This window comes from Magnolia sinica, chromosome 2 (assembly GCF_029962835.1).
Source record: "Magnolia sinica isolate HGM2019 chromosome 2, MsV1, whole genome shotgun sequence".
NCBI lineage: Eukaryota > Viridiplantae > Streptophyta > Magnoliopsida > Magnoliales > Magnoliaceae > Magnolia > Magnolia sinica.
Window position 1 is genome coordinate 104,749,960 of NC_080574.1, and position 72,089 is coordinate 104,822,048.

Consider the following 72,089-nt stretch of genomic DNA (forward strand, 5'->3'; position numbering starts at 1 on the left):
AAGAAAAACATAAAAAAATCGAAGGATTGAAGGAGGATTCTGAAGAAGCTCCAAAAGTCCTCACTCTATCCCTTCTACCCTAATTTGTATTTAGGAAAGCTAAAATCACCTATTTAAATAGGAAAAGTTCACACTGACTTGAAACTAACTTCAATTTTTGCACTTATGTTATGCTTTGGCTGCAACTGACTGTAGCCTTCGGTCGCACTGAATTTTCCTTCGGTCACACCAAATTTTCCTTTCGATTATAGCTAAATTTCTTCAAAGTCCATCTGAAGTCTCTATCTCCCTTAAGTTGCATTCAACTTGCCTTCGGTGGCACTAAACATGACTTCAGTTGGACCGAACGTCAAGTTAAATTATGTCTAAAAATCACAGTTTCTTACTGAACTATTTTGTGCACTTTCGGTCGAACCAAACCAACCTTAGGTTGGATTGAATAGTCTGTTATTTATGTTATTGCACTTTGTGATGCAGCTAATCTTTTATCTTTCCTTTACACTTGGTTTTCTTGGATCTTTGACACTTGAAATCTTCATTAAACACCTCAAAATATCAAAATCTTCTTTTGATCATTCTTTGAGCATTAAATCTTCTCTTTAATCATTCTTTTTTATCTTAGCTCTCCAAATCACCTCATATAGAAAAACATACATAATTAGATCGATTAAGCGCATCTATGCTTATAAAACTAATGTATAATAATGGAAAACTATACAATATTTCACATTCAATATTCTTTTTGATGATTCTTTACTCTAATGAGCATTTTAAGCTCCTTTATAAGAAGAACATGATCTCAAGCATTCTCTAAAGTTTAGATATTAATTTCGTAAGTAAATCGTAATATCTATCAACCTCTAGAGTATCCATTTAGGTGAATTCCTAGTAGGAACCTACTCACATAATTAGGTGTAAGAAATTAAACCAAACTCCCATTACCTTAGTAACTTCATTGGAGCATCAAGTGGAAGGTAACCGATTCAAAGAAGTGGAAGAAGACCGATTTCAAAAAACGTAGGAGAACAAGAGAAGCTGATTGAAGCATAGGAGAGCATCAATTACCCATTTCAAGAAGGTGCTACAAATGAGCTCAATCCGACAAGTTGTTAAGTGTGAGTCCATACACTCTTTTCTTTTGTAGGATTAAGTGTAAGATTTTATGACCCAAACTCGAATAGGTTGTGTAGGACCTAGGCTCTTGTGTAGGGCTGAATTCACCAAATATGGGTGCATATATGTTATTCTTCGTGAGAGCCTCTGGTAGGAGTAAATATAGATAATTAGATTAGGACGAGATTGTTGGTTAGCCAATAAAAAACTAATTAAGTCTTTGAGGGAGCCTTTGGCGGGAGTGTACGTTTAGGTCCTTGTGTATGACTATAAAGGTTAAGGGTGAACCTATTGAAAACTCATTAGATAGTGAATACCAGTACACTTGAGGAGAGTGCGTCTACTAGGAGTGGAGTAGGGAATTGAACTACTATATATGCTTGTATTTACGATAGTCAATTGAGCACAATTCCTTTCATGCTTGTGATTGCTTAGTTAAACTATGTGAATGCTTGAATTGGATTGTATGCTAGGCACTTAACTTACAAAGTACAAACTAGTTCACTATCTCTTATAGGCTAGTCGTTTGATTGGTATATCACTTATAATATATGTGATTGGATCCATTTTGGTTTGAAAGCCTTAGTCTTAATTTACCTTATTAGTTTAATTCGTAAATTAGTTTATTAGGTAAGTATTTTTATTTGGTCCTAATTAACCCCCTCTAGGACTTAGCCATAATTCTATAACTTTATTAAGCTTTCACACACATTGTGGTATACTATTTCACGCAATTTCAAATTTTGTGATTAACTTAGAGAAATGCTTTAGTTGTATTGCTCATTGTGTAGTAACAATAGAGACTTTTTCCTCTTTTAAGAAGGTGACATCATTGCGTTCATCATGAACCAATACTTATACTTGCTTGACCCCTAGCACCTAAGCAATAACATCCGCTAGTGTGAGCCTTTATGCCTGCACCTCTTCCTTGATAGGGCACAATGACGAAGTCACCATTTGCACTTGCTTCTTGAGCATTGTGGAAGAAGAAGTTGCACTCATTGAGCTCTGATCCATAGGGCATTACACCTGCCTCTCCTGGCGCTGCTTCTTGATGCTCTCCACTTCAAAAACTAAAAACCAAAGCGTTTTAGAACTTCCTAGTCAAGCTTGAGGTTAAAGGGGATGATCATAATGAGAGCAACAATAGGGATGCCCTTGCAGATACGTCAAAGATTGTCAAGTGCATGGGCACATAGCCTTTTAATGCTTCCTAGTCAAGTTTAAGGTTGAAGAGGACAATCATGATGAGAGCCACAATAGGGATGCCCTTGCAGATATGTCAAAGATTGTCAAGTGCATGGTCACATAGCCTCTTAACGCTTCTTAGTCGAGCTTAAGGTTGAAGAGGACAATCATGATGAGAGCCACAACAGGGATGCCCTTGTGGAGTCATTAAAGGCTATCGAATGCATGCCCACCATCACCTTCATCAAAAAAGACATGATGCTTAGGAAGAAGGAAGATATGGCTTCACAATTAATCTCATGTTGCTCATAACACTGAAGAAGTTGGGATATAGACTCAATAATATGCAGACTAAGAATCTCATGATCTAGGGCTTTAACTAGGATGAGTAGTAGGTTATGGGGGCAATCACTATTGTTCTCAAGAAATTTTGTACTTGGAATTAGCAACAATTACTTAGCAAGATGACTAGAGAACATGGCTTACGACATCAAGAACTTGATTGTATAAGTTCTCAATATCAGGATGATATCTTGGGCTAAGAAGTAGTAATGAAACTTCTGGGCTATGAAGATAATGCTAAAAAAATCTTCTCAATTGACAAGTAGTAGTATTTTGTACCCACTAAGGGCAACTAAGTTAGTATAGGCAATTTTCTTTCCTACCTCATTTCTTTGAGCTAGAAGAGCACTAAGAGAATTCTTGCAGGTTGCAATGCAAAGGACCAAACACTTACCCTTGATTGGAGCTAATATGATTGGAGCTTGTTTGAGTAACATCTTGATGGTGTCAAAGACATTCATAAAATTGCACGGTTATCTAACATGATACCACAGAGCGAACGCTTAGAATTATGATTAAGTCCTAGAGGGGGGTGAATAGGACCTTTTAAAAATATTTACCAATTTTAATTTAATTAGGCCACAAGGTAAAATGGGTCCAATATCATAGACTAAAATGATATAATTATATTTGTAAGGTTGTTTATGATGTGAGATAGAGATATTTAGTATGCACAATGAATTAAACACATAGCATACAATTTATTCATGCATCCTTATAAAAGAAATAAATCAAATTATAAACATAAATAGAATTACATGCACATATCAACAATCACAAACATAATGATATATTGTAGTTTGCCTATTTCTCTACTCCACTCCCAGTGATGAACTCAAATTCGACCTTTTCGTATTTCACTATCTCATATGGTTTTCTATAGGTTCACTATTAACCTTTACAATCCCACATAAGAACCCATGTACATACCCATCGGTGGCCTACACAAGGTCTTACTAGATTAGTCCTACACAAGAACTAATCCCGTACCCACCTGGCAGTGGCTCACAAAGAGTTTACATGTACACACCCATCGTTGGCTCACATAGAGACTTAGACATACACACCTGTTGGTTGCTCACACAGAGACTTAATCGAGTTTGGTTCTTAAACTCTTGGATAGTTCTACACAAGAACCAAACATGTACACACCCGCCGGTGGCTTACATAGAGACTTACATGTATGCACCCATTAGTGACTCACATAGAGACTTCATTGAGTTTGGGTCTCAAACTCTTGAATGGTTCTACACAAGAACCAAACACATACACACCCACTGGTGGCTACACAAGGGCTTTCTCAAATCTATAAAAGAAATGAGTTGACAATGGACTCTAAATAAAACTCTTCCTACTTTGGATGAGCCCCTTTGATAACTCACTTCTTGAGATACTTCTTCAAACTTGAATCAGCTTCTCCTTGGCTATCCAAATTTTTGAAGTGGATGTCCTTTAGCTCCTTGATCGGCTCCTTATAATGATCTTCCTATGAGGATGCTAAGGTAATGTGAGAGATGTGATAGATGTTGAATATCCTATAACTAAGGTATAATTGGTCCTAATTGGGGATTCACCTTGATGGGCATTCTAGAGAGTGACAAATAAAGGATTTACCTATAAGATTAATGCTTAACCTCTAGAGAATGTAAGAGAATATGTACATCTTCAACTTGAGCTTGGAATGCTCATATAGAGGGATGAATGATAACGAAGATGTCATGAACTCTTTGGATTAGAGTCTAAATGAAGAGAATCGGAGTTGTATGCATAAAGTCTTTAAAACCACTAAAAAACATCTATTTTGCAAAGGTATGAATCCCCGTTTTATAAAAAAAGATCTCTAACAGATCTTTAACAGCTAGCTATTGATTCGATCGACTCAAATTAACACTGTCGATTGGACTATTGATTCGATTGATGGTTCACTGATTTTGCTATTTTGCTAGTTTGAAAATTTTAGCTAGTTTTGATCGAATCGACAGGATCTATAAATTAGATTGACTTAAATCAACAAGGCTGTGATTTGATTCATAGAGTTCTGATTTCTGCTGATTTACATGTCTAACTATTAAAACCTCTGAATCTCTAAAAGCCTAGCTGAATTTGTTCATATTTAAGTCTTAGGCTGGGGATGATGAATCGAGTATTTTCCTACAAAGCTAAATCATTTAGGGCTAGGTTATTTTGGAACTAAAGGGGTCTAGGGCTTAGTTCACCAAGGCACCTCAATATACCTGTGTCTTCATGCCTTGATGCTGCAAGTCTTTAAGTCTTCAATTGTCTTCGTCCTCCAATGAGGCTTAACCGATTCAAGACACAAATACAGGTTATTGACAAACTAAGAAACTTACAATTCTAGCTTGCCTCATCTTGTTGGAATAGGATACCCTTCTTTATCAGGTGTGAGAAAGGCTGACAATGGCTGATCAAATTTGAGATGAACTAGTGCATATAAGTGACTTTCATGGAGACCCTTGAGCTCTTTGAGAGTCTTGGGTGATGACATCTATTGGATTTCCTTCAATCATCACCGAATCAACTCGATATCATGATGATAGATGATGAAGCCAAGGAATTTTCTAAAAATAAATATCTCAAATGCATCCTTGTGCAAGTTCATGCACAACTGCTTCTTGTAGAGATGCTAGTAGTGTTCCTCATGCCTTTCAGAGCGTACCACTAAGTCATCCATGTAGCTCTTCATGTGTTTATGCATTATGCCATGGAAGACAACTTGCATGGTATGCTGGTAGGTAGCATTGACGTTATTGAGGCCAAAAGCCATGACTTTGTAGTAGAAGATGCTGATTGGAGTGTAGAAGTCTATAACTTCGTAGTTCTGTAGGGTTAGATCTAATTATATATGAAGTAGCCATCTATAAAGAACATAGTAGAGTAGTTGATCATACTATCGATGTGATGCTCTGTGATTAATAGCAAGAAGTCGTCCTTAGAACATGAGGTCGCAGAAGTTCACACAAACTCGGATCTACCCATGCTTCTTTTTCACTGGGATGATGTTGGAGATCCTTTAGGGTTACTTAACCTTTTAAATGAATCTGGATGAGATGAACTTAATGACCTTTTCTTCAATTTTTGAAGCCAACTTGGGGCAAAAGTGCCATTGTGCTTATTTAATGGGATTTTTCTCCTTAAAGATGTTGAGCCTGTAAACGCCCAACTTGGGGACTAGGTCTGTTATTTTTTAATATGTCCAAGCAAAAATATCCTTGAATTCCTTTGTCAATGTACTTACTGATCTCATTTCATGGAATGTTGGCGCTGAGCTAGGTTAGATAAGGCTTGGGAAGACAGGATGCTTGGGAAGAAGGAAGATAATCGACCTCTCATGGGTACTAGCTACATCCAGAATGTTCATATTAACCATATAATGCTAGATAATGGTTCTACAATCAGTCTCATGCCACTTATGATACTGAATATGTAACACCGTGAACTTTTCAATACCCGAGTATTGAAAGGTCTCAAGTGTTACTATGAAATTTAACTTATTATGTACATGTGTACGATACGAATCTAGCTATCCTAACCTTACATCTATTCTCTAACACAAATCTGACCGTTGGGAATAATCTTCATTCATAGATCAAGCTATCTGACCATTGATTTTAAGATAGGATCATCATATACCTAAATATTCTCACTTGTCCATCATAACCAACCGACTAGTCAAATATGCACTGCTAGATAGAGACATCTAACCGTCCACTTTGATTTTGGATCACCCGATCGTAATAAACTAGTTACTTGATCTTTACATCTGCTCGTACACACATCAAATTGATATTACAATCCATTCATCTTATTCATTACTTATGAATATGCTTAACTTACCATCAGAACTGTAACTTAAGAAACTTACACATGTGAATAAGACACTTGAATCTAATGATGCACATATTCTACCCCCTAATCACCCCAGAAACTCATATTGTGTTCTTCCATTTATAAAACTAGTCATACATATACCTATATACACTGTTAGAGTACCAACCATCAAATTTTCTTATTTTAAACATGCCATCTGACCATCCATTGTGTGGTTTGATATATGTACATTCCCTAATTAATTTGGTGAATAACTCTTTATTCATAATGATTTAGATATAAGTCCTTTTGTAAGAATTATTTAAAAACATGCCTATAACCATGTAGAAACATTAGATTTTTTAAAACTCTCATATCAGCAATAATTACAAAAATGCCATTAGCCTAGACCCCTGAATTCTGGATCACATGGTTTCCACGATCCGTTTGATGTGAAATTTTATAGAATGCATATGTATCATAAATTAACCATACATGTCAAATTTCAGCCCTTAGATTATTGTAAAAATGACCCAATTAACAAATCATCCCCTTAACTATTAATTTTGGTGTCCATCGAGTGAAGAAACCTCGTGAGTGGTCGTAGTATGATATTTTCTTTCATATGAATGACTTGTATTGCCTATAATATATACCAAGTGTAAAATATAAAGACCCTACTTTGGTAGGCTTTTCCTTAGGCGCGAAGTTATCCTTTCAAGGCCTATCAACTTCTTGTAAATATGAATTTTTCGATTAACCACTTTCTTCCATCCATTGCAATTCAAATTGGATCACACTTTGGTCTCATATGACTATGAAGTTATAAAAAATTTAGACCCTGATCTATGATCCTTCACCATTGAACGCTGAAGCCAGTTCCTTCTTTTTGATGAAAATGTGTTATTTTAGATTTAGGCCTTTTCTACCATTGATCAACCATAATTTTTTTTCCAATTGTTTGCATATCATGACTATACATTTTTCCTAAGATTGGGCCTTAATCATTAAGTGAGGACCATTAATTGAGATTAAGTTCGTTTTGAAACCCGTTAAGAGAATTTTCAAGATTAGCCAATCTAAATTTCGGATCACTAAGAAAATCATATACCTTGGCTCTATTTGACGACCCTGACACAATGAATGAATTAGATTTAAAGAATGATCGTCAGAAATAGGAAAATTGGAGAAACCCAATTCAAATGTGATTTGAAACATGCCCCTCTCATACGCCCACTCCCTTTTAAAAAGGGGGCGGGCATTCCCCTCTCTATTCACACGCCCACCTCTCAAACATCCAATGAGAGAAAGAGAGAGAGAGAGAGAGAAAGTGAAAGAGAAAGAGAGAGAGCAAGAGAAAGAAAAAGAAAAAGAGAAAGGGAGAGAGAAAGAGAAAGAGAAAGAAAAAGAAACAAAGAGAAAGAGAAATAAAGAGAAAGAGAGAGAAAGAGAAGCCTAGATGTCCATCATCTGCTTCCTTCTCTAAACATCTGGTATCTCTCTTTTGCTTAAGTGATGTTGTGATTCATCTAGAAACTTTCCTATATGGATATTTACCCAGAGTTTAGATCTAAGGCTAAGGTGAGGGATTCCTTTAAGTTTATATTAAGTTGATATGAATTATTCCGTTCCCTCAGTGCTTTGAATCCTCCATGTAAATATTTAATTTACTCCCATCAATTATTTATCCTTTGAAAATTATGGTTAAGGTGTAATGTTAAATATGCATGATCTTTCTAAATTTATGTGAGGGAATTCTTTAAGTGTACTTTGATTTAAGTTGATATAATCTTGCCTTTTTACATGCTCTCATGTTACTGTGATTCTCTCCCTGCAATTGTTTAATGTACTACCAACAATTATTTATCCTTTGGGATTATGATGTTAATTATGAGTGATTTTCATTATTTTTATGTGGGGCGATGGATACAAGCCTCGCCCTTGCCTTTACCAATTTTGTTAAGTTAGCCCTTGTTACTCTTCTCTTTGTTTAGTTCGCCATTACCACTCTCCTCTTTATTGAGTTGGCCCTTACCACTCTCCTCTTTGTTGAGTTACCCATTGCTATTCTCCTTTTATTGAGTTGGCCATTGCCACTCTCCTCTCTGTTGAGTTAACCATTGCTACTCTCCTCCTTATTTTATTACTTGTGTGTTATTTAACTTTATGGCTTGGGCATGTGCCTTGAAATTCTAAAACTCCTATAAATTGAATTATCTCTTTATCTATGCAAGTGATGTGTTAAAGGTATCACAATTAGTGATTCAAATATGTATCGTAGACGTAATGTGTTACGGGTAGCAGCCCTCTTGGTTGGCATGTAATTTCATGGGTTGGTGTGATGCACAATCGATGTAAGTAAATCGATATGCGTGTTAAATCACTTTTAGGAATTGGATGTCACAAATAGTTACTCCATGAACACATCGCGTTACGTAAATCCCCCAACCGCGTTGTTGTGTCACCTTGAGATGTTCGCATAAATCCATGTTAACGTTGCACACGCCGACGAATATCCGTAGTTATGGGATGCGGGGTGAGTCAGGTTTTCTATGAATTACACTCCACATTGTGATGATCATTACGTATAATGATCCGCACACACTTTGCTAGGCATGCATTTCATATAGGCTGTTTGCGCATACTGATACCCCTCGTAGTAGTGGAGTACGATACGTATCAGAACCTTTATATTACTTTTATGAATCTCTTGAATTATTGTTAATCTTAAAGGATAATCATACCTATGAGTAGGGCGTTGACCTTCTCTAACCATACAGATGATGCAGGTGATGTATAGATTGAAGATCTAGATGACCATCTCCCTATGAAATATTATACTGAAAGAATAAGAAAATAGTTTTATGATTTAGTTTTATACTTCATTTGCGAACTCGATAATGTAATAAGCTCACATTGAGAGAACATTTGATAATTTGTTGAATTCTTTACTCTAATGAAATAATACATATAGCGGATTTTATTTTTATAAATGGTTACCTTCATGAATGTAACTGGATGTGATATAAATGAAAAAAATTTGGTGCGATTTTTAAAGTATCTTATTCATTCAATTAATAATATCCGATTTTCTCGGGCATGAGTATGAACTCTAGCCGTGAAAATTTGGGATGTTACAAAATAAGTTTGGCTATCATGCGCTCAACAATTTGTAGACCAGCAATCTCATGATAAAGGGATTTACTCAGGACAATTAAAATGTTATGGGGGCAATCAACATTGTTCTTTAGAATGGTGAGCTAGTGACCGAGGTCACCTACCAAGTCATCGACGCAATTACCATCTATAGCTTGCTAATCTTAAACTCAGAAAGCAACACAGACCACTTGATAAGACAACAGGAGAGAATGGGTCGTACCATCAAGAACTTGATAAGATTAACTCTTAATATGAGGATGATCTTGTGGGCCAAGAAGTAGTGATGGAACTCTGTGCTACGAAGATCAACACTAAGTAGATCTTCGGGATTGGTGAGTACTTTGCACCCACTAATGTATAGTTGAGATAGTACATGTCATTTTCCTTCTCCACCTCATTGTTCTGAGTTAAAGGCGCATAAAGAAAATTCCCGTAGTTTGTAATGTAGAGGACTAAGCGCTTACCCATATTGGAGCTACTAGGATTGGGTCTTGTTTAAGCAGTGTCTTAATGGTATCAATGATATTCTAGCACACCTTATCTCATTGGAACATGATGTCCTTCTTCATAAGGTGTGAGAAAGTCTAATAGTGGCCAACTAGATTTGAAATGAATTGGTGGACAGAAGCGATCTTTCCATGAAGGCTTTTGAGTTCTCTTATATTCTTGGGTGGTGAAAATCTTTGATTTTGTTTAATCTTCACCGGTTAATCTTGATACCACAATGACGGATGATGGAGCCAATGAATTTTCTTAAAGAAATCTTAAATGTGCACTTGGGCAGGTTTATGAATCTATTTCTTGTGACATCTATTTAGATTTTTTTTTTAATTTTTAGCATTGCAAGATAATACTTTAACGTATTTTAGTTGATTTTTTTTTTGGTTAACTAATTTTGTAGCCATGTCATCAAAGATACATTTTACAGTTGGAAACACCTTCTGTAGTATTGTGAGTTTCAAATAATTGAATCATTACAGTATTGGGTTTTTATAGAATGTAATTTCTGCATGACAACATTTTTTATTGCTTGGTTCTCAGAGTTTGATTTCATGCATGTGAGAGATTTGGGCCACATGTCAAGTAGTGGGGTTTGTGAACATGCACCATGTCGAGGAGGTTGTGTATATGAAAAACGTTAAAGTATTTTAAAAAGAAGAAGAAGATAAAGGGATCTTATTTTGTCTTTATCGTTCAAGTGCTTTATTTTAGTCCCATATTGGATAGAGAAGGGGAGCAAGCACTCCTCTCTTAAGCCTTTGGAATTGGTGTAAAACTATGCACTAGCTTGTACGAACACAAAGGGTTGGTTCAGTGGGAAAATTAGCCTAAAAATATGTTAATTAGGCATATATACATGAATACTCATGCGCATAGTGGGGTGTTGATTGATGTTCACAACCCTAAGTGTAGGGTCGTGATGTAGTAATAATCTCGGTGAGATTGAGGTCGAATCCACAGGGACTAATCTTGTACGTATTCTAAAAATAACTAGAACTAGAACTAGAAGAAGATTTAAATCTAAATCTGGAATAAAAGAGAGTAATTGTGAATGAGATTTCAAAAATTAAAAGAGAACTAGGGTGCTAAGGATCCACTTGTAGCTATCAGGATGCTACCTTTCTTGATTCAAGAGACACAATTGGAATTGAAGTCCTATCCTATCCAATTGGAAGATAAAATAATTAAACCAAATCTAAACTTTTCATTGACCTAATTCTCAATGGAGGAGAATTGTGATGATTAGAAGGGATTCCATCACCCTACCATGCCCATGAGACGATGGTGAACAACAAGATTTACCAATCTCACAATCTCAAAACAGGAAAAGAAGATATTCAAAACTATCACAACATCTATTGTAATTTGAGTCACAATAAATCACAGAAAACTGAAAATATTCCTTTAAGATTAAACTAGAAATCAATGAGGTTCAACAAGAACAAGAATCAAAGTAAAAAAACATCCCAATATGCTACAAGCTTCACCTCAAACAATAAACATGATTGGATCTAAAACCATAAAAGAAAGCGTTAAAAATAGAAAAGGAAAGAAGAAAAACTCTTGCGAGGCTACTCCACCCTTTGACTCTACTTCTTAAAACCTAATTCTTATTTAGAAGTCCTTGAAAAACCCATATTTATAGCCTTGTCCCTCTAATTTTGGAGAATCGCCTCAAATTTATGCAGTCTGCGTAACTCTGCATAACGCCTTTGATGTCATCGAATGTAACTTGAATCAGGAAGTCACGCCTTTTTGCACTGCGTAACTTTTCATGTCATCGAGAATGCATGCAGAGTGTTCTAGCGAGTTGCTCCAAAAATTTACAAAAAGTTCGATGTCATCGATCATGTCTTCGAGCAATCGAACAGTACTTCGATGTCATCGAGAACTACATCCAATTTGTCCAGTAACCAAACTTGATTTTTATGTAATTCTTCGATGTCATTGAACCGTGGTCGATTTCATCGAACACTGGTTTCGATGTCATTGAACGGTGGTAAATGACATAAATAGTGAAATTTCTGTACTCTACACTTTCGACTTCCTTCTTTTTTCACTTAGTTTTCTTGGATTTTGAGGTCTTGAAATCTTCAATCTTGGTCTCCTAAGATTCATTCCTTACCTTGGTGATCTTGAGCATCAAATCCATCCTTTTAATATTTTTTTCAATCCAAGCTCTTAAACTCACCTCGCAATACAAACATGTATAAAATATATCTATTAAGCATTATCATGTTCATATAACCAAGATATAAATAGGAGGAAATTTGTAATATTTGACACTTAACAATTGATGTCTTAAATATGTAAATCTACATGTCTGTTGATGACATGTCGATGCAATTGAGCAAACTTTGATGCCATCGAAGGCTGCTCAATGACATCGAAAAAAATCAAGGATTTCACAATTGGTTGTTGGAAACTTTTGGTGCCCTGCTCGTTGCCATCGAAATGGGTTCGATGCCCATCGACAAGCCGTCAGTGACATCGAAGTCCTATTGAAGTGTCATTAAGAAAATTTTAAAAATATATGTTTAGTCATTGGAATGTTTTGGTGTTTAGTTTTATGACATCGAAGAGGTTCGATGCCATCGAAAGGTATTCAATGCCATCGAATGTGTCATCGAGTGATTGCGCAGAGTTACATAGAATTGCGTAAGTGTAGGATTTATTTCCTATTTCGATTGTGATTCACCTTGAGGCTATATATATGAGTGTAATTGGGAATATGGTGTATGGAGATCTTTCTATTTTGTTCCTAGGGTTTCAAGGGTGTAGCTTGGGTGATTCGAGACTTGTTCGAATTGGCAATCTCTATCTCTTGTAATTTTATACTTTCATAGTGCATATCTGTTGCTTTGTACTGTTGTTTTTTTCTTTAAAAGGGTTTTTTCATGTTAAATTCAGAGTTTTTGTGATTGAACTTGATTGTGTGCTTAGAGTACTTTGCTTAATTCATCTCTTAGTGCTTCCGTAGTCCCCCAACAAGTGGTATCGAAGATTGACGTTGGGGCATAGATTGGATATGAAAGCATACTATCAATGGCTTCTAATTCTAAGTTTAATGTTAAGAAATATTTTGGGAAAAATAACTTTAAATTATGAAAGGTCAAGATGACCGGTCTCCTAGTTCAGCAAGAATTGGATGATGCACTCCATAAGAAGTGATCGGAATTTATAACAGATGATGAATGGAACAAGAAGGATAAGAAAGCGATAACCTTTATCCAATTGTGCATAACAGATGAGGTCCTTTATAATGCCGTGAGAGAGAAAACTACAGCAAGTACATGGGAAAAATTAGAGGATATTTATTTGAAGAAATCTCTTGAGAATTGCCTATACTTGAAGCTTCATTTGTTCAATCTGAAGATGACAGAGGAAGGTGATGTTGAGGCCCACATAAGTAACTTAAATAAGATTATTTGTAAATTGTTAGATGTGGAGGAAATGATGAAAGATGAGGATCAAGCATACATCATGTTGAATTCTCTCTTGGCTTCATATGAGTCATTTAAGGACTCGTTGTACACTGGTAGATTAACCCTTAACATCTATATCATTATCTCAGCCCTTCATGGAAAGGAGATGAGAAATAAAAGTAGTGACGTGGGTGCCTCTACTTATACATTGGTTACGAGGGGGCAGAATTTTGAGTAGTATAGTGGATCTTCTCGATCGAGGTCCGAATCCAAGGGCAAGGGTAAAGGAAAGTTAAAGTGTTGGAATCATGAGATGTTTGAGAACATGAAGAAGAATTGCACAAATGTTAAGGTAAGAAAAGATAACTAAGAGGCTTCTTCCACGGAGGCTAACACTGCTAAGTCTGATGAAGGTACGAGTGGTTCTGATGTGTTTTCAGTATTCATGGTTGGACACTTATACAATATTCATAAGGATGAGTGGATTTTAGATACTGGGGTATCATATCACATAACTCCTCATCGAAGTTGGTTCATTAGTTACAGAGAGTGTGATGATGGCCAGGTATTTATGGGCAATGACAATGCTTGTAATATGGTGGGTGTTGGATTGGTGCCCATTAAGATGTTTATTGGCATGGAGCATACCTTGACTGAGGTGAGACACATTCCTGATATGAGGAAGAGCTTAATATCTCTTTGTGTACTCGAGGCTCATGGGTGTAGATTCACTGGTTTTGATCGTGTCCTTAAAGTTTCGAAGGGGGGACTCGTTGTCTTGAAGGCACAACGAAACATAAATCTTTACAGGTTGATCGAGAGAACTTCATCGGGTGGAGCTGTAGCATCTATAGCGAATTCCACGTTTGCACGATGTGCCATGCATGTTTGGGTAACATGAGCAAGTGAGGCATGAATGTACTTTATGACTATTGTTAAATTTTAGTTTTTAAATGTTTTGATTTAAATATATGCGAGGATTGTATATATGGTAAATATTCAAGGTTATCTTCTAAATATGGAAAACATGTATGTAATGGTGTTATTGATTATATGCATTATGATATATAGGGGTTGAAGCCTGTGGTTTTTGCCAGAAGGTCGTCATAGTTCGTCACATTTATTAACGACTATTCTAGGAAAGTGTAGGTTTATTTTATAAAAAATAAATCCAATGTTTTCACCAACTTTAAGCAGTGAAGGTGATGGTTGAAAAATAATTAGGACGAAAGGTGAAGGTTCTAAGGACAGATAATGGTAGAGAATTTACTTCAGGTGAATTTAATCAATACTATAAGAATGAAGGAATTATGAGGCATAACACAATGTGCCACATACTAAAAAAAAATGGTGTGACTGAGTGGATGAATAAGATTCTGTTGGAGAGGGCTCAATGCATGATTAATAATACTGGGTTGGGTATGAAATTGTGGATTGAGTCCGCTAACACGGCTTGTTACTTGGTGAATCAGTCCCCTTCTACAACCATTGATTGTAAGATTCTAGAGGAAGTGTAGAGTGGTCATCATGTATTTTACTTGAGACTGTATATGTTTGGTGGTGATGCTTACTCTAATGTATCATCAATTAAGAAAGATAAGCTTGACCAAAGATATAAGAAATACATCTTTGTCGGGTGTGAAGGGGTGCAGGTTGTATGACCGGGTTACACGAAAAATCATCATTAGTTGTGATGTCAAATTCGATGAAGGATCCTTATTTCATAAGGATGAGCATGAGGAACCAAAAAAGTTGGTGGTGGATATTCGGATGGACAAAGATGAGACTCAAGCTGAGATAGAGACACAAACAGAAGTACAGGAGTAGGTGGAGTAGCCACATGTGAGAAGGAATCCACCGAGGGATTATAGGTTATTAGTGAGATACATGAATGATCTTAATATTGCATATGCCCTCATTACAGATGAGAGAGATCCCTCTACTCTTCAAGAGGCTCTTAGTGAGCATGATGCGGAAAAGTGGAAAGTGGCAATGAACGATAAGATGTCCTTATATAAGAACGAGACTTAGGAGCTGGTGGAGCTTCCCATTAGTTAAAAAGCAATCAGGTGCAAATGGATCTTCAAGAAAAAGTATGATAGGTACAAGGTAAGGTTGGTAGCGAATGGATATGCTCAGAGAGAAGGTATTGACTTCACTGAGATATTCACACCTGTAGTGAAGCTAGTATCTATCAAATTCGTGTTGGCGCTGGTTGGAATAGATGGATGTGAAGATTGCCTTCCTGCATGAAAAATTAGAAGAGTAAATTTATATGAAGCAACTAGAGGGATTCAAAATAAAAGGACTAAAGAACATAGTTTGTAGGCTAAAGAGGTCGTCGTATGACCTAAAATAGTCGCTTATGCAGTGATATAAAAAATTTGATTCTTTCATTTTGAGTAAGACATTTTCTAGGAGTGAGTATGATTATTGTGTCTATTATAAGACACTGAGTGATGAAAAGTTCATAATTCTAGTGTTATATGTTGATGACATGTTGATAGCTAGTCATAGCATGTCTAAAATCGATCTACTGAAGACTTAGTTATCAGGGACATTCGAAATGAGAGATCTAGGGGTTACAAAGAGAGTTCTTGGCATTGATATACAAAGAGATAGGAAAATGAGTAGGCTTTGGTTATCTTTTAAGAAGTATCTAGAGAAGCTATTGCTGAAGTATAGGATGGATAGGGCAAAGCCAGTCATTGTTCCTCACGTGGCTCATTTTAAGCTTTCTTCTGAACAAATTCCTAAAACTGATGAAGAAAAGTACGAGATGTCTTGTGTGCCATATTCGAATGCAGTTGGCAATTCGATGTATGCCATAGTCTATACGAGACCGGATATTTCATATGCGGTTGGTGTTATTAGTATATAGATGTCTAACTCCTGAAAGCAACACTAGGAAGAAGTGAAATGACTACTTCAATACATTCGAGGTACGTAAGACTACGTCTTGACATTTGAGAAATCATGGGCCAAGTTAGTAGGTTATATGGATTCGGATTACGCAGGCAGTGTTATGTAAGAAGGTTGATTTTTGATTACTCGTTTGTGCTAGTGGGTGGAGCGATCAGTTGGATGTCGAAGCTTCAGTTTATGGTGAATCTTTCCATGACTGAAGCTGAATATATGATAGTGATGGAGGCATTCAAGGAAGGTGTTTGGTTGAAGGGGATGACAAATCAGTTGGGGGTTTCAGCAGGAGGCCATTTTGGTTAATTGTGACAGTGAAAACGCGATCAATTTGGCTAAAAATTCTGTTTGTCACTCACGTACTAAACACATTGATGTTCATCACCATTTTATCTGAAACGTGCTTGAGGAAGAGGCGTAACTCAGGAGAAGATTCACACGAGTGTGAATCTGACTTACATGCTCACTAAGGTGGTTCCTTTAGAGAAGTTCAAGTTCTATGCAACTTCTTTGGGCTTGGCGAAGGCGTAAAAGGAAGACGGAGTATGCACGAGAAGTGATGGTGGAACCAGTGTTCGAAATATCGGTATCGCACCATTGGGATACAGATATGTATCGGTTATCGCACGGGATATATCGTTTTTATCGCATAATTTATCGCACTTTTTGGGAAACATGGGGAAACATTGGGAAAATGGTTGAATTTTTTAATGAAACTTTGGGGATTGTTAAAAAAGCCCTTAATGCACACTTTTAAATCATAACATCTAAAGAAAAGATGCACATAATAAATTTCCTTTGTATAGGGTCCTAAGTTATGCGATGTTTAACTGAACTAATGCAACTATATTTAAATTGAATGCATGATATTTATAAATATATCATAGTCATGTATGAAAATACAACCAATTCATTGAAATGCAAAAGAAGAACTGAAGAAGTAAAATTTAAGAAATATACATATCAATGATGTGATAGTTCTGTGGGTAGGCCCACTGTGTTGCATCTGTACATCCAAGCTGTCAATCCCTTTTCTCACATCATTTTAAGACTTGAACACAAAAATGAGGTAGATCCAACGATCAAGTGGACCACACCAAATAATAAGCTTAAAATGCATAAAGCATCGAATGCCAGTTGCATTAAATGCAAGAGTATGTGGTCCATTTTAGCGTTGAATCTGCCTCATTTTTGCTTTCATGCTTAAAATGATTGGAGAAAAAGGGATGGATGGCTTAAATTTATAGGTACATCACGGTGGGCCCACCCACAGAACTACCCGTTCGGGGCCAGAGATAGGCAGGGATAGGACGCAATCCGCGTCCCAAGTACCTACGGCAGTTGTAGGAAATGGATTGGCTACTCCCCCTACACCAGCCTCGTGGCTGGTGGTCGGTGCTCTGTGGGCCCCACCATGATGTATTTGTTTCATCCATTCTGTTCATCCATTTTTACAGATCATTTTATGGCTTGATCTAAAAAATGAGATGGATATAAATCTCAGGTGGACCACATCATATGAAAACAATAGTGATTGGATATCCACCATTAAAATCCTCCTAAGGCTCACTATACTGTTTATTTGACATCCAATCTATTGATTAGGTCATACAGGCCCAGATGAAGGGAATAAACAAAAATCAGCTTGATCCAAAACTTTAATGGGCCCCAAAATGTTTTTAATGGTCGACGCTCATTCAACACTGTTTCCTGTAATGTGGTCCACTTGAGATTGGGATATACCTCATTTTTGGTTTCACAATGTAAAATGATCTATAAAAATAGATGGAAGGCATGGATGAAACACATACACTATGGTGGGGCCCACAGAGCACTGACCACTAGCGTAAGGCTAGTGTCAGGCGGAGTAGCCAATCTGTTTTCATTATATATCTGGTGTGTGGTGCACCAGCCTTTCGCAGGAAGTTCCTGCGCAACGATGTTGGGTGGGGCCCACTGTAATGTATTTTATAAATCCATTCCGTCCATCCATATTTCGAGCTCATTTTAGTACATTCTACCAAAAATGAGGTGGATACAACACTCAAGTAGGTCACACGAGAGTGAAAATTGGGGCAAGAAATTTCTACCGTTGAAACCTTACTGGGCTCCACCTTGATGTTTATATGATATCCAAACCTTTTACAAGGTCATTCCCAATGGGATGAAGTAAAAACACCAAAATTATGGCTTGATACAAAACTTTTATGGCCATAAAAACGCTTCAACGGTGTTCACTGAATGCCCACTTTTTCCTCTTGTATGGCCCACTTGTGTGTTGGATACACCTCATTTTTGGTCGCACATCCTAAAATGATCTCATAAAATGAATGAATGGGGTAGATATCTCAAAAAAATTTTGGTGGGCCCCACCCAGCATCCTTGTGCAGGAACTTCCTGCGAAAGGCTTTTGCAGGAAATCCACATCCCTTGATCTGCGCCCCTCACAGTCACAAGTGACGTCACCAAGTTACGTGGGTTCCACCATAATGTATTTTTTCTATCCACACCATCCATCCATTTGAATATATCATTTTAGGGCATGAGCCAAAAAATGAGTCAGATCTAGAGCTCGAGTGGACCCCACCATAGAAAACAGTGGAGAGAGTGACGCTCACCATTAAAAACTTCTTGAGGGCCACAAGAGATGGATGATCAAGATGATATTTGTGTTTTCCATTAGTCCATATCTTCTTGGACTTATGAACAGATTATATCACAAATAAACATTATGATGGGCCCTAGGAAGGTTTCGAGTTTCAATGATGGGCGTCACTCTCTCCACTTTTTTCTGTGGTGGGGTCCACTAAAGATTTAGATCTACATCATTGTTTGTGTCATGCCCTAAAAAAATATTTCCAAATTAATGGACGGTGTGGATACGACACATACATTATTGTGGTACCCACAAAACTTGGTGACAACACTTATGCGATTGCCTAGTGAGTTAGTCACTACGCTTAGCGTACTGAGTAAACTCATGTGAGGTCCACCATGATTTATGTATTTTATCCGCTCCGTCCACCCATTTTAGTAGATAATTTCAGGGCTTTAGCCCAAAAATAAAGTATATACAATGTTCAAATGGGCCACACTGTTGAAAACAGTTGAATTGAACATCTACCATTAAAAATTTCTTGAAGGCCACAGAAGTCTTGGATGATTGGATCAATCTTATATTTGTATTTTCCCTTCATCCATATCTGTATGATCTTATTAATGGTTTGGATGACCAATAAACATCACTGCAGGGCCGAGAAAGGTTTCAACGGTGGAAATCAGTATCACCACTGTTTCCTGTGGTATGATCCACTAAAATTCATAAATTTTGGGATCAACCCCTTAATTTAGATGGAAAAATGGATGGACGGCGTGGATAGATCTCATACATTAAAGGTGGGCCCAACTGAGTTTACTGAGTACGATAAGAGCGTGCTCAGTAACCCACCACGCAATCTAATCCCCTTTTCACCCCTCCTGCGCCCCTCTCCTTCACTTTCCCTCTCCTTCACGCACGCGAGGGTTCTGGAGCAAGAGATGACGATGATTTCTCATTTTGTTCCTCAATCCGGCCTGATTTCTCGCCGAAATCTCTGAGAAATTCACATAATGGCCCACCTCTGATCACCAATCTTCGCCTCAGCCTACAGGTACTCTCCAATTTCTTTCCTTTTTTTTTGAGTGCATCTGTTGAAATCCGAAAATAATGGAGGAAATCGTGCGATATCGATGATACATCGCGCAATATTGACGATACATTGTGCGATACCTGGATTTTGGGGATTTTAGTATCTTCCGGGGGTTATCGTGCGGGTTTCGTCTTGCTGGGGGGCGATAATATAATATCGGCTGATAGTATCAATATTGCGAACACTGGGGTGGAACTATGATGTAAGGAAAAATTAAAAATGTGGAAAAATGAGCTATGAAGAATGGAGATTAAAGACATGGTGGAGATTGTTGTTTGATATCTTAAATCTAAAAATCAACAGGTTTATTGATGATAGCTCGATGCCATCGAAGGTTGGTCAACGCCATTAAAAAAATTTGATAATTTCACATTGGTTGTTGGACACTTTTGGTGTCCTGCTCGATGTCACGCTCCAAACTCGGAAAACGGGCTCACAAAATTTTCGATCGCTGAATCCGGCGTCGACAGCCTCCGCAGTACCCCATTCTCGGATTCCGACACTTACATGCCAGATTCCGATCCTGGGATCCTACAAGGAAGATTTTCAGTATGAATTTTTTTGTAATGGAGCATAACCACAAGCATAACCAAGTCACAAAACAACATCACCACATATCCACTATATCAAAAACTTTTAAGTACAATGGGGAAAGGGAAGTACAAGGTGATCAAAAAAACTTCAAAATGATCAGATGCGCGCTCCTGCCTCAACGCTACTACTGTCCAACGACACCTGCACGCGACGGTCGTGCATAAGCTTACAAAAGCTTAGGGGGTAGTGTAAGTGTGTGCGTAAGGCAAGCGCCAAGTGTGCAATATCAGAGTAATGAAAAAAATATGCGGTAAGTCCATGAATGCTATCAGCTGTACCAAAGCTATGTAATGCAAGGCATGAATGCTATCAACCATATTAAGGCCATGCGATGCGAGGCCTATATAGCCAAATGTCATATGCGAGATGCAAAACAAGCGTGCCAGTACTCATCAAGTACACATATCAGTACAGTTCCTCTATGGATATCACCGGGGTCTATGCACCTCACACTGACTGCCTCCTCCCTAGCTGCACAATTAAGCAAGTGGAAGAGACCACACTATCTGCCTGACCAGTAGTCTGCCAATACCTACCTGGCTCATCGATAGCGGACTCATTTGCGAGCTGGTCAAACTCAGCCTAGCTTATAGCCCCCTCACTCAGGCAGATAAGGCCACACCCCCTTCCAACCGACCATGACACAGCGGGAGACGCGGCCTACTGGTATTCGGCACTCGGGCGCTCGTATATCCACTCGGTCTAGACGTTGGAGCATCTCCTGGTACCAAAAAGGTTCTGAAATTTTCACCCAAGGACATCCTAAGTGCCCACAATGCTAGAGTTAATATTTCTGGTATCCAATACGACCATCCATGATGTGCTTGTGAAGGCCACGACCCTGATGTCGCTAGGGCGTGCAGTGAATCACGACACACAATGCGAAATGCATGAGTCACACCGTCAGTCATGCAGCAATCTCGCGTGTACCACGTGCTCATGTGGGACTCTTCATCTCATAAGCAGTCCCGTAAATGTCTCAGCCCAACGGCTTGTGCAATGATCAAACATTCCTCATATCAAGCATACATATGATGCGTATGGGCATGAATCATGGAGATATACTAAGCATGTTACAAAGTGATGAACATCAACAAGTATGGGCCCACCAATGGGCCCTAGGGAGAGTTATAATGCGGACATTTAACCAACATTATTCTTACAACGTGGACGTTAAACCAACATTGCTCCCAAGGCATGGCCCACCATAAAATATCATTACCCAAACCATAGGGAATCACACATTGCAATGGACCTATATACATCTTATTTGGCCTCGACCAATATGCCTTAGATACATCAAATGGGCCGCCTCATATGGGCCTTATATAAATCAAGTGGGCCGCATCAATGGGCCTTGTGCACATTGCAATGGGCCATAACTCATTTTCCTTGAATACACTACAATGGGCCTTATATTCATATCAAGGTGGGCCTCAACAACGGTCATAAATACATTGAATGGGCCTAATCACATGGGCCTTATGTACATCAGATGGGCCACACCAATTGGGCCCCATGTCTATACTCAAGTGGGCCCTAACAACGGCCATAATACATCAAGATGGGCCTAATCCTATGGCCTTATATTTATACCAAAGTAGGGTCCACTTGGACTATAGATCTGTCTTATTTTTAGTCTCAAGCCTTTAAAAAGAGCTTTCAAAATGGTTGGACAGTTGTATGCGACACAAGCATCATGGTGAGGGGTCCACATGAAGGCCCACCATTATATATATATTATGTATAATATAATATATAATTTATATAAAGTATATATGTACAATATTATATATAATATAATTATATATAATTATATATATATGGATATAATATACACACACACACACACACACACACACACACACACACATACATACACACACGCATAGACACATGCACACATGCGCACGCGCACGCACACCATCCGGATAGAACACGAAGGGGAGCGGGGTTTCACCGTCCACCGTCAGTGGACAGTGAGAAGGTGGACGGTGAGAATGAAACATGTACATCACTGTGGGTCCCACGTGGGGCCCACCATCATGTCTATATGCCATCTAATCCGTTAATAAGGTCACACGTACCTGGTTGAAAGGGAAAAACAAATTTCATCTTGATCCAAAACTTCTGTGGACCCAAAAATGGGTTTCAATGGTAAACAGTTCAACCCCACTGTTTCCTCTGATGTGGGCCACCTGAGTCTTGGATGTGGCTGAAATTTGGATGGGGCCCACTACCCTAAGGGCCTTCAAGATGGATGATGTGGATATACAAAACACACATCATGGTGGGGCCCATGGCTAGGCCGTGGGACTGTTGTCCGTCCACCCATGGCGCAGGATGCCTGTGCGTCCTCTGCACTGACATCAGTTGCAGCAGGCGTTTTTCTGCGATTTTTCGTGTATGGGACCCACATCAACTGAATCCAGCCCGTCCATTGCTCTCTATGGCTCAAGACCGTTCCAACGAGTCCAATATCCGATGTTTTTTGGCGCATAAAAAATGACAGGGTGACTTTCAACAGTAAAAACCACTATTTTACATGCTATGGCCCACCCAAAGATCTGATGGATTTCATTTTTCGGCTCAATGCCTAAAATGAGTTAGTAAATAAGATGGATGACATGGATTGAACTCATACATCAATGTGGAGCCTACACAAGTGGACCACCCCAAAATCTTGTGAACCAAGCTAATATTTGTGTTTTTCCCAAACCACGTCCAGCGTCCCTAGACGCTGGACGGTTGGACGGAACACATACATTCGAGGTGGGCCCGACTTAGGTGGGCCACCACATGGAGGATGGTGTGGGTGTAATACATATAAGGTGGGCCCCACTTATAAATGGCTTGGGCAAAAGTCATGCCTCATGGTGGGGTCCATCCGGGTGGGCCACAAGGCTACATCATCACATAAAATAGGAAGAAAGAAAATGAAAGAGAGAGGGAGAGAGAGAAAGAGTGGGACACACGTGTGATGGAGGGACCCCGACACTATGGGCCCTCCTTGCATTCAATCATACATCAAATGGGTTCCAATACATGTGGGCCCACTAAAACAAAAATCAATGGTGGAGATCCTTTCTCCATCAAATGTAAGGTCTAGATGACCTTTTTTTATGTAAGGAAAATAAACATTATGATGGGGTCCATGGAGAATGACCCCATCATGGAATGATCATGAGCATCAAGGTGGGCCATCGGCCACACCTAGGGTCCAAAGTGAGATCCATACCATCAATCGGTAGGCCTCACTTGGCCCATCATCAAAAACATGAAAAATCTATCCTAACAAGCACCCACCATCGATCTTCTTGGTCCGTTGGAAAGCCGATCTCCTTGTGCTTCACTTTGATGGAGGGAGATGAGAAGTGGATGGCTTAGATGAAGGATTTTTGAGATGGAAAGTGGGCCACCAAATCACATTTTTCTCTCCATGGGAAGGCTTGGACATGGGATTTTCCTTGCTTGGGAAAAGTGATGAGAAATGAGAGAGAGAGAGAGAGGTTTGTAAGGAGAGAGGGAGTAGCTTAGGTAGGCCATGATTACTTGTAAGGGAGGGTGGCTAGTAATAAATATTTGTAAGAAGGCTAGGGGGTAGGGTGGCTATAGCTAAGGTAGGGTGGCTATAGCTAGGGTAGGGTGGCTATAGCTAGGGTGATGTCATCCATCACTCTCATGATTACCTAGAGATTGGTGCCACATGGGATGGGTGGGTCTCGCAATATGCGGTCCACGACCATTATAATGCACGGTCCACATCTTATGATCTAAGCGTCGGGTTGGCGCACGAGACGAGGTGTTGGAACCGCGACGACGGTGCGGTCGCAATGGTACATGACTCAGATTAAGCTGACTCAAATCTACAGGATATGGCTTAGGATCACGCGCAAACATCGATTATAGGTCGCATGTTGCCGAAATTCGACGGGAAGGATCACGACAATCGACGGAATAGTACAGACTAGGATACGGGTCTTACACTCGATGCCACCAACGGGTCGTTAATGATGTCGATGTCCCATCAAGAAAATTTAGGAAATACATGTTTAGTTGCTGGAATGTTTTGGTGTTTAGTTTGATGACATTGAAGTGCCATCGAAGGTGTCATCAAACGATCATGCAGAGTTATGCAAAATTGCGTGTGGGATTTATTTTCTATTTCAATTGTGATTCACCTAAAGGCTATATATATGAATGTAATCGAGAATAGGGTGTATGGAGAGCTTTCTAATTCGTTCCTAGGGTTTCATGGGTGTAGTTTAGGTGATTCGAGGCTTGTTCAAATCGGGTAATCTCTATCTCTTGTAATTTTCTGCTTTCATAGTGCATATCTGTCGCTTTGTGTCGTGGTTTTTTCTTGAAAGGGTTTTTCCACGTTAAATTCAGAGTCTTTGTGATTGGACTTAATGTGCAATTGGAGTACTTTGCTTGATTCATCTTTATGTGCTTTCGCGGTCCCCCAATTGGGGATGGGGAGATGAGATCCAAGTAGATCATGATTAAGCATTGAATTCAAATGATTCCTAAGGAAGCTTAGTTGAAAAAGATGATTCATTTAAGGATAAAGAATTATTTTGGATAATCTATAAGACGGTTTGAATCATAAATGGATTTTGAATTCATGCACTTTATTTCAGATGACGCTAGATAGGGACTGGTATTTACTTATATTGGTAGTGTGACAGTGACACATTTTATGTGGATAATGATAATACGTGTAAAATTGTGTGGATTGGAGATGCCAACATCACTATTTTTTATGGTATCATATGTTCAGTTTCGAGTATATGACATGTACCGGGCATGTAAAAGAGTCTTCTATTATTAAAAAATTTGATGAAGATGGTTCTTGATTTTCTAAAGCAAAACTTGATCGAAGATTATAAAAAAAGTAGTGGTAGTTGTGAAGTGAGTTAATAAGTGGTTTATATTGGTTAATCGAAAATATCATGGTTAGTGATGATAATACTATTTTATCAACTGTGATTAGGCAAATGCGCAAGTAAAGATTAAAGATTGAAATTTACTATTTGGTTTAAACTCTATTAATTTACCTTTTATAAGGATTATCTACTTGGAAAGCTCCATAGAACTCGCTTTTCATCGACCACTAAAAGTAAAGATGGTTTATATTTAACTCATATACTTGTGCAACTCCCATTGAATTCTTGGTAGGTTCGAAGTATTTTGTTTTTTTATTGACGATTATTTATTTATTTATTTATTTATATGTAGTTATGGACTTACACGCTTATAAGAAAGAGTGATTCTTTTAATGGTTTCATGAAATGAAAAATATTAGATGAAAATAAAAAGGAAAAGAGATTAAGTGTTCAAGAGCTAATAATGGAGAAAAAGCATATTTGAAGAATTTAATGATTTTTTGCAATAAGCATGACATTGAGAGGCGGTTATTTGTTATAATGGTCAAATTTTAGAGTTATTTAGGTTCGTTAATGTAGATTATGCCTAATATTAAAATAAAATGAGATTAAGCATTGGTTACAGTTTTTTACTTGGTGGTGCGTGAGTTGGATATCGAGTGTATAATACATGGTGGTCTTGTTTATTATAAAGCAAATATATGTTAGCTACACGATCAAACCCATGGGTTGACAACCCCAAGTGTAGGTTTGTGATGCAGTAATAACTCGGTGAGACCGAGGTTGAATCCTCTAGGAATGGTAAACACAACTAGAACTAGTAAAAAAGTAAATGGTTGTCTGGATTTTTAATCCAGCGAACTGGTCAAGGGTTTAAAACAAATAATAAAAGAATGGGGATCCAATAATTCACTCATAGCAATCATAATATATAATTCACTGATTCAACTTTTATAACTTAATTGGAATCGAAGTTTTATCCTATCCAAATGAAAAATAAATTTATTAAACTAATTATTAACACCAATAAAACATGATTTTCAATTGAATGATTCTCTTATGAACACTTAGATCTCAATCACAAGGAATCAAAAGTGTCTAAAGCACCCTTAGGAGAGAATAGATTAATCAATTATGCAGATTGAATCATTCTCTAATTCAGGCTAAGCAATTATTAAATCAAAGCATTCATTGTAACCGTAGTTTACAAAAAATCTAGAAATCATCAACTCAAAGACTTTAAAGTAAAATCCAAATCAACTCAATTTAATATCATCATTCAACCCATTGTTATTGAATCAAATAAACTAAATATTAAAATTAATTACAAGTTTCATCCCTTAGCCTAGCTAAGAGATTTACCTAACATGACTGACATCCTATAATAAAGGAAAACATAAAAGACAAACTATAACCAAATGATCGGAAAAAAAAAGATGACTCCGTGGAAGCTCTGCTACCCTTTGGTCTCTCTCCCATGCCTTAATTCATATCTAAAACAACCTAAAGCATCCCCTTAAATAGGAAAAATTTGCACAACTTCATACCGACTTCAGATTTTTGCACTTTTCTTACGCTTCGGTTGTATTAAATATCACCTTGGTCGCATCGAACATCACTTCGATCGCATCGACTGGATCTTTCAATTACAACTGAATATTTTGAAAACTCATATGAAGTCTCTGTCTCCCTCAGGTCGCATTGAACGCTTCTTCGGTGAGACCCAATGCTACTTTAGTCGCACACCCAAGTGTCGAGCTGAATTAATTCTGAAAGTTACAATTTCTCGTTAGACTGTTTTGTGCACTTTCGGTTGGATCGAACCAACCTTAGGTGGCTGTATGATTTCAGTCTTTTCTCCATCTTCTTTACTTAGTTTTCTTGGATATTTGGCATGTAAATTCTTCAATAATATGTTCTAAATCTCTAATTTTTCATCACCTTCAGCTTGATCTCTTTTTGTGCTTTAAATAATTTATTTAAGCACTATTCATATTTAGGTCCAAAATTATATCGCGTATAGAAAATATATCTTATTAGATCAATTTAGTACTTAAATACTGCCAAAACTAGTAAGGTTGGGGAGATAAATATGTAATATTTTGGATTAAGTGAGTTCAGGGTAACAACTTAGTGGGCGATTCCTAATCATGAAGCCCACTTTGATGTATGTGTTGTACATCTATGCCATCCATTTGTTTTGCTAGGTCATTTTAGGATAGGTCCAAAAAATAAAGTAGATACGAACCTCAAATGGACCACATCACATCAAATTGTGGTCATTGACTGCCCACAATTAAAAACTTCTTATGGTCCATCACAATGTGTATAATTGCTATCCAACCTATTGATAAGGTGACATGGACCTGAATAATGGGAAAACACAAATATCAGGTTGATCTAAAAAATATCAGCTTGATCTAAAACTTCTTTTGGTCCATCACTATTATTTCCTTTGGTGTGTTCTGCCTAAGATTTTGATTTGCTGTATTTTTTAGCCAATGCCAAGATAGCAAAACAGATAGCACGAGTATCCAGATACATAGAGACGAGCCCACGGTAGGACTGACCCACTAAGCTATTACCCAGAGAAATCTAATCCGTGCTTGAGTACGTGACAAAGTGAAAAAGGTGAGCCTTATATTCTTTCATTTATCCCATTTCAGCGAGAAGAAAGTTGGGTGTTGTTGCCTAAAGATGGTCAAATTGTCAAATCACATAAATTTAGATGCCTCTTTATCTCTTTTTAATCATTTTGCTTTTCGTGTTTTTTAATCCCTCATCATTCTTTTGTTTTTGTTTCTGTTTTCTTTTTCTTCTTTTGTTAGTTGGCTTTGCTTGCGTTGATTAAATGGACTGCGGGCTGCTGTTTTTCTTTTTTTTTTTTCAGTGACCAGTGACCAATAACACCGTCTCATTGATTTGGCACATCAAATTTGTGTGAGAAGAATGTGCGGTTAGTGAATATGCACTTGACCAAAGATGATGGTTGTCAGCTGATTGATCATATCAAACTCTAAAATGAAAATTGGACCCAACCTCTGGCACGTGTGTCATCAGATTGGGAAGACAAACGGCACGGGAGCTTTCGTGTGGGACCATCTTTGTAATCATAACCTGAGCTAACACGTTAATTTGTACTTACTAAATGAAAAATCTTTGTTGACCAATAATAAGCAACCGGAAGTAAAGATATGTACACCAAAAGAAGGTTAGCCACCTTCTAGCTTGGAATCCTAGATGAGGTAGGAGCACCGACTACCTGCTAAGTGGCAGATAGGGTGGTATATCTAGACCATCCATTAAAAGGTTTCTAATCCATGGATGGACCACAGCTGAAAATCTCCCAAAATGAACGATCAGGATGGAGTCAAACGGAGAATGGACTGCCGCCTCATTTAAACGTTGGCTATTTAGTAGTTGGACGGCTCAGATCTACCTCCCCCACCTTCCATGTGTTAGGTATAGGGCTACAAACGGCCGCGCATGGCCAGCGCGATCCACTAGAAGTCGAAGTCCAACGACTCAACTAATCACATACAATCCAACTAAAAGCAGCGATTAGAAAAGAGATGGTCTCAAGCTCAACCGGTTGCACCACAACTAACCATCCAGCAATAAATAACTTCCAACTTTTCATGTAAGAAGAAAATCCAACCCATCCAATATTTTTGCGCCATAAGAATAATCACTTTCTCTAAAAAATCAACACATCCACTCATCAAGTGGACCACACTTGAACTTTTCTATTTATAGGCGGCCATATTTTGTTTTCTCTGGTGTGACCCATCTGATGAATTGATGGGAATATTTTTAGAGAAAATGATCATCATGGTGGGGCCAAGCTATTGGACGGATTGGATTTTCCAAAAACATGAAAGATTGGAAGTTATCCACTGAGAGGTAAAGTAACCTGCGGTTCAATTAATTGGACGTGAGACCATTGCATTAAAAAAGAAAAAGTTAATCTGATGCTTTGTAGATGACTACGAAACAAGGAAGGATAGCCCTCGGATTGAATACGGTGAGATCCTCGAGATTTGAGTAAATCCCGGCATGACTGGCCACCGAATCGTACGTAGCGGCCGACACGCTCTCATCATCCCCAGCCATCAGGTCTCCACGGCTCACCCTTCCAGCTATGACCCGACACACCAGCATTGCTCTTTTCCCTTCTTCCAACCCTACGCGCAAGCTGTCGTGGGCTCTACCACTGCTGGCGGTAGTGCGCACACCCTTCCCGCCTGGGAACCCGTGGCGGATGATGGTGCATACACCGCAGCAGCCTGGGACGGACCCGCAGAGGGTGGAGGACCCGCGTGCTCCGAGTGCGCACGTTAGTGTGGTGCAGTGGAAGCGGAGGAGCTCGTTACCGTCAGCGGCGCAGCGGTTGTGGGTGTTGGTGGAAGCGCGGGACTTAACAGAATGGCGGTAGTCCTCGAAGCGGGCGAGGGTCCGCTGGGTGTTGTGGACCTTTAATATCCGTTCGATCTTGCAGATGGGGCTGTCCGTCTTCTGCCAGCTGGATTTGAAGATTATCTCCACGATGTTCCGTCCGGAATCCTCTTGGCCCAGCTCCGAAACTGGCGAGAGAAACCATCTATCAGATTTATGAGAAAAAAATAATTAAAAAAAATGATACTTGGGCGGAGGGTAATCTACGAGCCAGTGGCTTAGCTGCGACCCCGGAACAACGACGTGGATTGGACCCTGACGGCGGGGCGCGACCTTGATGTATGCATTGTATATCCATGCCGTTCGTCCGTTTTGCCAGGCCCATGTGGGCCACACCAAACGGAAATGTACACTACTGAAACCATACTAGAGCCGGCCATGATGTTTATATGTAATCCAAACCGTTCACAGGGTTATTACCATTTAGATAAACGGTAGGTACAAGTATCACCGTAATACAAAACTTCTGTTGGCCCACGCAGAGTTTCCAACGATGGGCATTCAATCGTCAGTGTTTTGTGTGGTATGGCTCTGCAAGAGTTTTAGATAGGCCTATTTTTAGACTCTGCCCTATCGTGGCCTTGATGGACAAAGTAAATTTGGCAGTGGCATCTCTGTGGGCCCCACATAGCCTTCGGACCATAGAAACTTCTTGTGGCCGGGGCACAGGCAATCCACGTCCATGAATAGGGCATGGTTCGTTGATCTAAACCATCAATCTACAGCCCCATCCTAGCCGTTCAATTGTTGGATGGAAATCCATGGTTAAGAAGAAATGTAACTACCCACATGCAGTCAGTGGAGGGAAAGACCACAGTTTGAGAGATTTGGGGGGCACGATCCGTCCACTATGGAACGGTCCACGTAGAAACTAGTGAATTTTGGAAAAACTCCCGTTCAGTCATGAATAGCCAAGTCGGCCTTCATGTTCTAATTTGGGTTGGGTTCCGGACCCAGACCCGTTAATTGAGAGAGAGAGAGAGAGAGAGAGAGAGAGAGAGAGAGAGATTAGAAATGGGTTCCAATGAGTCAGATCAGAGAGATATTTTCCATCCAGAAATTACAAAATTTAGAAACTTTTAAGCAAGATAAAGACATTTCTCTCCTGAAAAAAATAAAAATAAAAAAAATCCATATTAAAGGAAATAGAAATGATTTTACCTGCATGCCTAACTGCTTGATGACTTTCTAAGCTTTCAGTCTTACTAAAAACCTCTCCACACTCCGAGCAAGCGCAGATGTTTGTCCTTGCTGATGGGTACCTTTTTTTCACATTTTTAAAAAGCTTTCTTCTCAGGTAAAACTCCAAAGAAGAAAATCAATAATAACAAAGAACTAAGACTAGTAGTATTAGTCCTAGTACCTGCTGGGATCAACAATCATATGGCATTCGTAGCACCCAGAAAGCTTCCTCAATTGCATTCCTCTCGATGAAGACGATGATGAATATGGCCCGCTTGATCGGACAACTGAACATGTGGACCGGTTCGACCCAACACTTGCAGTGTTTCTCCGCAGAAGTCCCGTTTCCTGCCCGACGTTGCTACTTTCAGGGGAGTTCTCATCTCTATGGGTGACTCTGGTGTTTCCATGAACGACATCTCTGAAGCTGCAGATAGAATTGCAGGAGGAGCTGAGCTTGGAATAGCCGACGTTCTTGGAAGGGTCGTGGACTTCGGAGGCTTGGGTCTGCTTGCAGGTGAGGATGCTCTTGATCTGCTCCCATGAAGAGGGTGGCTTCGGTTGTTGCTTTCTCTTGCGTTTGGGAGGTGGGTGGTGATGGTGATTTTGGGATGGTGATGGTGTTGGTAGGAAAGTAGATAGCGCCATGAATAGAAGAGCGAGAAAGAAGCTTAGGGGAGATGGAGAAGCTTTTTCTACCATAGTTTATCTTTTTTTCTTTTCTTTTTTCTTCCTTTGATATTTCTTGGGTGGAAGGAAAGATGAAGATGGACCTGTCTCTATCTCCTCTTGCTGTCGAGGGATCCGAGAGAAACAGAAGAAGCAAAGAAGGTTGTGGGGCTTTGTTTTTATATCTTTGCCTTTTCTTTGGGAGTAGAAGCTGGTAAATAAACCTTGGTTTTGCGTGAAATTGCAAAGTGCTGGACTACCCACGTGACATCACGTTAGGTCACTGCTTCGACAGAAATAACCTAGACTGCCCCTAATCTTAACATTAAGCGTCGTTTGGCAGCAGGTATTTGGATTCCGAACTCAGAGTCCAATTCCTTATAACAAACCGTGCATTCTCTCACGTGGGCCACCTTACAGAAGCAGCGGGAATTAGACGACTACCGTTGAAAACTTTTTGAGCTATGGAAGACTCTGATCAAGCTGATATTTGTGTTTTCTCTTCGTCGAGGTCTGGGTGAACCTACTAGGAAGTTCGATGGCAAATAAACCACAAAATGGTAGTTGTTCAACCCCTGCTGCTTTTTGTGGTGTGGTCCACCTGAGCTTTGTATGTGCCTCATTTTTTAGCTCATACTCTAAGATGATCTGTAAAAATTGGACGGACGGTGTGGATCTAAAACATAAATCATTTTGGGGTTAAGAGAAGTTCCATGCCTTGAAAGTCATGTTGTTGTGCAGCACCAATCTATCCTGCAGAGAAAAATCCGGGTGTATCTTGTTAACTGGAATAGTCGGGGATGAGTGGACCAATGAGATGCGATGGCACTGAATTTGCCCGTGCCTTCAACACATTCCATCTGCACTCTTGAAAATCAAGGATTTCTGGGCTTTACCTTTTTTCTTGGATTTTAAAATGAAGATTTTTTAAGCATTTTTAATCCAAATTAGATTTGAAATTCAGGATTTTGAGATGCCAAAGTAGTGGATTTATATTCCAAACTGCACAAAATTCATATTGCCAACGACCTCTTAAATAGCTGTTCTCTATCCATTGCTATCCTTTGTTGCTCGATCCTTGGCCCTGGCCATGGTTTATTCCATTCTTTCATCGACTATTTCATATGATGGATGGCCCAAATGTAGGAAATCCATTGGTCAGCAATCTTCACCATCCATGATATACTAAAATGATTGTAGAAACCGTTTTTCCAGGGAGATGATGCGGAGGAGTTGTCAGATCGATCACTCGACAGCACACGCGGCAGGTAACCTTCTAGTGGGGCAATGTCCCGTGTTACAAAGACTTCCATCTAATATTGGTCAACCATAGTTAATTTCGTTGGCGAGCCTCGTCCCTTGTCATTTTTAAGGCATATATTGGTCTGCCTAAGATTCAGACTATCAGTAATGCTGATGTTATTCTGGTGTAGAGAGATTGAAGAATCAAGTCAAATCCACGACTTATATGCCAGGGACATTCATCAAGGTCCTCACAGAAAACACTAGGTCTGCTCGTCAGGTGGGCCACACTTGCCCGTTGCAGGTAGCCCTTGAGTCATTTTTCTAAGTGTATCTTCGACATACTCGTGTGGTTCGCATGGTAAGTGGAACGGCATTTTTACACACATACACAGATATATATATATATATATATATATATAACTTAGACGGTCTATCATTTTGGTAGGTGGCCCAACCAAGTGAATGGTCTATGTCTATCCTGACCTAATCAGCACCTCTCCGAGGGTTGACTATTTTACATTTTTAGCTGTTCATCAAAGTTAACTGGAAGTTAACATAGGTGAATAATTTTAGAGTCATTTATTAAAATCCATCTATTTTTTAATTTATTTGTGAAAACCACTTAAGTTAAATACGCCTACATTTTCACTCCGTTATCGATGTAACCGCATGACATCTTACGTCGTTCAAATGGTATACGAAATCATACGGTTTTTCAAGATGGTAGAATTGCCTTAATGTAAAGCAATCGGGTGTTAAAACACAGTAAAAGAAGAATTTTGAGTCACCTTCATTTAGAATTTTCACCTCATTGCATCACCTTCGATTGGAACCCTCGTCTCCCATCTCATCGCATCTCCTTTGATCAGAACTCGTCTCCCATCTCATCGCATCTCCTTTGATCAGAACTCGTCTCCCATCTCATCGCATTTCCTTCTATTGGAACCCTCATCTCCCATCTCAACCATCAATTGATAGGAAACCCTTTCCTCCGCTGGTAGATCTGAAACACTTCGAGCTGAAACCAACATAAGCAACATCTCTTCTATTCCCCTGTTCTCGAACCACAAAACAGAAGCAACATCTCTTCTATTCCCCTGTTCTCGAATGACAAAAGTAAACCTTCTTCCCAACTCTTACTCTTAGTGCTGCGGTAAAAATGCTACCCTCTTCGAGCAATGGTAACATCCGTTTTTTCACTCTCGTGCATATTTATAGATGTTTGCTATGGGTGCAGGGATCATGTTCTATGGTAGCATCCATATCTTTCTGATTTCGTGTTTTTTTTTTTTTTTTGTTGGTTCAGGGCTCCCGTGACTTTATCTTTTTAACATGATGACTCGAGAAATGGATTGTAAAGATGTTAGTACACTAATTTGTATATCTTGTTTGTCAATCACATGAATCCATGTGTCATATAGTCGGTTGAACCCTTAAAAGTTGAAGATAAAAAACACAACTGGATATGAGTATTAAAGAGCGAAGAACAGGTAAATGAGGTAACCTGGTGACCCTAACCATTGACCCAAAACAATCATAGCCTCTAGATGATCTTAAACCTATAGGTAGACCTTGTTGATAATCTCTTAGCCTTAAATGTTTAATTGAAACATGATAAGTAAGGCTAACGGAGGTGCAAAAGTATTATTGTAAAATCATATGCCTAAAACAATTATTTTTAAGTGGTCTTTGATTCCATCGACAGCCTGTTGATGGGACTTGATCCAATTAAAGGTCCACTCGATCAGATAGAAGAATGAGTCCAACAACCATCAGAGAAATTTCAGAATTTTTTCAATGGGATTGATACATTGTTCGATCCATCAAAAGAGCCGTTTTATAGCCATTGCAAATCGGTTTCTTATAAAATAGCATTTGGTTCTTGGGCATTTGTATGATTTTTTGGTGCAATAAAAATATATGTGATTGCATTATCGTATCCCTCATCCTAAGCCTACAAACTAATGAGTTCTAAATCATCTTCATTGAGATTAACAATATAATGAGGATTTATAACTCCACATTGAAGATGAGCTTGAAAGTGTTTATATGTTTAACACACATAAGGTTGTCAAATTTTGTAAGACAAAAGATACACAGTGATACCGGTTAGATCGCAAGTATGGTTAAATCGCAACTACACTTCATCTCGTGAAGATCAACTCAAGGTTGGCTAATCATCTCAAGACGTCACTCGATTTTAGGTTTATTAAGATTAGAAGATCTCTGTATTAGCCAACCAATAAGTGATATAATCCTAGAAAGACCTTACGTTAGATGCTTTCAAAAATTGTTTATTTTGGGTTATCTATGATGTAATTGCTCTAGAGTTCGGACATCTTAACTTTAGGTTTGGTAAGTCTAACTTCTTCAGCTAACCTAACTTCACGTTCGAGCTAAATTTCATATTTAAATATTTAAAAAATTGGTTGCAAATTCGGCCTGCCTAACTTTAGGTTCGACTAACCTAACTTGAAGTTCAGCCAGCCTGAGTGCAGTTCGGGTCAAATTCTAGTAATGAATTCTCAGATTTTTGAGAGAATTTGGCCAGCCAAATTTTGCCTTGGGCAAACTGAATTTTGTATAAATCTTATCCCATGTAATCCGATAGCCTTTAGAACGGATTCGTTGGAATTTTACCAGCCGAACTTATTCTTAGGCTAGCCGAATTTTCAAATCCTTTGAATATAAATATGGACATTTTCTCATTCTAAATCACAATGAAAAATCACTCAAAACCTTCTGCAAGTGAGAGAGAAGCTTATGTCCTCGTCAAGCTAATTGTGCAATTTTTATAAATTTATTTAAGATTCAATTCCCTTTCTCAAGTTAATTTCAATTACATTATAGAGAGTAGTCTATACTCTACCTAAGAATTAAGAGAATTGAATTTGTAGCATTAGGGTTTGTCATTTTCTAAAATACTTTAGAACCCTATACTTTTTCTGGTTAAACGAATACTGCCTCCTCTACATATAAAAAAGAAGATCATTACTACGAGCTTCGACTATATCTTCGAATCAACATTTGGAGATAAGTACATTCTTCACTGTATTTCATTTAGGTCTTTCTGAGATAGCTTGTAAAAATCTCAGTGGGTTAATTTGTGATAGCCCATGAAAATCACAAAGAGGGGTTTTTTTTTTTTTTTTTTTTTTGTGATAGCTTGTGAAAATCACAAAAGGGGCTCGATTGTGATAGCCTATGAAAATCATAAAAGGGGTTTGATTGTGATAGCCTATGAAAATTACAAGAACTGTATAAGGTTATTAAGGTGAACCTGTGAAAACCTTAAAATAGTGAAAGTTAAAATTATGAGGTACTAATCTCTCTCTAGAGGGGCCTAAAAGATACAAATACGCTGAACTAGTGCTGACTAGCTAAGTCTTGGCTACTACTAGCTATCGCTAGTGCTTGCTAGCGTTGTCAATAGTAATTATGGGAGTGGAGTAGGTGTGGGTTTAAGCATCGAACCACTATAACCTCTTATGTCTTGTGGTTAATGTTATATTTATTTCATTTTGTGTAGTGAATGCTATATTTATTTTATCTTCTTTTGCTAGTTTGAAAGATTGATTTTAAAGACATTCATGAAATAAGGTTGGCCTGGTTAAAATTCTATGTGAAAGTTGTCCTATGAATTATTTGGATTCAAGGTTTTGATACTTGGGCATTTGAGAATATTTATTCCACTTTATTTTGAAGAACTTGGTATTGTTGTATTCACCCCCCATCTAGGACATCGATAGCTCGTCTTTTCAAGTGGTATCAGAGAGAGGTTGCTCCTTTTGAGATTCACCACCTAGAGTTAGATCTAGATATATAAGGTGTCAAATTTCAAAAGTTTATCCATTACCAAGTCACCTCCCTTTGATGGCTTAAACTATTCATATTTGAAAGCCAGGATGGATTTTCCTTAAATCTATTTATGAGAGTATATGGCAAGCCACTATGACACAATGGATCCCTCCTATGATGGAAGTATTAGCTGAAAATAGAACCATGTACATGAAAGAAAACGCTTATACTTTTTAGACGACTGTTCAGAAAAGTGAAAGTAGTACTAATGCAAAAGCCTTAAATACATTAACTTATGATTTATCACCAGATGAATTCAAAAGAATCATTTCATGTGATACAACTAAATAAACATGGGATATTCTTGAAACGACACATGAAGGAACTAACATTATCAAAAATTCTAAGGTCTAAATCCTCACAACTAAATTTGAGGAAATTCGTGTGAAAGAAAATGAATCTTTTATCTACTTCTATATGAAACTAAATGTCATAGTTAATTCCATATAGGGTCTTGGAGATAGAATCCTTGAAAGCAAGTTTTGCGCAAAAATATGCAATCACTTTCTGCTAGGTTTAATTTGAAAGTTGCTATTATACAGGAATTGAGGGATACTGATACTATGAAGGTTGAGGAGTTAGTTAGTTTTCTTCAAACTTACGAGTTGAATTTCAAAGCTCTTAAGATTAAGTCCATTGCCCCTAAATCTTCTAAATCCAATTCAAAAGATTCTAATGTAAATTCTAATATTGAAGAAAATGAAGATGATATGGTTATGTTGGCAAAGAAATTTTATAAATTTTTAAAAAATAAGAAGAGAATAGATTTTCAAAAATCGTTTGACAAAAGAAAAGGAAATTCAAACTATTAGAAATCTAAGACAAAAGACACATAATGCTTTAACCATTCTGAATATGGGCATCTTGCTCATAAATGTCTTAAAAAAGATAAATCTAGAAGAAAATACATGATAACTACTTGGGATGAATCATCAAAATTTGAAACTAATTTAGAAACTGACGAATCAGACCAGGAAAATACAAATGAATTGAAAGCCTTTATGACTATAGTCAGAATCACTTCTTCAGATGACTATGAAATGTTTGATTATGAAACTCCAAGAAGTAACTCTAAAAATGAAGATGAACTTCAAGATGCATATAATGCCCTATACAGATAAAGTTGTAAGATTGCGGCTAAACTGAAAATTTGAAAAGAAAATTATGTTAAATTACAATTAGAACTTGAAAAAGTTGTTTTAGAAAAATCTCATTTTCTGATTATTTTGAAAAAAACTAAGTTAGATTGGAGTTTAAAATTTTCTGAATTGTAAAAACTTAAATCAGAAAATAAGATATTAAAACTTGAAGTTTCCTTCCTTCAGTGTTCAAAGGACACTTAGAAATATACCCAAGGTGACCAGAAACTTGAAAAACTGTTAGCCTCCTCTTGGCGATGTGGTGATAGATCTGGACTATATTAGAAGTAACTCTTTGAAATCTAAGGATTCTGCTTCTACTTTTGTAAAAGGAGAGTCCTCAAACTCTAAAGTAGATATTTTAAAAGAGTCGAATCATAAAAAGAATGACTTCAAAAATATAAAACCCTTTCAAGTCTCTAATATAAAAAATAGTGCCAACTAGCATAAATATCAAATGAAATAATAAAAAAAATACTCCTTTAGCTGATAAAATTGTGGACTAACTCAAAGAGTTGTTGAAATTCAACTTTGGTAAGAATGGAGTATATAGAAACATGAGAAATCATAACTCCCAAATACAACGAAAAGCAAGAGACTCTCCTAGACCTAGAACCGTAATGAAATGAGTTCCAAAGGTTAAGTGTCTTGTTATCCACATAACTTTCAAAAAAAGTAGCCATTCAAGATGGTACCTGGATAGCGGATGTTCGAGACACATGACATATGATAAAACTATACTCTCAAACATCAACCAAATTGATGGCAGGTCAGTTATATTCGGAAATGGAAGCAATTTCAAGATTATTGGCCAAGGTAATGTACAACTTCTCAACTTACATCTCTTTGAAAATATTTTATATGTTGAAGGGCTAAAATATAATCTTTTAAGCATATCTCAAATTTGTGATAACAAACATAGTGTAAATGTTTTAGATCACAGATATGAGATAATTCATAATACAAGACATATAATATTAAATGGTCATAGAACGTCTGAAAATTACTATATAATTGATAACTCTTGCTCAACAAATCATTCATGCTACATGGTCCAAATAGATGCGACTGAACTATGACATCAATGTCTTGGACATGTAAACTAGATAGATATATACAAATTGAGCAAAATTGATCACTTCATGGCTTACCCAAATTAAAAAAGATAGATAATAAAGTATGTGGTGCCTGTCAGATAGGCAAGCAAATTAAGAGTAGTTACAAGAAAGTAAACTCCTTAGCCATGGCAAGACCTCTTGAACTACTTCATATGAATTTAGTTGGACCAACTAGAATGGGAAGTAGAGGCGAAAAGAAATATTTTCTAATTGTAGTGGATAACTACACTAGATATTACTGGTAACCTTTTTAAGAGAAAAATCGGATGCTCTTGACAAAGTGAGAAAACTTATAAAACGCATCAAGACTGAAAAAGAATTAATTGTGATCAGAATAAGGAGTGGTCATGGAACTAAATTCGAGAATAACAATTTTGAAAAATACTGCAATGACTATGGAATACTACATGAATTTTCTGCTCCTAAAACTCCTAAGCAAATTGGGGTTGCTGAAAGAAAAAATAGATTTTTACAAGAAATGGCTAGTGTAATGCTAAATAGCAGAAATTTGCCTAAATATTTATGGGTTGAAGCTGTGAGTGCTGCATGCTATATAATTAATCATGTCTACATTAGAACAACTAAAAACAAAACAACTTATAAATTATGGTTTAACAAAAAGCCTACCGTTAAATATTTTTAAACTTTAGGAAGTAAATGCTTTATTTTACGTGACTGTGAAAATTTGGATAATGTTGAAGCTAAAAGCGATGAGGGAATATTTCTTAGGTTATGCTTTAAACAGTCGAGCATACCGGATTTTAAGCAAAAGAACTGAGGTTATATAAGAATTGATAAATGTTGTGATTGATGATTAACTGATCACACCTAATCTTGATCAAGATGATGACGATAATAATATCAGCTTAGTTAATCAATCAGAATGATCATCTAAATTAGATAATATTGAATTAAGGTTCGTCAAAGACCATTCAACTGATCAAGTACTTGGTGACCCTCACACTGGTGTTCAGACCATAAGATAACTTAAAAATATATGCAACTATGTTTGCTTCACTTCCCATATTGAACCAGTTAATGCAAATGAGGCATTAGTTGATGAAAGTTGGATCTTGGCCATGCAAGACGAATTGAATCAATTTATAAGAAATGATTTATGGTATCTTGTTTCAAGACCAACTGATAAACATGTGATTGAAATAAAATGGATTTTCAAAAATAAATATGATGAAATGGGTAGTATGATTAGAAATAAGGTACAACAGGTTATGCAAGGTTATACTCAGATTGAAGGTATTGACTACAATGAAACCTTTGCGCCAGTTACGCGAATTGAATCTATCAAATTATTTATTTCCATTACTTGTTATAAAAAGTTCAAAATATATGAAATGGATGTATAAAGTTCTTTTCTAAATGGTGATTTAAATGAAGAAGTTTATGTTGAACAATCGAAGGGTTTTGAAGATTCTAAATTTTCGGATCATGTTTACCATCTTAAAAAAATATTGTATGGTTTAAAATAAGCCCCTAGAGCTTGGTATGAAAAATTGACTAAATTCTTACTTAGTCATAATTTTATGATGGGTAGTGTTGATAAAACTTTGTTTGTAAAAAAATATAATGATGATATCTTGATTGTTCAAATTGAAAGTGCCCTTGTTTGTTAATATACGTGAATGTTGAGTCTGTGTGTCAAATGAGCCTCATATGAAGACTACAAGACCAAGACTCATCAAGTTGAAGAAGTTCAAGTGCACTCTACAGGTATATTAAGCCTCACTTCCCAAACCAAATCTTATCAGGTAAAAGACCCACGTGAAACAAATCTAAACTTTCCCAAAACCATCTTTGTAAAAACTTTGGTAAGCTTAGATTAGGGGGTGTTTGGTGCATGGAATTAGATGGTATTAAGTGGGATGGAACTTTAAATCCCTTAGTTTGAAAAATCATCCTTGTTTGGTTCATCATAGGTTTCTAACATTTGATCCTGTGCATGGAGTAGGGAGGGTTAGGGAGGGCTTTCTACAATTCAACCAGGATTTGCAAAATCCATGAGATTTCCTCCTGAAATCATGAGCTATGATGTGCTTTCGCTAGGAAAGGAGGTGGGGTCCACCTTGATATTTGTAAGGAATCCACCCCATCCATCTACTTTACAAGATCATTTTAGGGTAAGCGACCAAAAATGAGGTAGATTTAAAACTCAAGTGGGCCACACAAGAGAAAACAGTGGGGATTGATTGACCACCATTGAAACCTCCAATGGCCACAAAAGTTTTGTATCACGATAAAGTTTTCTATGTTGTCAGTTCATCTCGATAGGAATGAACTTATTAACGGTTGGGATGACATATAAACATCCAGGCGGAGCTCGGGAAGGTTTCAACGGTAGGAAATTCTTTCCCCACTCTTTCCTCTCGTATGGCCCACTTGAGTTTTGGATTTGCTTGACTTTTGGTAGCATGTCCTAAAATGATCTCACAAAACGGATGGATGAGGTGGATTACTCACAAACATCAAGGTGAGCCCAACTTACTTTTCAGTGTAGTTTTCAAACACATTTTTTGAGATTGGTAGTTGTTTTTCATGTACAACCAAACACTACATGAATCAAAACACGTATTTAAGCCCTACATCCTACATGATCCAAACACCAAAGCGAAAGCTCACTCTCATGGCATTAAGAGACAATCTGCAGACAAGTTCATTTATGGCAAAAAAGAAATTCCATCCCACTTAATACCATCTAATTCCATGCACCAACCCCTTAGAGTTTATTCAAAGCCTATGGAGATAGAAGCATATAGGCAAAATTCATGTTCTGTCGATTGCAATCGAAGTGCAATCGAGCAATTTTAATGGCATCGAACACCTGTTTGATGACATTGAATCAAAGCCTTGCAAGTCTACCAACCAATTGTTAAAAACCTGGATATATTTGATGGGATTGAAGGCAGTTTGATGCAATTGGAACTTAAGTTTTGATCGCATCAAATGCACTTCGATGACATCGATTTAAGGCCTAATATCTCCAAAAATCTTTGAAATCCTCTAAGTATACTCAATGTAATCAAATCACTTTCGATGGGATCGAAGTAAGTCGTGTTGTGCAGCATGCCAACAACGTAATGAACCGAGATCCAATCTCCGCTCTCACCCACTAACGAAAAACAGAAAGAAATATAAACTAGAAAAAGAATCAAAGCATTCCAAATAAACTACAAGATAAGATATACGTGGAAAAACCCTAACAAGGGTAAAAAACCACGGATGCAAACTTCCACTATGAAGGAAAACGAAGAGTACAAGGCAATATACTAACCTCTCCCTTGGAAGTACAGAGAAAACCCTTTTCCCACACCTTAGAATTATTTCCCACACCCTAGAAAAGCCCTAGGGACACCTATTTATAGTTTAGATAACTTCCCTTTTACACCTCTGTAAAAACTGACTAAAAAATCCGTAGCCGCATTAAATCCAGAAACGAATCTGCATAACCTCGACTGGTAGAGTGGATCCTCGACTAGTCAAGTATAGACCTCGACCGGTTGAGTACCATGAAACCCAAAAAATCGATGCTCGCTGGACTTTGAGTCGAGCTAGTCCACGACTGGTCGAGTGGGCCACTCGACTGGTCGAGCAGGGCACTCGACTGGTCGAGTGGCCCCCAGATGTGGCTCCACATCTCAACAAGTCGATGGCATCGAACACAGCTTGATAACATTAAACAGAGGATCAGTTTGTCTAGCAAGCTTGCTAGGAAAATGATATATTCTTGATGGCTCGAAAATCATTCAATGGCATCAAAATTCAAATTTTGATGACATCGAAAGGCTGTTCGATGGCATCGAAATATGGACCAAACTATCTAGAGTATTTTCATAGGAAAATCTATTAATTCTCGATGCAATCAAAATGTCTTGATGACATCGAGATTCAAATCTCGATGGCATCAAAGCACGCTCGATGGCATCGAAGCATGTCCGATGGCATCAAAATAATGCTCAATATGTCCATAAACCAAAGTATGTTTTTCTAGGAAAATACTGATGGCATCGAGTCATCTCTCTATGACATTGAACGACCCTTCGATGGCATCAAAGAATGTTCGATGAAATCGGATAGAATCTTTCCTACACTTATTTGAAAATCATAGTGCAGAGAGTTGATGCAATCGAAGAAGGTTCGATGACATCAAAGGAAACTTCGATGACATCGACAATGACATATTTCTGCCCTTTTTTTTTACCGTTGGGATTTGACTCTATATAAACACTTAGGTTGCTTCTTGGATTTTGAGTGAGTATTGAAGAGAACTTTGAGAGAGTTATTACCCTTACTCTCAAGTCCTCTTTCCCATAGGAGTTCATCATTTAATCCATGGCTTAAAGACATTTATCGGTATATTCATAGCTTGGATTGAAGAATGAACTCTGGCCTTCATTGATCATCCAACAACACTCTTTAATGGTAAATCATTATGCTGGGATCTTTAAAGGCTTAGCTCATGAGAATCTTCTCTAGATCATAAATGCATATCATTAACTAGAGTAGGTCAACCATACCATAAATCCAACAACCTCTGTACCTTGATTGAAGCATTTACAAGAAGTTGCGGTTCAAGGGAGCTGAAGACTTTTCATGACTAGGAAGATCTTCAACAACATGTGCTGAAACGGGGCTCACTCACTTATAGGTAAGTTTTAGAGTTCATTGTGTCTGAAGCCATTTCTTTATGTAGGATTGGGATTTAGAGTTTGAGCTGTCAAGCTCGCTAAGACCTTTTGTAGGCCTCCGATGGGAGAATACGTGTAGTGTCCTTGTATAGAACATACTACCTTGTGTCGATATGTAGGTGTCTTATGTAGGTCCTAGAAGTGTCCTTGGGTAGGCATTACTTTATGTAGGCATAAAACTGCCTTGTGTAGGCATAGAGTTGTCTTGTATACGCACCTAAGGTTTCCTTGTGTAGGCTCTTTAGTTTAATCTTGTGTAGGTTGTAAAGGTTTATGGTTAACCTGATTTAAAACCATTGGATAGTGAAATCTGGTACACTCATGAGTTGAGTGCATCCGCCGGGAGTGGAGTAGCCATGTAGCAGAACCACTATATATTGTTGCATTTGGATGAATGCTTATCGATGTGTTTTTTGTTATTCGATGATATTATGCACATTACATATTTGATAAAATGTAGTTAAGATTCATTACATTATGTCAAATTTTTTTTATCCATTAATCTTGCTTGTTATTTTTTAAGAACGTAATATTTACTTTAAGTAGGTTTAATAAATTTGAAAAGTCCTATTCATCCCCTCTAGGACAGTCGGACATAATTTTGTACTTCAATTAGCGGTTTAGCCACAATTTTACAAATTTTTATAGATGATATTGTTTATGGATCTATTGTGCTAACCTTTCTTCTAAGTTTACAGATCTTATGAAATTTAAATTTGAAATGAGTATGGTTGGTGAGCTAAACTATTTCATTGGATTACAAGTCAAACAGCTCGAAGATGGAATATTCATCTCCCATACCAAATATGCACTGAACTTAGTAAAGAGGTTGACTTTTGATAAATGTAGAAAATTTAACACTCTTATGAGTAAAACTCTTCAATTGTCAAAAGATGAATCAGGTAAGAGTGTCGACTCTCGACTTTATCGTAGTATGATTGATAGTCTACTTTCCTTAACTGCCGGCGGACCTCATTTAGTATCAGCATTTGTGCTACATATCAATTTGACCCTAAGGAATCTCATTTATCCGTTGTTAAATATATAGTCAGATATGTTTCAAGTTCTACTAACTTCATCTTATGGTATCCACATGATACGTCTGTACAAATCACAGGATATACTAGTGTAGACTAGGTAGGTAATTGTTCATAACCCCAAGTGTAGGGTCACGATGTAGTAATAACTTGGTGAGACTGGTGTCGAATCCATAGGGACTTAATTATATGTGTATCTTTCTAAAATAAACTAGAATTAGAACTAGGAACTAGATTTAAGTAATAATCTGAAGAATTAAGAGATCAATGATTTAATAATAAAAAATAAAAGGAAAACTAGGGTGCTAGGGATCCACATGTAGCAATTAAGATGCTACCTTACTTGATTCAAAGAGCTACAACTGGAATTAGATTCCTTTCGTATCCAGTTGGATGATAAAGCAGTAAAAACTTAAAAATATGAATTTTTCATCAACATAGTTCTCTCATGAAGCATTCATGTGATAATCTCAGGGAATCCGACCATCCACCATGCCATAGACTATGATGAATCATGAATTTTATAGATCACACACTTCTCAAAATAGATTTAGAAAATATTTAAAGCTATCACAACATCTATTGTAATTTGAGTCACAATAAACTATAGAAAATTAAAAATATTCCTTAAATCAAACTATAAATCAATAGGAATTCAACATATACTTGAATCAAAGAAAATGAAGCATCAAAATAAACTACAGATTCACCTCTTAGCCCTATTTAAGAGGTTAGCTAGTCATAGGTAACTCAAAGAAAAAAGATATACTAAAATTCATGAAGAAATCGAAGTGGAAGAACGTTGTCGACACTTCACCTAGGCCTTCTCTCCCTTTCCAAACACTAGAAGATGATTTGGAATAGCTTAGAGACTTCTTTAAATAGTTTTCAACTCAAACTTTCGCAGAAACTTTGAAAAAGTTTGCAAACCGCCTCAAATTTATGCACTCTGCGCATGTTCCCAAAATAGACTTTTAGAACTTTCATTTTTAACTTGGAGTTTCATAATGTGTTTTTTCTGGCCAATTTTCAGTATTCCTTTTCTTCACTTCAACTCTTTGATTATCTTCATTCCTCACTTGGTTTCCTTGGATCTTTGGCATGTAAATTCTTTATTAATGACTTCCAAATCTATAAATCCTTATTTAGTAATCTTTTGAGCATAAATATTCATTTTAACATTAATTTTACCTTAAGCTCTCGAAATCACCTTGCTCATGAAAACATGCATAATTAGATCGATTAAGCACTATCGTATTTATAAAACTAAGACATAATAGGAGAAAATATGCAATATTTCATACTCAACTTCAATGTGGATGATATAAAATCTACAAGTGGTGGATGTTTCTATATTGGAAATTTCCTAGTATTGTTACTGAGAAAGAAACAGAATTCAATATCATTATCCACTGCAAAAGCCAAATACATTACTGCAGGGAATGCTTACACTCAGCTTATGTGGATGAAACGAATGTTAGCAGATTATGGAATTACATAAAATATAATAAATTTATATTGTGATAACACATGTGCCATAAATATATCGAAAAATCTAATTCAGCATTCTTGTACAAAACATATTGTCATAAGATATCACTACATACGAGAATTAGTTGAAGATAAGACTATCATGCTGGAATACATTCAAAATGAGAAATAACTTGTAGATATTTTGACTGAGCTGCTTGACAGTGTCAAGTTCTCAAATTTAAAACATGATATTGGATTATGTGTTGTTAAATAATTATTACGTTTTAACTTTTTTTTTTTACATTTATTTCATATTGCTTATTTTTAAATAATGTATGCATGAAAATAAAAGAAAAGAAAAATGGAAAATAAAATAAAAATAATTTGTGCATTAATATGGATGATATTTTTGATAATTTGGAAGGTTCAACAAAGGAAGGAGACTCATATTATCATCCTTCTCAATTTAATGAGAGGTTGTCTTCTTTGGAAGAGAAAGTAGATGCTTTGCAAGTGTCCCAAAAATCATTAGTCCAAACTCAAAAATCAAATATGAAGTACATCAAAAAGTAATTTCATAGAGTCACTAGGAGTTTGAGGATTAATGATCCTACGATGCATGCACCATCCGCTTCAGAGTCGGAGTGAGATACTTTCTTATTTTTTAGGGTCTGTATTCATGTTGAGGGTCAAATATTGCATATTAGACCCTAGTTGTTGCTTGGATTTACGAACATGGTACTGCTTAATGGTCTATTTTAATTATGTTTGTGATGCAAGGAGAATTGACGAGCATGGATTGAAAAGGATGCTAAAGGTATGGATTTGACACTCTGGCATCACCAAGGCAGTGGACGGGACTCCATGGGACCAAGATTGAGGATTTACGCACCAGAGATCAGAGAAATTCCAGCCACTCACTTCAAACAGGCCTGAAAGACGTCCATAATACAAGATCACAGGGTTCCCACCATCTGATCGGCTCCAAACTTTATATATGGCCTGATGATCATGAACTAACCGTACACGTCAAATTTCAGCCATTGGATCCCTCTGGAAGTGGCCCAATGGACAGATCAGCCCATAAATCAGTGATTTGGGGCCCGCCTGGTATCTGAAAATGCTTCAATTTTGTTCTCAACGCCTTAAATGGAGTGACACAGTAAATGGACGGAGCAGATGTCTCACGAACATCACAGTGGACCCTACATGTACAGTGCGTGTACATAGTGTACACGCACCGGCCGTGCACCGGACGGTCAGCCCGGTCAAAGACGGGCTGACCCGTCTTCTTCTTCCGCAGCAACAGCGGACGGATGTTGTCCATCCATTTTTCATCAGTGGGCCCCACTCGCTCTCCAGATGATAAATCTGGACCATTCATCAGATTCCCACGGTCCATGTTACCATGGCCTAGGTGACAGATTTCAAGAAGGAAGCGAGGAACGATTTCCAATCGTCCAAACAGAGGTTGGACGGTAGTATGATCAATCACGTGGGCCACACCGAGTACAAACAGAAACTAGTCATCCCCTACTGATTTTTCGTCATGAATTCAATGGACGGAATGGATTTCTTTGATAAGTCAGATTGTGGACTCCACTGTGAGCCAACGTAACCGTCTACGCAAGCTCTGTTTACGCAGTCCGGAGAAACCTGGATTTTTCGGGCAATTGTGTATCCATAGAGAGGGTCGGATGGCCAATCCGAACCGTCCAAACACTAGAAAACTGGGTCTTCAACCTCACCATGTAGTCAGATTCCAAGGTCAGGAGGTTCACTGTTCCAAAAATCACTCCAAAAAGTAAGCTGTTTGTTGTTTCGTTGCGCAAAGTACGAAAGCCTTACGCGTGCGCCCGAATTTTCTCCACCGCCTCTGTTTGTGCAGGAATGGTCTTCCATCCACCATCGTCAGAAGCTATAAAGGCAGCGGGAATTTACAGCGATTAGGGGTGAGGACGTGAAGCATAAGAGAGAAAGAGAAGGAAGAAGAAAAGGGGCAGGTTGGAGGCAGCTGTGGAAGGGAGGGGGAGTATTGTTTTCTTTAGAGTTTTTTAATTTTTTTTTTTTATTATTTTAGTGAGATCTAGTCCAATCATGTTGGGCTAAACCTCTTAACTAGGGCTACGAGGTGAAGCTTGTAGTCTGATGGGAGAGACTTTGCTTGTGCATCTTGTTTAGACTGACTGATGTTGATTTTAGTTCAATTAAAAGGAATACTTTCAGTTTTTTTTCAATGGTTTATTGTGACTGAAATTACAATAGATCTGCGATGGTTTTGAGTATTTCTTCCGCCTTTTGATGTTTATGACGTCAGGAAGCCCTGTTGTTCACCATCATCTCATGGGTATGGTCGGATGACGGTACCCTTCCTAACCTTTATGCATTGTTGATTAGTTGGTAATTAGTTTAATTCTGTTGTTTGCTTTGTCACCTGGGCATGGTTGGTGATGGAATCCATTCTAATTCATATACCTTTCATCTCATGAAAACTAGATCAAGTAAGTTTAGTTTAATTTCCATAATTCTTGATGCAGACATAAGATCTCCCTGATCTCTACAAGTGGATCCTCTGAATCCCTAGTTTTCTTCCTCTGAATTCCTTAAGTTTTAGATTAGTATTTCACTATTATTCCTCAAAAATCATTCGATTTAGATTTCATCTTAATCTAGTTCTCGTTCTACTTAGTTTCAGATAACGTACAGGTATTAGTCCCTTGGGATTCGACCTCGGTCTCACCGAGTTTATTACTACATCACAACCCTATACTTGGGGAGTGAACAAGTTTTTGGCGCCGTTGCCAATGACTGACGGCTGCGATTCTCTGAAATTAATTAGGTTTAGAATTAGTTTAAGATTAGGATTGTTACTAACTTTAGTTTTAGATTTTTAATTGATTTCTAGAACTAACTTGTTTTCCTGTTTTGTAGGATCTTGACATAAACTTCTGAATTGGTAATCCCTTTCTAATTCCTCTACATTTTCTATTTGTAGAATTAGGATTTGAATTTTAGAAATTTTCTAATTCTAGTATTTTCTTATTTTTAGGAAATAGTTTATCTCTTTTGTTTTTAGAACCTAACTTTCTAATTCTAACTCCTTTAGAATCTAACTTTGTTTCCTAATTTATTTTTAGAAATTTTCTACTTGTAGAATTTTTGTTTAGAAACTAACTTTTTTTATTTTGTAAGCTTTTAAGATAGAAATTTCTAATTTGGTAAGCTATTTCTCTACTTTCTATTTTTTAGATCCCTTTTAGCAACTTACTTTTTAGTTTAAGACTTTCCTAATTTATTTTAGAAATTTCCACTTTCTTTTAGGAATTTCTTCTTTTAGAAACTAGTTTACTTCTATCTTTCTTTTTAAGGATTTTCTAATTCTAGACCTTCTCTTTAGAAACTGACTTGTTTTATTTTCTTTTACAGGTTTTTAACTGAGGGACTCCAAATTGGTAACTTCTTTCCAACCCTCTCTTTCTTTTTAGATTTTCTTTTCCTTTCTTATGATTATGTTTCGAATTTGATTGAGGGCCGCGAGTGTTTCATGCCCAAGTAGGCCCGTGACAACACTCGACGTCTCTTGACTGAAGGAGGATTGGTTGAGGGGTTAACTATCCATCGCAGGACTGAACACAACTCGAAATCCCCTGAGTTAATTGAAGTGATGGCTGAGAACCAACCTCTTCTACCTCAACCCAGGATGGAAGACATTCAGGATGAGAATGAGGTGTATCAAGCACCCCGCCACGTACTTTACGAGATTATTTATAACCGGGGTGAGTACGCCCTCATGCATGATTTTTCTTGAAAATGCAGGGACATATGGACATCAAGCCGGGGTTATCCAACTCCTTCCTAAGTTCCATGGGCTTGAATCAAGAACCATATCTACATTTGAAAGAGTTTGATGAGATCATAGCCACTTTATATTTTCAAAATGTGTCCGAGGACACAGTTAGGCTCTTTCCTTTTTCCTTGAAGGAGAAGGCTAAGACGTGGTTACATTCACTACGTCCTAGATTCATTGGCACATGGAATGATATGCAAAGTGAATTTATAAAGAAATTTTTTTCACATCATAAAACGATTACCCTTAGAAAAGCAATCATGAACTTCACCTAAAAGGAGGATGAAACATTTTACCAATGTTGGGAAAGGTTCAAGGATTTGGTCAGTTCATGCCCACAACACGGCTTTGAAACGTGGCGCATTACAAATTTTTTCTATGATGGACTGACATCTTCCATGCGCCAAATGGTCGAGACAATGTGTAATGGAGAATTCATTAATAAAAATGTCGACGAGGTATGGGATTACCTCGATAGTCTTGCTGAAAAAACACAATCATGAGATTATTACCCAAAATCGAACACCACGTCTAGGCCGACTCAATTAAAGGAGAAAGGTGGATTGTATCTCTTGAAAGAAGAGGATGATCTCAAGTATAAAGTGACTACGCTCATAAGAAAAGTTGAGGCCATGGAAGGAAAGAAGGATAAGGTTAATGAAAGTGTTTGCGGCATATGTGATTGCAACATTCATACAACTGAAAATTGTCCTACGATACCCGCCTTTCGAGAAGTGTTGAATGAACAATCCAATGCCGTAAATAATTATCAAAGACCTTTCAATGGACCAACCTCTAATACGTACAATCCTGGTTGGAAAAATCATCCAAACTTTAGTTGGAGAAATGGACAAACTGCTACCCCTCAAGGTTTCTTCAATCAAAATCCAAATCAGGGGAAACCTCAAGAAGAACCGGTTCAAAATTCCATGTAAGAGCTGACCCAGGCAATGCGAGATTTTATGCAAAAGATAGATTCACGTATGAGGGTTATAGAAAAGGAGATGCTTCCTACACAACCGCTCCCCAATCCTAAACCACAATACGAGATAAGTAATCCCAGCTCTTCAAATCAAATAGAGCATGCTAAATCCATCACCACTCTTAGAAGTGGGAAGATCATTGATAAAACCCTTTCGGTTAGGCTCGAAAAGGCTCAAGAACCAAAAGAGGACAACAATGATGGATCTAGTGAGGCCCCACAAAAATTAGAACCGGAACTTCTAGAAAAGCCAGTTGCTCCATTTCCTCAATGGTTGGTCGCACCAAAACCTCTCTCTAACTCTCAGAATATCCTAGAGGTGTTGAAACAAGTGAAAGTCAACATTCTTCTACTTGATGTCGTAAAACAGATACCTTCATATGCCAAATTTCTAGAAGACTTATGTACGACCAAACGATGGCAGAGTATTTAAAAGAAGATCTTCTTGACCGAGAAAGTGAGTGCCATCCTAAAGCAAGACATGCCATAGAAATTCAAAGATCCTGGTAGCCCAACCATATCATGTGTAATCGGAGACCATCGAATTGATCATGCACTTCTTGACTTAGGAGTGAGCGTCAATCTGATTCCCTACTCGGTATACAAACAGTTAGGTTTGAGTGAATTAAAACTCACCTTAACCACACTACAACTTGCTGATTGCTTTGTTCGTGTACCAAGAGGGATAATTGAGGATGTGTTGGTCCAAGTTGATAGATTTTACTACCCTATAGATTTTATCATCCTAGACACCGAACCCATCAATAACATGAGCACTCAGATTCCCGTCATTCTTAGTCGCCCATTCCTTGCCACTTCAAACGCAATTATCAATTGCAGGAATGGTGTCATGACTATGTCCTTTGGGAATATGAGATTGGAGTCAAACATCTTTTTCAATAGCGGCAGAAACTTAGAGGATGATGATGATTTCCACGATATTAACATGATTAACTCTTTAGTGGAAGATACGACACCTCTGACCCTCTAGAGATGTGCCTGGCCCACTCCCATGATTTTGATGATGACATGATTAGGGAGACGTGTGCCTTGCTTGATACTGCACCGGTACTTGAAGTTAACCGGTGGAGGCCACAATTTGAAGAGTTGCCCCAAACTGATGTAGTGCCTCTACCGTCTAACCTTAAGCCACCAAAGCTTGACCTAAAATCTTTACCCTCTGATTTGAAATATGTCTATTTAGGTCAAGATGAGACATACCCGGTGGTGATCTCTGCCCACCTGGAGAAAGAACAGGAGAGTATGCTCATATCTACTCTCATTGAGCATAAGGGAGCCCTTGGATGGACGATAGCAGACCTCAAGGGAATCAACCCCTCGATTTGTACTCACCGCATTTATCTTGAGGATAATGCTAAGACCACTCGGCAATCACAACGTAGACTAAATCCAAACATGAGGGAAGTGGTTAAGGCCGAGGTTCTTAAACTATTAGATGTGGGTATCATATACCCCATATCCGATAGTCAATGGGTGAGTCTAACTCAGGTGGTTCCTAAGAAGTCCGGGATCACCATCGTAGCCAATGCCAATAATGAACTCGTGCCAACTAGAGTTACTACTGGTTGGAGAATGTGCATTGACTACAGGAAGCTGAATACCATCACGAGGAAGGACCACTTTCCTTTGCCCTTCATTGATCAAATCTTGGAAAGGCTAGCTAGTCATTCCTATTACTGTTTCCTTGACGGGTATTCGGGCTACAATCAGATTGAAATCGCCCCTGAGGACCAGGAAAAGACTACATTTACATGTCCCTACGGCACCTTTGCCTACAGAAGGATGCCATTCGGATTATGTAATGCCCCTGCCACCTTTCAGCGATGTATGATGAGTATCTTTTCTGACATGGTGGGAAAATATCTAGAGGTCTTCATGGACGATTTCTCTATTTTCGGTTCATCTTTCAGCGAGTGCTTGGAGAGTCTTAAATGTGTGCTGAAAAGATGTGAAGAAAAGAACTTGGTACTTAATTGGGAGAAGTGTCATTTCATGGTTCATAAGGGAATTGTCCTTGGACATATTATCTCGTCCAAAGGAATCGAGGTGGATAAGGCAAAAATCGATCTTATCTCTAACCTACCTCCACCCAAGAACATTAGAGACGTGCGATCCTTCTTAGGACACGCAGGATTTTACAGGCGATTCATAAAGGACTTTAGTCTCCTCTCTCGTCCTTTGTGTAATCTACTTCAAAAGGATGCACCATACGAGTGGACTGAGACATGTCAGGAAGCTTTCACTAAGCTTAAGGGCATGTTGACTAGTGCACCCATCATACAACCACCCGACTGGGGCATTCCTTTTGAACTTATGTGCGACGCGTCTGATTATGCTCTTGGGGCGGTTCTAGGCCAGAGAAAAGATAAGAAACCCTACGTTATTCATTATGCGAGTAAGACTCTAAATCCTGCCCAAGTGAACTACTCGACTACGGAAAAGGAACTCTTGGCCGTAGTGTTCGCTTTGGACAAATTTCGGTCCTACTTGATTGGATCCAAGATCATTATATACACTGATCACGCGGCGCTCAAGTATCTTCTGTCTAAGAATGATGCTAAGCCCTGCCTGATACAATGAATCCTCCTACTCCAGAAATTTGATTTAGAAATAAAAGATAAAAAGGGAGTAGAGAACGTAGTGGCTGACCATCTTTCTCGCCTTAATCCCTCTGATTCCCTTGAAACGACACATATCAATGACATGTTCCCTGATGAACAATTGTTCAGAGTCTCCCATTCACCTTGGTTCATTAATATTGCTAGTTATCTTGCCACAGGTTTTATACCGACACATTGGACTGCACAAGATAAGAAGAAATTTTTTACCGAGGTACGCAAATTTTTTTGGGATGATCCATATTTGTTTAAATATTGCCTAGACTAAATTTTAAGGAGAATTGTGGCAGATGATGAGCATCAAAGTGTCATCTCCTTCTATCACTCACATGCCTATGGTGGTTACTTTTCTGTTAAAAAGACCACGACCAAGATTCTATAGTGTGGCTTTTACTGGCCCACTATGTTCAGGGATACTCATGAGTTTTGTAAGGCTTGTGAGCGTTGTCAGAAGTTGGGAGTATTGTCCTGTCGAAATATGATGCCCCTGAACCCCAGTCTTACATAGAGGCATTTGATTGCTGGGGCATCGATTTCATAGGACCATTCCCCCAATCCTATGGAAATCTATACATTTTTTTCATCGTAAACTATGTCACTAAATGGGTTAAAGCGATTCTGAACCGAAATAATGACCATCGCATGGTCATTAAATTCCTAAAAGAGAACATCCTTTCCCAGTTCGGAACGCCTCGAGCCATCATTAGTGATGGGGGCTCACACTTTTGTAATAGACCATTCGAGAGTTTAATGAAGAAATACAGTATCTCTCATAAGGTGAGCACTCCACACCACCTACAGACAAATGGGCAAGTTGAGATTTTCAATAGGGAGATCAAGCATATCTTAGAGAAAACGGTTAACCTTGACTGAAAGGATTGGTCAATCTGATTGACTGATGCCTTATGGGCTTACCGTACTGCGTTTAAAACCCCTATTGGAATGTCTCCCTTTAGACTTGTCTATGGGAAGGCTTGCCACTTGCTTGTGGAGTTGGAACATAGAGCTTATTGGGCAGTAAAAAAATTGAATTTCAATCTGGACAACGCTGGCTCGCTACGCAAATTTCAGTTGAATGAACTCGAAGATATCCGAAACGATGCATATGAGAACTCGAGAATTTATAAGGACAGAATGAAGGCGTTTCATGACCAACGTATTCTACGGAAATCATTCACACCTGGTTAGAAAGTCCTTTTATATAATTATCGATTACATCTCTTTCCAGGTAAGCTTCGATCTCGTTAGACTAACCCTTACATTATGGTCACTGCGTATCCTCATGGGGCCGTTGAGATAAGAGATCCTGATAATGGCAAAGAGTTTAAAGTAAATAGACATGTCCATACCTCTGACTGATCCTGTTTACCAGGATTGATCTCCTAGTCTGATGGAGGTATGGGTAGGTTTATTGCTTTCATAGGACTAGGGTAGTTTGCTTTATTTGTCTGGCTGAAGACGGTAAACTTAGCGCTCCTGGGAGCCAACCCAGCTTTTTATTCCGTTTCATTTTTCGAGTTAATTAGTTTAATGTTTGTGGGTAACATTGTTGCAAACCCTCACGAGACTACAACTCGTCCATTAGGGGCAACATAGGAGTTTAAAGGCTTGTTGCATACACTAAATGCAATCGAGAGCACCTGCGAAAGTGGTGTAGGTCGGATCTTCTTTTTTTTGGATTTTATTTTTGTTATTTTGCCTGTACGTAATCTGTCTTGTGCTGACCCGCTCTTACGTAGATATCTTTGGAAAGCCTTTTGATTCTTTCATCCAGGTATTATCTTTCCATCACTTCTCATTTACTTATTGTGTCCCATGTGCATTGCATGCTTATTTCTTTTACATTGAGGACAATGTAGATTTTAGGTTGGGGGTGGGAGATTAGGTTTTCTAATCAGTGTTTTCTTGGTTTTGAGCAAAAATTGTGAAATTTTTTAAATCTTTATGGAATTTCTTGTGAATTTGAAGTGATTTTGAAGGATAATTGTGATTTTAAAATTACAAGATACAGACTGTTGGTAATTTATGAATTTAGGATTCAGCCACCTGTTAGATTTCATAGTAAGTTTGAACTATTAATCCATGGTTATAGGTTTTAAATAGTGGCTGAGTCATGATTTCACAAAACACATCTCGCTTGCACATTAAGGGTTCAGTTCTATATTGAAGGATTAACTTGGTAATAACTAATCATGAAAGGAACCAACCTGAGAAAATTAAATGGATTGGGCGAACAGTCTTTACCATAGGTTTGCTCCCTATAAGTGAGGATTCGATTCCCCATGGATGATATTTGAAAAAGAGTTGGGTGTGAAGTCTTTACCATAGGTTTGCTCCCTATAAGTGAGGATTTGATTCCCCCTCTTGGCGTTACTTTTAATAAAAAAAAATGAAAAATTAAAAGAATGAAAAGATGATGTGTGAGGCAAGTTTTGGTTATCATGAATTCTCTTATTGGTTACCAATGATATCCTTAAATAGAGAAGTGAATTTTAATGTTGATAAGTCGAGATTAGACTATACATCCATGGAATTCAATGTTTAGAATTGTTCTAATTGATGGACTAATACTTTGAACTTAATTATGAAGTTTACCGTGTGCTTGAGTCTAGGAGAGAATTATGCCCAACATTCATGAATCTTAGAATTTTCGTATTTGAATCGTTTTTCAAAATATCACTCGGTTTCACAAGAATTGTCTCGTAATTGTCAACTTATTTTCCGCAGACGTTGCTTGGGACTACCAAAATGCTGGTTGGGGGTTGTGTTGAGGGTCAAATATTGCATATCAGACCCCAATTGTTGCCTGGATTTACGAACATGGTACTGCTTAATGGTCTATTTTAATTGTGCTTGTGATGCAAGGTGAATTGACGAGCATGGATTGAAAAGGGTGCTAAAGGTATGGATTTGACACTCTGGCATCACCAAGGCAGTGGACGGGACTCCATGGGACCAAGATTGAGGATTTACGCACCAGAGATCAGAGAAATTCCAGCCACTCACTTCAAACAGGCCTGAAAGACGTCCATAATACAAGATCACAGGGTTCCCACCATCTGATCGGCTCCAAACTTTATGTATGGCCTGATGATCATGAACTAACCGTACATGTTAAATTTCAGCCATTGGATCCCTTTGGAAGTGGTCCAATAGACAGATTAGCCCATAAATCAGTGATTTGGGGCCCGCCTGGTATCTGAAAATGCTTCAATTTTGTTCTCAACGCCTTAAATGGAGTGACACAGCAAATGGACGGAGCATATGTCTCACGAACATCACAGTGGACCCTACATGTACAGTGCATGTACATAGTGTACACGCGCTGGCTGTGCACTGGACGGTCAGCCCGGTCAAAGACGGGCTGACCCGTCTTCTTCTTCCGCAGCAATAGCGGACGAACGTTGTCCGTCTGTTTTTCATCAGTGGGCCCCACTCGCTCTCCAGATGATAAATCTGGACCATTCATCAGATTCCCACGGTCCATGTTACCATGGCCTAGGTGACAGATTTCAAGAAGGAAGCGAGGAACGATTTCCAATCGTCCAAACAGAGGTTGGACGGTAGTATGATCAATCACGTGGGCCACACCGAGTACAAACAGAAACTAGTCATCCCCTACTGATTTTTCGTCATGAATTCAATGGATGGAATGGATTTCTTTGATAAGTCAGATTGTGGACCCCACCGTGAGCCAACATAACCATCTACGCAAGCTCTGTTTATGTAGTCCGGAGAAACCCGAATTTTCCGAGCTATTGCATATCCATAGAGAGGGTCGGATGGCCAATCCGAACCGTCCAAACACTAGAAAGCTGGGGCTTCAACCTCACCATGCAGTCAAATTCTAGGTTGAGGAGGTTCGCTGTTCCAGAAATCACTCCAAAAAGCAGGATGTTTACGGTTTCGCTGCGCAAAGTACGTACGCGTGCGCCTGGATTTTCTCCACTGCCTCTGTTTGCGCGGGAAGGGTCTTCCATCCACCATCATCAGAAGCTATAAAGGCAGCGGGAATTTACAGCGATTAGGGGTGAGGACGTGAAGCATAAGAGAGAAAGAGAAGGAAGAAGAAAAGGGGCAGGTTGGAGGCAGCTGTGGAAGGGAGGGGGAGTATTGTTTTCTTTAGAGTTTTTTAATTTTTTTTTTTTATTATTTTAGTGAGATCTAGTCCAATCATGTTGGGCTAAACCTCTTAACTAGGGCTACGAGGTGAAGCTTGTAGTCTGATGGGAGAGACTTTGCTTGTGCATCTTGTTTAGACTGACTGATGTTGATTTTAGTTCAATTAAAAGGAATACTTTCAATTTTTTTAATGGTTTGTTGTGACTGAAATTACAATAGATCTGCGATGGCTTTGAGTATTTTTTCCTCCTTTTGATGTTTATGACGTCAGGAAGCCCTGCTGTTCACCATCGTCTCATGGGCATGGTCGGATGACGGTAACCTTCCTAACCTTCATGCATTGTTGATTGGTTGGTAATTAGTTTATTCTGTTGTTTGCTTTGTCTCCCGGGCATGGTTTATGATGGAATCCATTCTAATTAATATACCTTTCATCTCGTGAAAACTAGATCAAGTAAGTTCAGTTTAATTTCCATGATTCTTGATGCAGGCATAAGATCTTCCTAATCTCTACAAGTGGATCCTCTGAATCCCTAGTTTCCTTCTTCTGAATTCCTTAAGTTTTAGAGTAATATTTCACTATTATTTCTCAAAGATCATTCGATTTAGATTTCATCTTAATCTAGTTCTCATTCTACTTAGTTTCAGATAACATACAGGTATCAGTCCCTTGGGATTCGACCTCAGTCTCACCGAGTTTATTACTACATCACAACCCTATACTTGGGGTGTGAACAATTCACCTATATACTCATGGTTTATTTGGATAATTTACTTGCTACTCTACTATATACACTGTTTCAAATAGTGTTTTCAACTTTATTTGATATTATGCTACATTTTACCATGATTTATGATATTCCTTAATTTCATTACATCTCCATTTTCATTTCTTCCTTTGTCAACTTGTGACAAAAAGGGGGAGAAATATGATATATATATCAGTCTGATGTGAGTTATAGATTTTTTTTTCTAACAATATACTTGAGATTATATTTGGATGGCATAGTACATGTTATATTTCTCAGGGGAAGCTACAGGTGGAGTACAAATGATTGTTGTGGTATACAGATGATTATTGGATCTATAAGGCGACTTCAATCTTGTTGATGATTGTGATCATGAGTTTATTTGTGATGTATGTACATATGTTGGTGAATGTGTTGTGTAAGTTATATATGTACTTTGTCATAAAATTGCCAAAGGAGAGAGATTGTAAGTGCTTATGTGTTTAACACACATAAGGTTGTCAAATTTCGTAAGACAAAAGATACACAGTGATACAGGTTTGATCGCAAGTACGGTCAAATCGCAACTACACTTCATCTTATGAAGATCAGCTCAAGGTCGGCTTATCATCTCAAGATGTTGCTCAATTTCAGTTTATCAATATTAGAAGATCTCTATATTGGCTAACTAACAGGTGATTGTTCACCGTTGTTTTGATGTTACTCTTCCTAGCATGGGCGATAAATGTGGGGGCATTCCAGAATTGGGATTGCGGTTCCAATTCCAACTGAACAACAATGACCCTGAGCGCCAAAGTAGGCAGACATGGGTATGACTGAAATCTGAGGAGATTGTTCACCTATTCGGCCACTCGCTCAAAGCGTAAATTGATCAGGCGGTGATCAGAGGGTGGGGTTCGTCCTTTAATGATGAGTTCTTCCATGCCTTTTGTACGAAAGGATTTTCTTAATGTGTGGATGACAGAATGCTGAGTGAAAATTTTAACTACTATGGAGTATTCAGATTCCATATATCGAGTACTGTGTTATGCTATGAATTATACTAGAGAAAGTAATTAAAGGCAATAAATAACTGATTACTCTAAAGGAAAGAAATTACTTGAAAGAAGATGCGATTACACTATAGTATGTAAATCTGATAAGATATTTAAAAGATAATTTGAAGGTAATTAATTTGTTTGGGTTGGTGGGAGATGACTTTTCCTGTTGAAATCCTCTTCTATTTATAGCTTCGATCTAGCCGTTCTGGATCCTTCTCATGATATGATGGTTATCATAACTGTTTCTGCCCATACTTTGTTTCCAGATTCTTCCCATGATCTAGTCTTTCTTGAGTTCTTTGAATCCTATTCAGCATTCGTGGTGACTTGACTGCTTGCTAACTTATCATTCGGTCATGCTTCAATGATCACTTGTCATGTGCGAAACACGTGATAATATTTTTTTTTGAATTCAATTGCATATTCTTATTATAATCCTTCGACCGTTAACCTCATACACATGTGATCCACACAAACTTGACTGAAACGGGATCTGGTCAAATGGGGTACAAACAGTGATATAACTCTAGAAAGACCTTAGGTTAAGTGCTTTTAAAAAAAGTTTATTTTGGGTTATCTATGATGTAATTGTTCTAGAGTTCGGCCAACCTAACTTCTTTGGTTAACTTAACTTCAGGTTCAAGCTAAATTTTAGATTTAAATATTTGAAAAAACTGTTGCTAATTCAGCCAGCCTAACTTGAAGTTTGGCCATCTTGAGTGTAGTTCAAGTTAAATTCTAGAAATGAATTCTCGGATTTTCGAGAGAATTCGGCTAGCCAAATGGGGAATTCAGCTAGCTGAATTTCGTCTTGGGCTAACCGAATTTTGGATAAATCTTATCCCGTGCAATCTGATAGTTGTTAGAATGGATTCAATGGAATCTGGCCAGTCGAACCTATTCTTGGGATAGCTGAATTTTCAAATCCTTTGGTTATAAATAGGGACATTCTCTCATTCTAAATCACAACGAAAAATCACTCAAAACCTTCTGCGTATTCAATTCCCTTTCTCAAGCTAATTTCAGGTCATTGTCAAGCTAATTATGCATTTTTTATAAATTTATTTAAGCGTATTCAATTCCCTTTCTCAAGCTAATTTCAATTACATTCTAGAGAGTAGTCTATACTCCACTTGAAAATTAAGAGAATTGAATCTTTAGCATTAGGGTTTGTCATTTTATGAAATACTTTAGAACCCTATACTCTTTCTAGTTATGCGAATACTTCCTCCTCCACACACAAGAAAGAAGATCATTGTTACGAGCTTCGACTGCATCTTCGAATCAACATTTGGAGATAAGTACATTGTTTACTTTATTTCATTTAGGTTTTTCTGAGATAACCTATGAAAATCTCAGTGGGTTGATTTGTGATAGCCCGTGAAAATCACAAAGAGGGTTTTTGTTTGTGATAGCCCGTGAAAATCATAAAAGGGGTCTGATTGTGATAGCCCGTGAAAATCATAAAAGGGTTTTGATTGTATAGACTATAAAAATCATAAGAACTGTATAAGCTTGTTAAGGTGAACCTATGAAAACCTTAAAATATTGAAAGTTAAAATTACGAGGGTAGTAATTTTGAGAGTGGAGTAGGTGTGGGTTTAAGCACTGAATCACTATAACCTCTTGTGCCTTGTGGTGAATGCTTATTTCTTTATTTGTAGTGAATGTCATATTGATTTCATTATGTGGTGAATGCTATATTTATTTTATCTTCTCTTGCTAGTTTGAAAGATTAATTTTAAAGATATTCGTGAAATAAGGTTGTCCTGCCTAAAATTCAAGGTGAAGGTTGTACTACGAATTATTTGGAATTAAGGTTTCAATACTTGGGTGATTGAGATTATTTATTCCACTTTATTTTGAAAGAATTTGGTATTGTCCTATTCACCCCCCCTCTTGGACATCGATAGCTCGTATTTTCAGAGCTTGAACTCCATCATTATCTAAAGATTAGCTCCAACCATATTGGTATACCCTTTATTTAAATCCCGTAGAAGACCCATATAGGTGAATCCCCTTGGTCGCTGCATCAAAGCATCACATGATCATATCCCATCACCTTGGTCGCCGCATCAGAGCATCACATGCAAGGTTTTTATTTATTTATTTATTTATCTTGGAGCTGAAGCATTGACAACACATTGACATCAAAGATTTAGGGAGCATTTGAAGAGAAAATTCAACCAGGGGAGAGCTTTGAAAAACCAACTCAAGATCGACGCATCAGTGAGGCTCAATTCGACGAGTAAGGTTGTCATTTGTAAAGTCTATATAGACTCATTCGTGTATGATTGAGTGTAAGAGTTTGATTGCCAATCTGAATTAAGTTCTTGTGTAGGATCTTGGTTCTTGTATAAGACCTAAATCAAGTCCTTATGTAGGCCAATGGGCATGGGTGTGTACATGTTAGTCTCCATGGAGCATCCGGCGGGACTCCATGTAGGTCTCCGGAATTAGACTGAGGTTCATGGCGATCCTATAGAAAACCACGCAAGTCTTTAAGGGAGCTGGTCCTTGTGTAAGATTGTAAAGGTTAGAGGTAAAATTGATTTAAAACCTCTGATAGTGAAATCCAGTATACTCATGGGTTGAGTGCATCCACTGGGAATGGTGTAGTAAAACCAAACCAATTACGTGCATGTGTTTGGAATTATCTTTGAGCACTTGTTTAATTATGTTTATATGATTAATTGATAAATTATATGTATGCATGATTATATGAATGTTAGGATTTGTTAGTTAGCTCATCTCACACATACATGTACATTATCATGTTTATAAATTAATTACTTTATAGGAAAATGATTTGTAGTTTATGTGATTGGACCTACTAATGGCTTAGAAGTCTTAGTGTTAATTGCTTTACTTAGCTTGAATGACATATTAGTTAGAGTAGGTAGTTGGATTTAATTAGATAAAATTTTATTTGGTCTTAATCACCCCTCCTTTAGGACATAGCCTTCATTCTATAGCTTTGCGAAGCTTCCTCACATATAAACTACGGGCTCACCGCCACACACAATTTCAATTAGTATTAGAGAGGGTTCCTCTTAAAAGGCTTAATTACCCGAAGTGAGATCCAAAGGGGCTTAAGAATGATGTCTACCCAAGAGAGGTGTGTCATCACATGACCATCACATTTTGATGGATCTAACAATGCCTATTAGAAGGCTAGAATGATGGTCTTTTTAAGATACATTGATCCTACGGTTTGGGCAATTAACGAATAAAGGTGAACTATGCCTGTGAGACCTATATCCTAACCCGTACCATTCCTTAGGCTTGCGCGGTCCCCCCGGTTGAATTTCTATGATCCGTGATTTATTATCGGCATTTGCGCATGATCCTAAGTCATGTCTCGTATATCAGAGTCGGCTCGACTTAAAACTTATGTTCTTGTGACTGCGCCATCGCCGCGGTTTCGACGCCGCGTCTCGCGCGCTGAAGCGATACTCGGGCTAGAAGATGTGGGTCTGTGTTCAGTTTGAGAAAAACGCCACCTGTTGTAAATCTCAAGAGAATGTCCCATCAACCACATCAATTAACTGCACATCACTCCCATTACTCACACCCATCCCCAAGTACAAACACCCTCCCCAAAGTCAACTTCCTCTTACAACAAACTACATCCATCCATCACTCACCATCCCTCTCTCCCATCATTTCTCTCCCATCACCTCTCTCTCTCTCTCATTCTCTCTTTTCATTTTCAAACAACACCCATGAGAGCAATTGTCCAAGCTTCCATGAGAGAAGCTAGTGTGGCCCACCTTCCTACCTCCCATCTCCACCATTCAAAGTCCATCTCGATCATTGAACTGCACCCCTTGGAGCTCTAGGTCATATTGGCGGATGAAGGAAGAGAAGATCAAAGGTGGGTGTTTTTTGTTTGATTTATGTGATTTTGATGGTTAGAGGGTCCACTTGTGGTGGGACCCATCTTGATGTATGCATTGTAAAGAGGGGCCCAAAGTGGCAGGGTCCCTTCATCTCGTCTCTCTCTCTCTCTCTCTCTCTCTCTCTTTCTCTTTCATTTTTCTTGTAGTGATGATGAAGTCGTGTGGTCCACTCAAATGGACCCTATCATGAAGTATGTATCATATCCATGCTGTCCATGCATTGGGCCCACCTTGTTGCACTGTCTAGCGGACGGGATTGCTCCCCGTCTGTCTGGACAGGCCCAAATGAAGAGACAATACAAATATCAGCCCTATCTCGAGCTTGCCTGGGAGTGGATTGGCTGGTATATCTCAACCAACTATATAGCTACTGTATTGGGTCAGCATGCCCTGCGGGCTGCTGTGATGTATGTGTTTTATACACACCATTCATGGGACCCACACATACAAGAAATCCAGGTCGTCCGGTCTATGTGGGGCATGCCCTGATGATGTTTGGTGTCCACACCATCCAGTAAAGGATGGTGGGACCCACCTAATGTATGCATGTTATATCCACGCTATCCCGTAGTGGATTAGGACCTCACCATGATTTATTCACGAAGTCCAGGACCCCACCTTGACGTGAGTGTTTACCATGCCATCCAGTCCACTGGACGTGGACCTCACCTTGATATATGTATCTAATCCACACCGTCCATCTAATTTCCTAGCTCATTTTAGGCGTTGAGCTAAAAAATGAAGCCAATCCAAATCTCTGGCGGGCCAAGTTATAGAAAATAGTGATATTTATGGTTAAAATCTGTTAGAGCCTACTGCGATGTTTCTATACATCAAAATATGTTGAATATTAGGCTTATTAGACCCGTCACGAGCAGGAGAACCCAGTGGACGGACTGGATTGTCCCGATGTGGGCCCCACCTATGAAATTCCTCAAGAAAACAAAAAAGGGGGTGACGCTGTTGCTGCAAACGTCCAGAGGACGCTACAGCAATCAGCGTCCTCCTGCTTCTAACGGGCAGGGACCGTGGGCCCCACTACAGGCCCCACCATGAAGTATGTTAAACATCCACACTGTGCATTTGGTGAGTCACCTTTGGGAAGTGGGATCCCCTAAAAATCAGCCGTACACAGAACTCAGGCGGTCCACACTACACAGAAAACAGCAAGAGATTGAACGTCCACCATTGAAACCCTTTTTGGGTTACAGAAGTTTTAGAGCCATATGAAATTTATTTTTCCTCTTGATCCAGGTCCTTGTGACCGTATGGACAGATTGGATGGAAAATAAATGTTATGGTGGGCCCCACGTGGGACCCACCTGTGAAGAGGATTGGCTGGTGTATGCACACACCAGCTATATAGCTGCTGTATTGATGTCCCAAGTTCTATGGGTTTGAACATGAGGTATGTGTTGTACCCAAACTATCCATCCGTGTGGGTCCCACCTTAGTATATCTGTTGTGCACGTGGACCCCACGTGATGTATATATTTTATATCTCCACCATCCACTATCTGGACGATGGAAACCCACTTGATGTGTTGTATATCCTCACCGTCCATGTGTATGGGACGGTGGGCCCTGATGAATGTGGGGCCACCTTGATGTATGTGTTGGTGGGCCACATGTACGTGGACCCCACCTTTGATGTATGTATTATATTCCACGCCATCCACCTATTTTACATCCACGCTATCCATTTGTGCTTCCCATTGATCTGGCCCACTTGTTGTATATGAGGCCCATTGGTGCGGCCCATTGATGCAGCCCACTTGTTGTATTTGAGGCCCATGGGTTGCGGCCCATTGTGATGTACTGAGGCCCATGGGTTATGGCCCATTGAGATGTATTAATGGCTCAGGTGCAAGGCCCACCTATTGTGTATTAAAGGCCCATTGCATTGTGTCAGGCCCATGTGATGCAGCCCGTTGTAATGTGTATTAAGCCCATGAGATACGAGGCATAATGTGATGTATTTGAGGCCTGTGTGATGAGGCCCATGTGCAGGGCCCACCTATTGTGTATATGAGGCCCATGAGTGGGGCCCATTGTGATGTGTTCGAGGTTCATGTGATGCAGCCCACCATGATGTGTGTGAGGCCCATGTGATGCGGCCATAGTCATGTGTATGTAGCCCTTGTATGAGGGCCATTACGATGTATATTAGGCCTTTGTGTGAGGCCATGGTTCCACTTTATGTTTGGCTCTATATGGGCCATTGCTTGGGAGTGATGTTGGTTGAATGTCCACATCGATGGGCAATGATGGTTGAATGTCCACGTTGTGACCTTCTCTTAGGCCCTTTGTTAGGTTAATTCTGATTATTGAGGCCAATGCTAATTATCGAGGCCGATTTCGATTGTCAAGGCCGATTTCGATTGTCAAGGCCAATTCCGATTATCGAGGTTGATTCTGATTGTCGAGGCCAATTTCGATTATCGAGGCCGATTCTGATTGTCGACGCTGATTTCGATTATCGAGGTCGATTCCGATTGTTGAGGCCAATCATTGAGGCCGATTCCAATTCCGATTATTGAAGATGATTCTGATTATCGAGGCTGATTCCGATTGTTGAGGCCGATTATCAAGGCCGATTCCGATTCTGATTGTCGAGGCCGATTCTGATTGTCGAGGCCGATCATCGAGGCCGATTCTGATTCCGATTGTCGAGGCCGATTCCGATTATCGAGGCCAATTCCGATTGTCAAGGCCGATTGTATAGGCCGATTATCGATGTCGATTATCGGTGCCGGTTGTCGATACCGATTTTGAGTATGTGATGGCATAGCATCATGATACATGCCCATACGCATCATCTGCATGTCTGTTATGAGATGTGGTTGACCATTGCATATGCCATAGAGCAGGTTGTTTATAGGACTCCCTGATAGGTGGAGTCATCCCACATAAGCACACAGTATATGCAGGATTGATGTATGACTGGATTATATGATTCATGCATCACGCATTTTGTGATATGTTTACTGTACGCCCTAACGACATCAGGGCCGTGGCTTCTATAGTCATATCGTGGATGGCCAGATGGGATAACAAAAATACTTGGTTTTACCATTGGGCTGCTATAACTAGCCCTGGGTGAAAATCCATAAACCCTCTCAGTACTAGAGGATGCCCAAATGTCTAGGCCGAGTGGATATATATGAGCACATGAGGGCAGTATACTAGTAGGCCGCGTCTCCCATTGTGTCATGGTCAGTTGGGAAGGGGTGTGACCTTACCTGCCTGAGTGAGGGGGCAATATCTAGGTTGAGTTTGACCAGCTTAAGGAATCGGTCCGCTATCGACGAGTCGGGCCCGATATTGGTAGGCGGATAGTGAAGTCTCTTCCACTTACCCAATTGTGCGCTCGGATAGGGGCGGCAAGCTGGCGTAGAGTGTAATAGACCACAGTAACGATCTCAAAGATGTACAATACTGATTTATGGAGTAGAAGTTGATACTCATTCATTCATTCATTCACTATCCACTTGGGCTGGTGGTGCGTAACTATTTGTTACGTGTACTTTCACAATGGCCAGGATTTTGGTTAGGGCACGCGACTAACCTGAGATTAGGAGTTTACCACATTGAGTCTGACTATCCAAATTAAGAATGAGACTAGTTTGGATAGAAATCCCTTATGATGGACCCCATAGCCTGCGGTACTACGTACTATCATCCCGACTTCACACTCCAGCATGGTCATTCCATTCGCACCGCATATTGCTTTACATCTGCAGCATATGGCATTTTGGGTTACTGTGTTTCTGCATTTATATGGTCTAGGTACTGCTGACGCTATTTGTGAACTAATTAGGAATTGTATATTGCATTGCATCGTTGACATCTGATATTTGGCTCTTTATGACTACTCATTTGCATAGTTGATTTGTATTGCACACTTTGATATTATATGACATGTGGACTTACCAGTATATTTCTGCTTACTCTGATATCGTATGATTCATGATCTGACCAGTATTTCTAATATTGTATGATTATGACATTGTATTGAATACTTAGCACTTACCTTGTGCACACACTTACACCACCCTCTAAGCTTTCTATAAGCTAATGCATGATAGATGCATGCAGATAATGTTAGGTTGTAGCAGCGTGGAGCTTGGAGCTTTGATTTTGACATATTTATTTTCCTTTCAACATTGTATTCAAATGTTTATATTAGTGGATATGTGATGATGATGTTGCCTTTGTGATTTGGGTAAACTTGTGGTTATGCTTCTTATGAGATAAATGTACGTTGGAAAATCCTCCTTGTAAGATCCCAGGATTGGAATCTGGTGTATGTGTGTTGGGAGCTGAGAATGGGGTACTACGGAGGTTATCGGCACCAGATTCGGTGATTGGGAATTTTGTGAGCCTGATTTTCGAGTCTGGGGCGTGACAATGCCTGTAGAAGAAGTTACCGTTGGTGGTAGAATCATTAGCACCCTAAGATAAATCCAAATATAGTGCTGATGAGAGAGTGAGGTATATCTATGATGCCAAAGCTCCTAATGATACTTGCTATGCAGTTTTCCTCGATGAATTTAAACGGATTTGCACATGTGAAACAAGGAAGGAAGCGTATGACATACTGGAAGCCTCCCACGAAGGAATAAGCACTGTAAAATATCAAAACTTCATCTCTTAATGACCCAATTCAAAAATTTAAAAATGGAATAGTCTAAATGCTTAACGAAGTTTTATTCAAAACTAAATGATATATGTAACTCCATGTAGAGTTTAGGAGAGAGAATTTCAGTAGGACGTATAAGTAGGAAAATACTTAAATCCCTATTGGATAGGTTAACTCCTAAGATAACATTGATAGAAGAGTATAGAAATATGGATGAGATGAAAGTAGAAAAACTCTAAGATTCCCTACAAATATATGAACTATACTTTAAGACACCCTTTAGAGTGAATAAACTAGTCATCCTCAAAACATCTTGTAGGCTTTCGCGTAGGCTTAAGATTGTTAAATTTAAATGTGGTAGTGATGATGAGGATTTCGAAAGAAAATTCAAGAAATTCCTCAAATTGAGTAGATGGAAAAGTTGTGACAAGAAGGACAAAATGATTGATAATTGTAAAGGTAAATCTCTTAAACAACCTAAGCAGGTCCAATGTTACAACTGTGATGGTTATGGATATATTGCCATCGATTGCCCTAGCAAAATAAGATCCAAAGGCAAAGATATTCATGTCAATGCTTTTATTTATGAAAATAGATGGTGCTTCCCTCCACCTTTTTCCAACCACTTATCTGAAATAATCAATAAAGCTTCTCAACTAAGCCTTTTTTAGGCGGATGACAAAATTGAGTGGATGTTTCATCTAAAGGGTCAAATGTCTTTTAAATTGATTGTGAAAGCCTGTTAGTCCATCTCTTCTTCGATTCCCTGGGTTGATCTCATTTGGTTCAAGCATAATCCTAAGCACTCGTTCATATCTTGGATGAGAGACTTATGATAAAGGATATGCTTTTGAGACTAAATTTTATATTCGAGGAGATTGCTCCTTTTATCATTTCATGCCTAAATCTATTAATTATCTTCTCTTTGATTGTTGTATACATGTTGGGTTTGGGATTGCATACTTTCCAAGTTTGGTCTCCCTCAAGATTTGGGTTCCCCCATTCTCTAAAATATCCAAAATTTATTAATTTTGTTGTTGATAATGTTAGTAACATCCATAGTAAAGTTTACTTTCCTACCTTGGCTTGGCACTAATAGAGAGAAAGGAACAATCATATATTCAACCATTTCTCTTTTGAAAGAAGTGATGCTATTAAATATCCTATAAGAAGTTTGATCCAAAGTCATTTATGTCACAAGTCCACAAATTAGTAAGTGGGTGATCGAACCCTAGGGTTGATAACTGCAAGTGTAGCGCTATGATGTAGTAATAACTTGGTGAGACCGAGGTCAAATCCTCAGGGAATGGGGAACATGACCTAGAACTAGTCTAAATCTAATAAAAGACTAAGGATTTAGGAATCCACTCATAACAATCATAATATCTCATTCACTGATTCAATGTATAGCTCAATTGGAATCGAAGTCCTATCCAATCGGAAGATAATTCTATTAAGCAAATCATTAACATTAATATTAATATAAATTCAATTGAATGATTCTATCATGAAGCACTCAGATCTCAATCGTAGGAAATCAAAAGCGTCTAAAGCATCCTTAGGCGACAATAGATCGATCAATTATATAGATTGAATCATTCTTTAATTCAAACTAAACAATTGTTAAATCAAAGCATTCATTGTACCCGTAGGGAATAATAATTTTAGAAATAAATAACTCAAAGGCTTTAAAATAAATCAAAATCTATTTCAATCTACTTATGATTATTGAATCCATTCTTATTAAATCAAATAAATTAAATATTATAATTAACTATAAGCTTCATCCCTTAACTTTAACTAAGAGATTAGCCTAACATGACTAACATCTTTGAAAGAAAAATAAAAATAAAAAAATAAAAAATAGAAACTAGATTTGAGGGATTGAAAAACAAGGATGGCTTCGTAGAAGATCCGCCACCCTTGGGTTTTTCTCTCAAGCCCTAATATGTGCGTAAAAAGGCTTAGAACACCGTTTAAATAGGAAAAATTCACACCAACTTGGAACTGACTTTAATTTTTTGCACTTATGTTACTCTTTGATCGCACTGACACTCCCCTTCGGTTGCATTGAAGTCACACCGAGTGCAGCTGGAGATTCCTTTGGCTGCAACCTAATTTTGTGAAAATTTGTTTGAAATCTTTATCTCCCTCAGGTCGCACCAATCCTCTATTGATGGCACTGAATACCTCTTCATTTGCACCTAAGTGTTGAGCCGAAATTACTTTGAAAATCACTTTTTCTTATTGGACTATTCTGTGTACATTCGGTCGGACCGAACTAACCTTAAGTGGGACCAAATAGCTTATTATTTCTGTTATTTCACTCTGTGATTTTTCAGTCTTTTCTTTTTTCCTTTGTCCTTGATTTCCCTGGATCTTTGGCATTTGAATTCTTCATTAATGTCCTCTAAATCTCTAATTCTTCATTGAGCATTCTTTTGAGCTTTAACTCCTCTTTTTAAGCACGTCTTCATCTTTAGGTCCAAAATCTCCTCGCATGAATAAAACAAATATGATTATATCAAATTATTGCTTAAATATTAGGAAAACTATTGTAATTAAGAGGATAAATATGCAACATGTATGCGTTATCACACCCCCCAACTAGCATTTTGCTAGTCCCTAGAAAAACATGCGAAATATATTTTGAAACCAAATGAACAATTTTTGTTAACTCAAGTAATTTCAAAACCAATCCAAATTAGAGAAATTAAAAATACATTAATGGAGAGCATTACTTTCACCTAAACTCTAGCACTTGGTAGACATCCTAATTAAGTTCAAAGCATTAATTATATAATTAGAAAAATTCTAAACATTGAATTTTATGGGTGTATAGTAAAATTTAAACTTAACACAACCAAAGGTTTAGTTATCTACTTTCATAATAATATTGATAATAAACATATCATTGAGGATAACCAAAACCTAAACCAAAACTTGTCTTACAATTTTATTTTTTATTTTTTCAAGAAAACAAAATTCATTGATATGGTAAAATGTACACCCATTCGGGCAGGTCCGAGCAAAAGGGAAGGACCACACCTATCATATGAAAAATACACAAAAGGGAGAAAACAGGACATGATAAAATAGTGAACTCAGGCACAAAGCGTGGAGATCGATGGGGTGGAGACAAAAGAGGATCATCTAGGGGGAAGCCAGGAGGTAGCCGAGCGGTAGTCGCAATAGCCCTGTCAACCCATTCCCATCCTTGGCTTTCCAGGGCAAAGGAGCCCGACATTAACTTTGTCCAAAAGAAGGGAGCCCCAAATCGCAAGAGGGAGAGAAGAACAGGAAAGGAAGGTCGTATCTAAAGCACCACTGCTAGCGATCTTGGCGAGGTCGTCCGCTATTGAATTACCTTCGCGATAAGTGTGGGAGAAGCGGACATTGATTGACTGCGCAAACCCTTGATTGAAGGCGATCCGGTACCAAAAGTTCCATCCACCTGCAAAGGAAAAATTAGAGACCGCTTGAAAGATTTGGCGAGAGTCAGTTTCAGCTATAATATTCGAAAGAACCATGTCCACACAGATGGTTAGCCTATCGACCATCACTTGTGCCTCGGCCGTGTTGTTGGTGATCGAGCCATAGTTATTATGGAAGGCAAAGATCAGGTTACCCAGATGGTCTCGGC

General features: G+C 38.3%; 1 protein-coding gene and 1 non-coding gene across 2 annotated transcripts; both read right to left on the minus strand.

The window, feature by feature from the left end:
• Window positions 1–29,208: 29,208 nt before the first annotated feature.
• Window positions 29,209–32,134, minus strand: LOC131237340 (uncharacterized). The gene is made up of 3 exons (XM_058235049.1): window positions 31,466–32,134; window positions 31,264–31,364; window positions 29,209–30,230 (listed from the first exon to the last, which is right to left on the minus strand). The coding sequence occupies exons 1-3, from the start codon at window positions 31,984–31,986 to the stop codon at window positions 29,611–29,613; spliced, it is 1,242 nt and encodes a 413-aa protein (XP_058091032.1). The 5' UTR covers window positions 31,987–32,134; the 3' UTR covers window positions 29,209–29,610.
• Window positions 32,135–50,612: 18,478 nt separating this feature from the next.
• Window positions 50,613–50,719, minus strand: LOC131238312 (small nucleolar RNA R71). The gene has a single exon (XR_009167715.1). It is a non-coding gene; the product is annotated as a small nucleolar RNA R71 (small nucleolar RNA).
• Window positions 50,720–72,089: the final 21,370 nt, after the last annotated feature.

Excerpts from the sequence above, each read along its gene's own strand:
- LOC131237340 (XM_058235049.1), bottom strand. The coding sequence starts at position 31,986 with ATGGTAGAAAAAGCTTCTCCATCTCCCCTAAGCTTCTTTCTCGCTCTT. Across the intron at positions 31,365-31,465 it reads ATGATTGTTGATCCCAGCAG|GTACCCATCAGCAAGGACAA; the intron begins GTACTAGGACTA and ends TGTGAAAAAAAG. Across the intron at positions 30,231-31,263 it reads TCAAGCAGTTAGGCATGCAG|TTTCGGAGCTGGGCCAAGAG; the intron begins GTAAAATCATTT and ends TTCTCTCGCCAG.